We start from the raw sequence: 69,481 nt of genomic DNA on the forward strand, positions 1-69,481 counted from the left end.
GATGGACTGAGGAGAAGGTGAACGGAGGAGAAGACAGGCCGGAGGAGTTGGCATGGTCCGGCAGAACGTGAGGGGGTCGTGGCTTGACAACCAGAGGGGGAGAGAAGGAAAACGGGAGTGAGTGAGTTTACACATAAACACACTTATTCACCAACGAGAAATACGTAAAGAAAAAGGTTTATTAGCCATGAATTAATCAATTGGTGAATTTATAAAGTAAGAAAGAGGAAACTATTAAATAACCTTAAAACACACTGAGGGTAGAACATATTATTCAATCTTTTCATCATATGAACAAATTATTCTTTAAGAGTTTTTTTATTCATGTGTGAATTTGGGTAAGATTTAATTTGTTACAGTATAGACCTACAGTTTAAAGGGATGGTTTTAGTAACCACTCTATAAAAGCAGACAAATCTTTATTTGTATGGAAAATGTTAAAGGTAGAGCTAGTACCAAGCCAAAGATAGTATTCCAATCTAGAGTATTGATATCTCCATTGTAGCATGGTTATTACCTCAGGAGGGAAGATTAAGGTGGAAATAACAGTTGTTTTTTGTCCAAGATGTAGAGTTTTAAAAAGACAAAAGAGAGATTGCACATTTTAATTAAAAAAAAACTAATATAATTGGGAGTAATACATGGGGGGCCTTGGATCACTCATTGTGATGGTGCATATTTTACAACAAATATCGTTCAGGGAGAAGGGGTCGCTCGATCCACCCTGCAGATGTTTTAAATCTTACTTGCAGCTTCAGAGGGAGCGCACGGCACCAGAGTATGAGTTTTAAAAGACAAGCGCCACCAGCTCCTAAAGGTCATCCATTCAATCAGTGATGACCTGACTTTTAGAGATGTTATTTAAAGGAGAAACATATCTGCCATAGGTGTAAATTTCTGAATTGAACTGCAAACCATTAATGAAATGACTTCTGTTTTAAAGTTCTTGTTAAAGGAGGGAGTAATTATCACATGCTCTAGCACCCAAGGTTCCACACACTGTTCAATGGGTTAGCATAGCTATTTAAGTAGACAAGAATTGAAAATAAATTAGTATAATGAGTTATTGATATTCCACTGGTTCTCACACCATTTCAGGGACTTTATCACTGCATTAGAACAGACCACCCAAAGGTAATGAGAAGGAACTTTTAAGTGATGAAACTCTACAACTGTTGTAACTGACCAAAATCTTCTCCCAGAAATGACTGTCTAGAATGCCGTACCCCAGAGTAGAACGTACCGATTGATCACGACGGCCCCTTCTAGAGAACATATTACTTTCATACCTTAAATGGTATGAAAGGAGGGAGGGTAAATTTCTCATGAGGAGATAATTACAAATGCTAGCAGAACAAGACGACCAACCCCCGTATTCAGATGTTGATGACAATGATGAGTTAGTTTAAATGATATGGATGTTCGGAGATGAGATTGATCAATGAATGTCCAGCTGATGTGATTCTTTACATTATGAAATCATGTGAAGAAGTGAGCAAAATAAAATGCTAAAATGGAGTGAATCCATTTCAATTTACTTTACACTATTCCAAGATAGTTTATTTTTATTTTTCAATTTACTTTGCCAATCCAAGATATTTTATTTGATTCTTTATTACTTTATACTATTCTAATATGGTGGATCTCATGTTGTAAAAATCATTGCTATTCTAAAATGGTTTGTTTCTTTTCACTTTGTAAAAACAAGTGCCTTAACACTGAGCGTGGTATGAGAACGGTTTCTGTGAAAGGAGGGACGAAGAAATGTTCTGATACCAAGCCATTGCTGCTATTTTGAAGAATGATATTGAATGTAAACACTAGAAGTTATGCACAAGGGAAAACTTTTATGTTTGAACACAGACAAGAATTTATTTTGTATTTTTGTAAAGCCGGCTGTAAAACCATTCCATTTGATTGTATGTTTGTTAATATGAGATATGTAATATGCAAAGTTCAGATGAAGAACTCATTGATTTCAGTATTATACACACCTTTTAGGTGTGTAAGGAGGGACTGTTAGAAATTAAAATCAATGTTTTAATGGAGAAATGTAGTTTAAACATGCCGTCAGTTTGAATGCTCTTTTATACTGAAAAACCAGAAATTCTTATGCACAAGCAGTTAAGCTTTTATTCTGAAAATCCTTTATCTACGGTTAGCATTTAGCATGTGGCTAATATACGATTTCCTAAAGAGGTGAATTTAGTAGCGAAATGATATGGAGTGGTGCAAACCGAAGCCTACTGATTTAACTCTACAACTATAGATGTTGAGATACTACCATGCTGAATATTAAATGAAGGTACAGTTTATTTGAATACATTATTGTTTACAGACGAGAGTAGCATGTGACAACATCCGGAATGACCGGAAACCAAACGAGCCGAGAGGTATTGTTTAGAGTATTGATTACAGCGTTTAGAATGTGTTAAATGAAAAGTGATGAAAGAGAATATGAGGAGAAAAGGCGTGTTAAGCATATATTGAATGTGAAAAGAACCAATCCTCTGTTTAAATGCAATAACGGACATTGGAGACGAGGCGAGCCGGCTGGCGGGGAGGAGCCAGCAGAGGATATATATCAGCACCGGAGGAGAGATCGGCCTCTGCTCTTCCCTAACGAGGAGCGGATCACAGCTGTTTGTCTAACTGAACAATATCATGCTTGTGACCAACCCGCGCCTTTTTTAATTAAAGTACCCAATTGAACTTTCACAGAGACTCCATTTAGTCTCCTTTTAAAGCTTCTCTCCTGGACGGGAGAATAACGAACACAGTTAACAGCATGCAACGCAGCCCCGCTCTCTTTATCTCCAGGTGACTTTCTGCCGCTTTCCTCCGTGGTGCAGTGCTGATCGTTTCACCACAGAGGAATAAAGCACTTCACTAATTGCAGTACCCATAAGGAGCTGTACAAATGCCGCAGTTTTTGCGTGGCTGTGTATTTAGTTGAAAGCCCAGTGGCGATCTGCTCATCTGTTATCGAAATAATACGCTACAAAGGGGCGGACTGGCCATCTGTGTGTTGAATTTTCTTGTCGGCTCCCAGACCGTAGTCGAGGAGGGCAGAATCAACAAGCTTCAGGTTCAATAACCAACTTTAACTTAAATGACTGGAGAGAGGCGAGCTCTTCTTGGGAGGCCGTTGCATTTATTTAGCTGTTCTTCTGTTTCACAAAATACATCACAGACCTCTGTTTTTCCGCTTCTTCGTTTCACTTCCATGAGCCTAATATCCTAACATGTGTGCTCTGGAGAATCACAGAACGGACGATCGTCCTTATTATTATGCCGTTTAAACCAATTATTTAAAGGTGTTTGTTAAATTCGGCATCATGTAACTTGCGCTGACAGGTCCACACACTGCTTCCCCGCCCTCCTGCTGATAGTTCAAGAGCGTCCAACACCTCAACCCCCCCCCCCCCCCCTCCCGTTGATAATTCTCGATCGTTGACACCTATGGTTGGCACGCTGATAACAATTTTTTTTTTAAATGGCACTTCATATCAAAAAGGTTGCCGACCCCTGATCTAGTGTATTCATACCCCTCCTCACTGTTTATTCATCATTCAATTCATTCTATATTTTATTCTGTACACTGTAAAAAAAAAAAAAAAAAAAAAAGGTTTTTTCACAGAAATGTACTGTATTATTTTACAGACCTTTCTTGTTTTTCTATATTAAGTGTAAATACCATAAAAATACAGTAAATTACTTTTATTTAAAATAAATAAAGGTTTTATTATGTTTATTTGTTTTGACGAGAAATTATCGTTTTTTTTACAGGATAATTCCATTGTTTAATTGTCTTGAATGTTAAATTACATTGAATTCTATGTAAAAACATATAAAATACACATAATTTTACTGCATGTAAAATGAAGGCTGTCATAGTATTGTTAACTGACTACAAGGGGAGTTGTCATATACGTTACGGAATGTTTACGAAAGTTACAGTAAGTGGGAGGGGCACGAGAGGTAGTCTAGGTTGGAATTGATGAACCACCGGAGGAGGCAATAAAGCGTGCTGTTAAATAACCAACTGTTCCGTTGTCTGTTAATATCCAAGATATTACATGGTGTCAGAAGTGGTCGGGATGGCAAAGTTTCAACCACCAGAGAGTTTTTGTTTCGAGAAACCCGCCGAATGGTCAGACTGGAAGAAACGGTTTACACGCTACAGGACAGCTACTAAGTTGGACAAAGAAGAAGGTCCAGTTCAAGTAAGCACGCTGGTGTATGCGCTCGGGAAGGAAGCAGAGAATATTCTCAGCTCTTTTACCTACGGGGAAGAGGAAAGGGAGTCGCAGTATGATGTTGTACTGGCGAAATGTGACGCATATTTCATCCCGAGACGCAATGTTATACATGAACGGGCATGTTTCAACCAGAGAATGCAGCGCGCGGGAGAGTGCGCAGAGACATTCATCCGCGCACTATATGAGCTGTCGGAACATTGCAACTTCGGAACGGCTCGTGAGGAAAATATAAGAGACAGAATCGTGGTGGGAATTCTAGACAAGGATCTTTCTCAGAGGCTACAGCTGATCCCTAACCTCACTCTGGAGATGACGGTACAAGAGGCGCGTCAATCAGAGGAGGTAAAAGCTCAAGTTAACCAGCAACGGGAGCGGGCTTACGCCGTGCAGGAAGTAGCACAACGGCATAGCAGAGGTGCAACACAGAAGTGGCGGCACCCACAGAGAGAGAGGCGCCAGGAGACAGAGAGTGAGAATGACCACAGGAAGTGCTGGCGGTGCGGCAAAATGCCACACAGCCAGCAGGATGACTGCCCAGCAAGGAGGTCTACTTGCAATAATTGTGGGAAAAGTGGACACTGGGAAAGGGTGTGCAAGAGCAAGCAGGTGAGAGAAGTGACTGAGGGTGAGGGATCAGAAGATGGACAGTATTATTATCTGGGCTCAGTTAATAGCATGCCTCTTAATGATAATGAATGGACAGTCACATTAGAGATTGGCAGCTCACCTGTAGAATTTAAAATAGATACTGGAGCCGATTGTAGTATCATAAGCGAAACTGTGTGCAAAACACTGGAGCCAAAAAGGGTTCTACAGAGGCCAAAGAAGGTGCTGAGTGGTCCCGGGGGTGGATTGAACTGTTTAGGGCAGTTTATAACTCAGACCAGCTACAAGGGAAAAACATACACATGCAGGCTCTATGTCATTAGAGGGCAGAGTGTGAATAACCTACTCAGCAGGCCAGTGGGCAAGGTCAACCGCAGTGAACAGGAGTTTGGCCTACTGAAAACACAGCCTGTGAAGATAGCTCTAAAGGACAATACCCAGCCCTATGCAGTATGCACAGCATGCCGGGTCCCCATACCGCTCCTGGGTGCAGTGAAAGAGGAGTTGGAGAGGATGGAAGCCAACGACATCATTGAAGCCGTGACTGACCCAACAGAGTGGTGCGCACCCATGGTGCCAGTCCAGAAAAAGTCTGGAAAAGCACGCATCTGTGTGGACTTAAAGAAGCTTAATAAGGCTGTCAAAAGGGAGAGATTCATCTTGCTGACTTCAGAGGGGATGATAGCTCAGCTCAGCGGCTCCACAGTCTTCTCATCACTTGACGCAGTATCAGGGTTCTGGCAGATCCCACTGGACAAAGACAGCCAGAGGTTGACCACCTTCATCACGCCGTACGGAAGGTACTGTTTTAAACGTCTTCCCTTTGGGATAAGCAGCGCACCTGAGATATTTCAGAGGAAGATGGTGGAGACGCTGGAAGGGCTGGATGGCGTCGCCGTCTACATGGACGACATCATCATCCATGGCAGCAACACCAGCGAACATGATGAGCGGCTGCAGAAGGTTCTGGATCGGCTGGAGTCTGCAGGCCTGAAGCTGAACAATGAGAAGTGTGTGCTGAGAAAGGAGGAGCTGCACTTCCTGGGTCAGGTGATCAACAAAGATGGTGTACGACCCGACCCAGCCAAAGTGTCTACAGTCTGCAAACTTGAACCACCATAAAACGTGCAGGAACTAAAGAGAGCACTCGGCATGATCAACTACCTGGGGAAATATATTCCAGACCTCGCCACAGTGGGCCAGCCACTATATGCACTGTTAAAAGCAGACTCAGTGTGGATGTGGGATCCGGCGCAACAAGCAGCCTTTGAGCGAGTTAAAGAGCTCCTTACAACGTCACATACCCTGGTGTACTATGATGTTAACAGGAGCACAGGGGTCTCAGCAGACGCAAGCAGTTATGGGATAGGCGGTGTCCTGCTGCAGCTCCATGGCGAGGACTGGAGACCGGTAGCATACTGCTCAAGGCGACTGAGCGACGCTGAAACCAGGTACGCTCAGATAGAGAAGGAGTGCCTGGCGAGCGTGTGGGTGTGTGAGAGGTTTCAGATGTATCTCTACGGCCTACCAGCATTCAAACTGATTACGGATCACAAACCCCTCATCCCACTGATGAACTCCAGGGATCTCGACAATGTGCCACTCCGCTGCCAGCGACTCCTCATGCGGTTGATGAGGTTCAACCCAGAGGCTGAGTATGTGCCGGGGAAAACCCTGGTGGTGGCAGACACACTGTCCAGGGGCCCACCGGAAGACAAGGGGCTCAGTAGAGACACAGACATGGAGTGTTACGTAGCAGCTGTGATGAGCAGCATTCCAGCATCGCCGAAAAAGATAGACAGCATCCGCGCGGAGACGGCAGCGGACGAGCTGCTCCAAGAAGTGATCAGGTACATACAAGAGGGGTGGCCTGAACACCTAGCACACATAAACACCTGTGTTAGGGAGTACTTTCCCGTTAGGAACAAACTGTCTATGCATGATGGGGTAGTGACCAGAGGGAGTAGAATAGTGATACCAGGGAGATTGAGGTCAGAGATACTAGAACGCATACATGAGGGCCATCAAGGTCTTAACAAGTGCAGAGACAGGGCCAACACTTCGGTGTGGTGGCCTGGCATAGCCACACAGATCACACACAAAGTCGAGAACTGCATGTACTGTCGTGAGCAGAGGAGAGCACAGAACAGAGAGCCTCTCCTGTCAACACCTCTCCCAGACAGATGATATTGTTAAAGAAAAGATATCTAAGTTATTGATATGTGTTGAATTGTTAAAGAAAATATATCTAAGTTATTGATATGTGTTGATATTGTTAAAAGGGAGATGTCATAGTATTGTTAACTGACTACAAGGGGAGTTGTCATATACGTTACGGCATGTTTACGACAGTTACAGTAAGTGGGAGGGGCGCGAGAGGTAGTCTAGGTTGGGATTGATGAACCACCGGAGGAGGCAATAAAGCGTGCTGATAAATAACCAACTGTTCCGTTGTCTGTTAATATCCAAGATATTACAAAGGCAACTTTCTTTTTTTTGTTGCATTAAAACCTTAAATTTAATGTAACAAAATGTTAAAAAACAAAAATAACTGTATTCTGTACTGTTGTAGAATACAAAGAAATCTTATTATAAAACATCTCTAAAATGTTAAATACATGCATACATCTTCACAAAAAATGTAATATATTGCAGAAATACCCAAAAATAATGGTGTGTAAATGAAGTAGTTTTCATAGTATAATAAAATAGTTAACTGTAAAAAAAAAGTGTCAAATAAAAAAAACGTAAAATGTACGTAAAAATCTACGGCACTTGAAATAGAATCCAGCCATACAACGGCAGACAAGACAAGCAGGATTGGAATGAGTCCACAACACTCCTGATTGGTTGATATAAACGTCATCGAAAAAACCTGCCAATGAGCACTATCCGCGCCTTTCAATCCAATTTCAAACTTCCACGTCAGTTTGAGCGGCTCTCCTGCGGAGCTACAGCTGTCTGTATGTCTGCTCACAAGTTTATGGACAAATATCGGGATAGTTTTACATCTACACGTTAAATATGAGCATCGGGACGTCAACAGAGAACAGAAGACTTGAGATCTGGTGAGTCCTGCAACTTTAATGGAGTTGAATTGAATTGATTTATTTAAAACAATGGACAGTGTACATTAATCAACATATTAAAAACATGTAAAAGTACTCAAATTAGCCAAAAGGCTAGTTTTCATCGATAGTCCCTTTGCCAGATGGTGATAGACATCCTAAAAGCAATAATAAAAAATACCACAACATTGTTATACCATTGTACATATTTACAATAGATGACATCACTGAATACAGATAAAAGCAAGTCATGATGATAAATAAATAAATAAAACATTTACAATACATACATACACACACCTACACCCACACATCAGTGCTGACACTGTTGGTTTTCAATGAGCCACTTTTTAATACTGTGCTTGAATGTGTAGTAGGATTTTCTTATTGGCTGTGGTATTGAATTCCATTGATGAGATGCATGGAATGAAAAGACAGCCTGGCTGAATGTGCTTTTCCTAAATAGAGAACTGCAGTTACGCGTCATAAAACCCGGAAGTAAGTTAGCATTTTTAGCATTCCGGTTCCTTCGTCAAAAAACAATGCATTTTCTCCATAGGGTTTTTGGAAAATAGCTCGAAATAAGGTCTGTGGTTAACACAAATTTAAGAGATAAATCACGTTTTGTTCTACGACATTAAATACATCAGCAGTGACCCCACTGGTGATTTTTGAAGAGTTTACGTGTCTGAAAAACGATGGTTGTTACCGAGTGACTGAATAGGACTACAGAAATTGTCGAGGCCGTTGTACATCATTACGGCGAACACGTAAACACTTTGTTTTCCCCCGTGTTCTGCTTGAAAGCAATTACCTGCCTATCTCTAGTATCTGTAGTATCTGTATATCTATATATCTATATCTGACCATTAGAATCTGTATTTTTTTTTAACACCGTAGTTTTACAAATTATAGAATAATTAATTACCAGTGTTTTCCAATTTTACTCGGCAGTTCGTTTCGTTAGCTAACGTTAGCTAAAGCTAGCGCTACTAGCACTGGCGGCACATATCAGACCCGGGCCGGGGAGCGCGGCCATATGACCGGGCCCTTTAAACCCAATAAAGCTTGACAAAAATATCGGGAGTCCGGGGTGGTAATCTGACGCTCGTGCGTAAAAAGTCGCTCGGTCAGTAAGATTACAATTTAAAACAATGTTTGAAAGAAAAGTAACTAAAGAAAAGGTGTAATATTTAAGATTTCGTTTCTGCAAAGGGTATAGAAACGAAATATATATCAGAGATAATAATGATATAACATGCCATAAAGTCCAACAAACCACAAGGACAACGAAAACATAGCATAATAAAATGACTACATTTCTGACACACCATTCACCATGGACAGCCAGCCGCCACCATGAGAGCAGAGCAGTGTAAAATTGGCACAGCGGCCCATACATTCACGTACAAGTAGGCTACTGTACAAATTAAATTTGAAGTGTACTCACCACTACTTGAAGGGCACTCGGCGAGCCTGTTTGTAGATGTAGGTGCATTAATAAACAAGGCAAATCAGGCTGTGTCTCAACGCCGTGTATTCACATTAAGCAGGTAATCATACAACTGGGGTAGAGTCACGTGAGGCAGATATATATATAATACAGGCACAATACGTCCACAGGGTGGAGCTGCAACCTAGCCTAAACCATTCTGTAACATCTCCCTTCCTTTTGTTAAGTAACAACACAGGATCAATACTGCCATTAAACTGTTGACCTTTAAACAGAACATTAATCAAATGATTTCAACAACAAATAGTGCACCTAGCAAAGACACTTCAATAATAGCTGGATCAGAACACATCAGCAATAAACTCAGAACAATCAATCACATTTGTTTTACAATCTCTCCACTTCCTTCCTTTTTTTTTTTCTTTTTTTAAATCTTTATCGTCCATGTGTGTTTGAGTGCGCACAGTCCAAGTGTGTGTGTGTGAGTGCGTGTGTGTGTCCTAGAGATCAAGTCTGTCAGGAGGTCTAATCAGCCGTCCGCTCCGGGAGAAGGCCCGGCCCTGTAACTCACGGCATGGTGTACCCCCAGTCTGCGGGGAAGACCGCGACGACCTCGGGGGTGATGGCCTTGGAGACTCCTCGGGGACGCAGACGACCTCTCTGGCGCTCCCCCCACTCGCAGGCTGCTCCGGGGCCGATTCTGGGAGAACTGACGGCTGGAGAAGGGCCGCCTCTGCTGGTCGAAGATCAACCCTGTTGCGCCGATACGTGGTCCCCTCCACACCGACCAGATAGGACCGGAGTCCCAACTGCTGAAGGCACACACCTCTCCTCCATCGGCCTGTCCTGTCTCCTGGGAGCGGCTTCATCCGTATGGGCTGGCCGACGTTCAGCTCCGGCAGATCCTTGGCAGATCTGTCATATGTCAGCTTTGCTGCTTGATGTTTCACTTTCAGCTTGTCAGGAACACCCGTGACGACCTGAGGCACCAGTAGCTGGTCGGCCACAGGGAGAAGGGTTCTCAGTCTCCACGACATAAGCCGCTGTGCTGGGCTGCAATGCATACCCTCAGTGGGCGTATTTCTCCAATGCAATATGGCCCTCCAGGGGTCCTCTTTGGCACGGTCTGCCCTTCTGCACAGGCTCTTTACAATTTTCACTGCTGACTCCGCTTTGCCATTAGCCTTTGGGTGCCTCGGTGAGGACATGACATGCTCAAAACCCCACTCTCTCGCAAACGCCCGGAACTCTCCACCGGCAAACTGGCCTCCACCATCAGAAATGGCCCTGTCTGGGACACCGTAGCGTGCAAACTGTGCCTTGCATCTACGGATCGTGGTGTCCGCTGATAGGTCAGGGAGCAGGTCGATCTCCCAAAAGTCAGAATAATGGTCCACCACGAGCAAGAAGTTCTGTGCTGCGTAGCTGTACAGATCCATGCTTACTAGCTGCCAGGGACGTGTGGGGAGCGGGTGTGACATCATAGTCTCTTTCTGTTGTTCGTGTGCATACTCATTGCACACAGAGCACTTTTGCACATAATCCTTGACTTCCCCTTGCATACCGGGCCAGTAAAGTGTATCACGGGCCTGCCTGTAGCACGCCTCGCCCCCCACGTGGTTGTAGTGGATCCGTCTCAGCATTTCCGGACGCATAGCTTTTGGAATGATGACGCGCTGACTCCTGAAGAGCACGCCATCCTGTGCACTTATCTCATCTCTGACGGCCCAGTAGTCCCTGACGGCTACAGGGGTCTCCTCTTTGTGTCCTGGCCATCCCTCCAGCACGACAGACTTAAGTTTTTGAAGACACACATCCTCCTCAGTGTGTGTCCGAATCTGTGCCAGGCGTTGGCTGCTGACATTTAAATAGTCTGCCTGCTGAATGGCCGCCGTGTCACACTGCTCCTGCTGCATGCTGCAGACCATTTCACGTTGGTACAGTGTGTCTGTTCTCTGTGGCGGGGTGGTGGCTCTGCTGAGCGTGTCACTTATGTACATCTCAGGGCCTGGCTTGTATACCACCACAAGGCAGTAGTTCTGAAGTGTGAGGAGCATGCTCTGAAGGCGCTTTGGCGCACTGAGGAGGGGCTTGGTGAAGATGGACACCAGCGGGCGGTGGTCGGTCTCTGCAGTCACATCACCCCTCCCATATAGATAGTAGTGGAAGCGTTGGCAGGCGAATACGATGCTCAGGCACTCCTTTTCAATCTGTGCATAATTTTGCTCTGTTTGGGTCAATGCCCGGGAGGCGAATGCGACAGGCTGTCCCCCTTGAAGCAAGCAGCAGCCCAGACCCGCCTGACTGGAGTCGCTCTGTACGGTGACTGGCTTGCGGACGTCATAGTACCTTAGGACTGGCACCGCCGTGACCAGTGCCTTGATTTCCTTCATGGCGGCATCATGTTTGGGCAGCCAGTGCCACATCACATCCTTGTCCAGCAGTCTCCTCAGCGTCTCACATACCGCTGACAAGCGTGGCATGAATCTGGACAGATAGTTCACAAATCCGACACACCGCTGGACCCCTTTTGCGTCTGTGGGGTTTGGCATGTCCAGCACCGCCCTCACTTTGTCAGGGTCAGCCTTGAGGCCCTCCGCGGACAGTATGTGGCCGTGGAAGCGGACCTCTTTCACTCGGAACTGCAGCTTTTTCAGGCCCAGTCTCAGCTTTACTTCCCTGCATCTGTCCATCAGAGCGATGAGGTTTGTGTCATGGTCGCGATTGGCCTCATCCTCTGTGTCCCCACAGCCGACTACAAGGATGTCATCAGCTATGGGCTCAATCCCTGTCAAGCCAGCCAGCAGCTCATGCTGCTTCCTTTGATACAGCACCGGGGCAACTGACACACCGAAAGGAAGTTTCAGCCAGCGTTTCCTACCCCACGGTGTCCAGAATGTTGTCATCAGGCTGCTTTCTTCATCCAAGCGGCACTGCAGGAATGCATCACGTGCATCCACCAGGGTGAATATACGTGCCTTTGGCAGCTTATACAACACGTCATCTAAAGTGGGCATAAGGTAGTGGGACCGTTTCAGAGCACGGTTGAGATGCTTCGGGTCAATGCATAGTCTCAATTTGTCTGGCTTTTTTACTATGACTAGATTGCTAATCCAGTCCGTGGGTTGAGTGACTGTGGTCAAGTGTCCCTCCTCTTCATATCGATCAAGCTGAGCCTTAACAGCTGCCTTGAGGGCCACTGGAACGTTCCTGGGAGCACACTGCACCGGTGTCACAGTGCTGTCCAGCTCAAAGTGAATATCACCAGGCAGAGACTCAACAGGGCTGGTGAACACGTCGTGGTAGGTGCTGACAAGACACTCCTTGGTCAGGTCTCCCTTCCTGCAGTGCTCCACCTTATTCAGCTCCTCAGGAATGGTGAAGCGTATCAGACCAAGTCTCTCACATGTCTCACCCGAAAGCAAGGGCCTCTGGCCAGTATGCACGATCTCAAAGTCCAGTCTGTGCGTCTTACCCCTAATGACGCATTGTGTGCTGTACACACCTAATGAGCTCATCCACTCACTGTTGTATAGTTTTAATCTGGTGAGACTCTTCAGAAGAGGCGTTCTAGACGCCAGTCTCGTCTTGTCCTTGATGCTCATCACATTGCAAGTGGCTCCAGAGTCGAGCTGGCACCTCTGAACCCCACTTTGCAGTGGCAGGTTGACAAACCACTTTTTACCTTGAGTGTTCACAGCCCCCACGCTCTCCGCTGTGTACACGTCTCTCTCATCGCTGTCCTCCAGTTCCCCTGGCAACGGGTCATCCACAGCATTCAACTGGCGTGCCTGCTGGCCTCTTTTCATGCATACTTTTGCAAAATGGTTAGCAGTGCCACACGAGCGGCACGATTTACCAAAAGCAGGGCACAGGTCCCGCCCACGCTTGTGCCGTGTGCCACAGTACTTGCATTCGCCAGCGTCTCTCATGCTCTGTGGTTGTGCAGATGTGTTGGTGGACTCGGATGGCCTGCTGGCAGACCTCCGTCCATATCGCTGTCCTTGTGTGGCATTAACGCTGTCTCCAGGTCCAGAGCTGCCCAGTGACATGGTTTTTAACTTGCTGTCCATGACCTCGGCTGCACGGCAAATTTTAATGGCCTCGTCCAATTTAAGGTCCTTTTCCCTTAGTAAACGACGTCTAGCACCCTCGTCAGTTATCCCGAGAACAAGCCTGTCCCTTATGAGTTCATCTTTTAAAGCTCCGTATTCACAAGAGGCAGCCTTTTCCCTCAGCCTGGTAGCAAACGCATCCAAGAGCTCTCCATCCTCTTGTTTAAGGTTGCCAAAAACGTACCTCTCAAAGATTACGTTCTTTGCGGGCGTGAAGTATTGCTCCAGTGCCACCAGTATATCACCCGCATCCTTTTGTTGGTCCGCGGTGAGTCCCAGGTTGTGTTTGTAAACATGGCAGCAGTCGTTCCCCATTAGCCTCCTTAGCGCAGCTGCTTGTACCGGCTTTTCTTTCACGCTGAGCCCGGTCGCAAGCAGATAATCCTCAAATTCTGCTCAAATGCTCACCCAGCTGCCGTGGATGTCCCCCGCCATCTTCATAGGCTCCGGAGGTTGGATGCTGGATGCCATTGTTCCAACGTGACGCTAATGCTAACAGGCTAACTGAAACTGCTAAACCTCACCAAAACAAATAAATGCACGCCGTCTCAGCGACGGACAGTAGCATGCAATCCACAGCTGGGTCCTATTTGAGCTTCTGACACCATGTTTGTAGATGTAGGTGCATTAATAAACAAGGCAAATCAGGCTGTGTCTCAACGCCGTGTATTCACATTAAGCAGGTAATCATACAACTGGGGTAGAGTCACGTGAGGCAGATATATATATAACACAGGCACAATACGTCCACAGGGTGGAGCTGCAACCTAGCCTAAACCATTCTGTAACAGAGCCTTGCGCTCCGCGAACTCGTCCACAATCCGCTTTATGTCCAATTTCTTGGCTCGGTCACTTTCGATGGACAGCAAGGCCAGTCCACTCAGTCTCTCCTGTCCCATCGTGCTCCTCAAATAGTTTTTGATGAGTTTTAATTTGGAGAAAGAGCGCTCGGCGGTTGCCACGGTGACAGGAAGAGTCAGAAATAAGATGAAGGCTGTGCAAACCTCACTGAATGTAGATGTTACTGCTGGGTTGTAAACAATAAGCATTTTTACCAGATCCGCGACAGATTTTAGTTTTTGTATTTGGTCCCTGAAACAGGTTCTGAAAGAAAGCAGCTGGCCAGGGAAGCTGGCGGCGATGTCCCGACCGTAGTGCTCTGTAAGCCGCTGGGCAGCTTGGTGTAAATCCTCATCCTTTGCTTGTAGTAATGTGTTGGGGTGAATTGCCTCAAACATGTTCACAGTTGGATTTAAGATGGTGAATCTTTGGGACAGTTGCTGGATGATTATATCGAGACATGCATTGAAAACGGTCACCCGAAAGTTGCTCTCTGCGTCAGTGAGGCAGCTGTCTTCAGAAAGTTAATCAAAGTGTCTCTTAACTCTCCTGGCCCTGGTTGTTTCAAACTGTGTTTGACTTCCCCATTTAGTAGCCAGGGCAAGAGTGGCGGACTTCTCCTCATCAAATTGTCCCCTATACTCCACCAAAACACTGATGGCATTTTGCAGTAGAGTAGATGCTTTGAGAATATCTGCGTCTTCTGCTTGCAGTAAATGTGAAGCACAATTTATGCTTTCCAAAATCTTGGTCTGCATGTTGACCAAAAATAGAAAGCTAAATTTGCTTATGGCATTCTTGAGTGCACTTGCTTCATTGCGCTCATCCTTTTTGTCACTGGTAAGGGATATTTTGACGAGGGCTTTTATAATGTCTCCATATCTGTGCCTTAACGCAACAAGTGCATCATGGCGAGATGACCAGCGAGTGGGACATAAGCGTTTTAATGTGATAGTTCTGCTCTCTGGCGTCATTAACTCACTGAGCAATGCCCATCGTTTGATACTGTGACCAACAAAGTTGTAGAGCGTCTCTACAGTGTCATAGAACTGCTTCACTCCAGGGACATTTTTAACAGAGTCGTTGAGTGCTAGGTTGAGATTATGAGCAGCGCAATGAACATAGTGGGCAAGGGGCTCCTTCTCGGCTATTCTTGCTTGCACGCCTGAATACACACCACTCATATTAGCCGCCCCATCATAGCCCTGTCCGCGACATTTAGACAGATCTAATCCGTTTTTCTCTATAGAACCAAGGATTTTGTTTTCAAGCTCTGAAGCTGATGAACCTTCAGTCACTTCAAAACCCAAAAAGACTTCATTGATCTGTATATCTGTTGCAATATCCATGTCGTTCTTAACAACAGTTATATAGCGGTAAACCTGACTCAACTGGTCTATCTTTGATACATCTTGCGTTGTGTCCATGATGACGGAATAAAATGGGGCTTCGTTTATTTCATCAATGATGTCAGCTTTCACACGTTGAGATAATATGTAAATAATCTCATCTTGAATCTGGTGACTGAGGTATTTCACTGACCCTTCTGGTCGGTTGATTAGCTCTTTCAAAACAGGGTCGTAGCGAGCCAATAATTCTATTATTGACAAAAAGTTGCCAGCTTTTCCCTGACCTAGAACCTCTCGATGGCCCCTGAATGCCAAGTTGCTTGAAGCTAGAGTGAGAGTTACATTAACAATGCGCTCCACGAGCTGTCTCCAAAATTAGGCGGCTTTACGCACATTCCTCTCCATGTCAGCGTCTATTGTGCCGTTGGTTTTCCACTGCTCATATACTACGCATGCACCAAGGTGTAATTGAGTGGATTCATGCCTCTCAATTTTAGTAGAAAGATGTTTCTAGTCTTTTATTCCGTTTACCCATGCATTGTTGTAGAACGGTGCCTTTCGGTTGGCAAAAAGCCAGCAAGGCTCACAGTAGCAGCAGTCCATTTTTGGGGAATAGCACTTCCAGCTACGTGGAAATTTCATCCCAACTTTAGTGGTGGAGGTGTAATAGCTTTCTGAAAAGCAACGGTTATCCTTGTCTTTGGGAAATGGACCTTTGGGTTTGCATGGGCCCATTTTAAGGATATATCTTTTGATATTGCCGTCCTCAATGTTTTCAAAATAGTTTGCCCGATCAGTCGGAAAACGCTCCAGAGGATAATTGCAGGACACATCATGATCCGTGGTCTGAGTTTCACCCGTAGGAGTAGCGTGAGGAGGAGACCTGTTGCTGCTTTCATTCCCAGTGTCCGGTACTTCTTCACCTTGCGGCGCAGCAGGTAAGGAGCCGGAGGGGGAGGGGTGCGGCTGGTCAAGCGTCAGGCCTGGCTCTCCTCTAGACGAGCAGCTAGCAGCTGCTGAGTCGTCCCTATTATTATTATTATTATTATTATTATTATTATTATTATTATTATTATTATTATCATCATCACTACAGCCGAGAGACAGAAAAGGAAATAAGATAGGCGGCCGAGCTACACGAAGTAACAACAACCATGATATCAACATTTACCACAAACTCACATTTTCTTGCTGACAGACGTGTGTGTCCGTGATTGTAGCCTACCTGTAAATCTGGCTAACCCTCACTAACGTTGTCGGCGGGCTGGGGCTCGGGGATGAAACACGGCTGGCAGTGGCAACAACTTCAGGTTCATCTCCCGCAGGAGGAGGAGTAGGGCGAAAAAAATATCCATCTACAGATGTAGCGATTCATTTCAGACAGTTTGAAACGCGAGGGCCGTGATTGGTACGTGATCTGCCCTCGCTCAAGGGAAAACCTCCAGCTTGACTTGAGACCGCCCCCGTGATAGATAAATGTAATTTATAATGAAGCCAGCTGCAATGGATCATTGATCCACCAGGGGGTGCAGTGGGGTTCCACACTGGAGCTCATGTGAAATAAAGTCAGATACAGTATGCTGGATGTAGAGCGGAACTTTGTTAAGATCCATATGTCACGGATATCATACTACTGTGCTAAATAAGAGACATGTAATCATTTAAAAAACATCACCATGTTGTTATTTAACAAAATAATTTTGTTATTCGAAAAAAACGAACGGGAGGAAATGCAGCCCGGCTCTCGATTTTTAATCCTAATTTAATCATCATCTTCCCCACGATCATTTATGTTTATGTTCGCCGAATTGACATGAAATCACTGACACATATGAATATACTGTATTCAACTTCATTAAAACGTTATTAACGTGCCTAAACTCAGTAATTCACCAAAAATATGTATATTTTAATGGAGTTTCGTCGGTCGATCAGGATCCCAAAGTGTAGCGGAGGGATCCTCATCTGGATGAAGGGTGTTATTTTCCCCATAAAGAACAAGTCGCTGCAAATTATCCCGCTTATTACATGGCCACATTCTCAACAAAGTAACGACATGACTCCCAATATTAATTGAAATGCTTTTATGGATTTAGAAAATGTTTTTATTGATTTAAAAAATAGTTGTATGTATTGATTTCAATTCACATGCATCCGCTAAGAAAAATAGTCCGTTGTTACAGTTTTTTAAACAGTCTGAATGAAACGGCAGCTCTCAGCTGTGTATTTACACAACTAATGGCCCATCAACCACAGCTCTCTCCCCCCCTCCACCCCTGATCTTTCTTCTCCAGCAGCTAAATTAACAGTAGGTTACTCTGAGTGACCATAGACTGTATGTGACAAGCTTACAGTTAGTGACGTAACAACACCATAAAAGCTGGTGGGTTGAAAGCAATACGGGAGGTAAAAATAACTACAATAATTGTGACTTATTTATTGTGGCTTTTATGTTTTTAGGTATAAAATGTTATGTAATTCAGGCTTATAGTTCACCCTTCTCTAAAAGCCTTCAACAATGACAATATTCATTGTAATTTAATAAATCCTTCCAACACACATTGTAAAAAATAGCCTACTGTAAGTTAAGAAATCATTTCAATATGTACATCTTCTGATGTAAAAACAATAACATTATAAATAGTAACATAGCTGAACATGGTATTGCACATTTAGCTTTGAGTGTTACTGACTTGAGATGTTTTTATTACATGAATTAAGGTGACTGAGGCTTTTTAACATACAGGGATGCAAAATCATCAGGTATGAAAAAGGTGACAAGGATCCGAGCCCCCGGCTCCCCCACCCCACGGAATGACAGAGGATTTTAGCAGTCAGAACAACTAAAGTAGCAGTGTTAATAATAACAGAAACGCCAAAGAGTCACATCTAATAGAAATATATAAAAGCATTTATTTTAAATTGTGGAGCAGTCAGTTTATAATTTTGGCAGCACTGTTGAGCATTTTGAAAATGTATTTTCATGCCTCTGTGCAAGGCTTAGTCTTTCTATCTTTATAGCCACATGGTGTAAAGTAACTAAGTTCATAAACTCAACAAGTACTATACTTGGGCACAATTTTGAGATACTTGTACTTTATTTAAGTATTTCAATGTTTTGCTGCTTTGTTCTTCTACTCCACTACAGTTCAGAGGTACATGGTGTACTTTGACTCCACTACATGTATTTAATACCTTTAGTTACTTCACAGATCTGGATTAATTAAGTGAAATATAATCAAGTGTTAAATCAGACTTTAGTTCCACCTGGAGTAAATCCACAAGCTACCCTGCAGTATACAAAGTCATTCAAACTAGCTGCACCTTTAGCAGCTTTGAGAACACTTTCATGATCAATCATTATAAAACATATCATATCTATTATTCTGAAATGGACCAATCTGCACAATGACTACTTTTACTGTCGCTACTTTCACTATATTTTGATGATAATACTTTTCTACTTTTACTTGAGGAACATTTTGAATGCAGGACTTTTACTGTAACAGAGTATTCCTACACTCTGGGACTATTACTTTTAGTCAAGTACAAGATCTGAGTACTTCTACTTTTACTCAAGTACAAGACCTGAGTACTTCTACTTTTACTCTAGTACAAGATCTGTGTGCTTCTACTTTTACTCAAGTACAAGACCTGAGTGCTTCTACTTTTACTCAAGTACAAGATTTGAGTACTTCTACTTTTACTCTAGTACAAGGTCTGTGTGCTTCTACTTTTACTCAAGTACAAGATTTGAGTACTTCTACTTTTACTCTAGTACAAGATCTGTGTGCTTCTACTTTTACTCAAGTACAAGATCTGAGTACTACTACTTTTACTCAAGTACAAGACCTGAGTACTTCTACTTTTACTCAAGTACAAGATCTGAGTACTTCTACTTTTACTCAAGTACAATCAGTGTTGAAAGTGTGCCGGTCCTACCTGGTCCTTAGTACCGGTAAGAGATTTCCAGGCGGTCCGGAGGACCAGGAAGAATTGACAGCTCCACCCGTGGAATTTATACTACGAAGGGCAGATATTTTGGTTTGGATTACTGGTCTGGGGGAAGCTCGCGAGTGTGTGTGTGTGTGTGTGTATACGTGTGTGTGTTTGTGTATTTTTGCGTTTGTGCGTATTGTGTTTGTGTCCCGGGGAAAACACTAACGAGAAACACCGGCTGCTGTTATGCCTGCTGTGACCTCAAGTTACTCCGTTCTCCGCTTGTAATTATGCCGTTACAAGCTTCTAAGTTGTATTTATCATCTGAATTTGCCGAAACAAGTTTCATATTCTGAAAGCCAAGACTTTGTTTATTTAAAATCAAACAAAACACCCGAACCCCGAAAAACTATTTTTTTACGCAAATCCGCGTTTATTTTGAAATGAGCCGTTGCGACTTCCGACTGATTTCGATAGAGCGGGTCACATATTAGCTTTTCCCCACTTGATCAGAACAGCGGGTGGAGAAAAGAATGGAGTGACTGAATGACAGCTAGAAAATTAGGCTACGTGATAATTAAAGCAAAAATGCAAACGACGACTCTTCAGATGTTTAAGAGAAAGGAGAGAGATGAAGAAACTCAGAATGTGCTTAAAATTTGAAAAACAACGCCCTCAGATGACACAGGTGATGATGCTTATTTAGCCCAGAGAATGGACATGAACATGGCCATGATGAATATAATAAGTTAGCTAACTAGCAAACTGTATATCTCTATATGGGGTGCCCAACCAGTCGATCCCCAGTCGATCTCGAGATGTCTAAAAGTAGAACAACAATATTCTGTTTTATCGTTAATGTTCTACAACAGGGGTGGCCCAACTTTGTGGCTCAGGGGCCACAATGATGTATCAATGTGACAGCCGGGCCGGGGGGCATTGTTTGGTTCCGTCTTGATTCATGTCGGGCTGAGGGTTGTTTTAATCTCATTCTCCCGCGCGCGGGGCGACGTCCACGCGCAGCTGCGACGACCGGGGAGGAAGGGACTTTTCGCGGCGCGCGCGGCGTGTGGACAGTGGGGGATAACATAAATAAAAATTGGATCGTTGTATTTTAGACTTTAAGGCTTTTTAAGATAAGCGCAGGAACCCTGGCTCATTTATACCAATATTGGACGGGCCACATTAAACACATCAACGGTCCGCATGTGGCCCGCGGGCCGTAGTTTGGCCACCTCCAGGCCCGGTTCTACGGGGGTGCATAAGGGTCCCAGTTGAATGTTAAGCACCCTCACTTGAAAAAGAGAAGGGAGTGAAAAATATTACATATACAATAACAATAATAATAATAATAATAATAGTAGTAGTAGTAGTAATATGAAGAAGAAGAAGAAGAATATAGTTGAAAATAAAATAAACTTTAATTGTGTTCAAATATTGTGGTCAAATAACTATAGTTAATAACCCCCCCCCCCCGTCAACGATTGCCGCCGTCTTGGTTCAAAAAAGGTTGGGCACCCCTGCTCTATATAGTCAATGGCTATCTTACTCAGAACACAACATGTACACAGCATACTATTTTAACATTAAATATTTTGCTTTGATATCTTCTATTTTAATCTGCACATTGTGGCATACATTTTATTTTATTAGTATTTTAATTTATGTAACCAATATTCTGAAAATTCAAAGAAAGACAGAGACTTGTACATTTTTGACTGTCTGCTGAATTTAGTTATACATCTTTATTCTAATTTATAACAGTTGAGGCCCAGAGGGAGGAAGAGGAGACTCAGCGAGAAGAAGTGGCAGCAGGTCCCTCAGAAGCCACCACAGGTGATGCTAGCCCTACTGCATACCCTTCTATATGGAAAGAAGAACAATATGAACAGTCCAAACATGAATGGATGGATGTATGCTCACAATGGAAGGCTAGGCTGTACCCCATGCCATGATGTGAAGGATCTCGGTGTCATGGCCTCCCGTGGTGTTAATATTACTATTCAGTGGGCTGATGGAAAGATAATCCCAGCTGGTCAATCAAGGGATGTCCAGCTTTCATCACTGCGCAAAAAAATCAGCGAACACGAGAACTCTGCAGCACATAATGAAGCAGTCAAGATTATTCAGACAGCAAATAAAGATATTCTTCTGAACATGAACGCGAGTAGTCAGGAGCCTGTGTTTGAGTCTACTGCCAAGGTATTCATGACAGCCTATTATGTGGCCAAGAACAACAAGCCTTTCACAGACTTTGAGATTCTGATTGACCTGCAGCATGCAAATTCTGCTGACTTGGGGCGTGTTTTGCATAGCAAAACTGTCTGTGTTGACATAATTGAGCATGTGTCATCACAGATGAAAAAGGAACTTCTAAAAAAGATAATAGAGACCAAGAGCAAAATCACAGTATTGGCTGATGAGTCAACCAGTGTTGGGCACAAATCAACACTAATTGTGTTCCTGAAGGCTAGTGTTGATGGAGACATGGAGCCCATTGCCTTTCCGTTGGACCTGGTTGAGCTGGATAGTATGTCTGCTGCTCATATCAAGGAACAGATTATGGGTTGCTTGCTTAAAAATGGCTTCACTGTTGAGTTGCTGAGAGAAATCCTCATTGGATTTTGCAGTGATGGGGCCAGTGTCATGCTGGGAGTGAAGTCAGGTGTTGGGAAGTTGCTCCAGGATGACTTCCCAGGCATCATACTATGGCACTGCCTTAATCACAGACTGGAGCTTGCTGTTGAACAGGCACTGGATGTGACAGGGGGAACAAAGGACTTCCAGGCATTCATGGACAGCCTATATTCATTATATTGCAGTCACCAAAAAACATGCGGCAGCTGAGTGAATTTGCTCACAACCTGGACATTGCCCTCAGGAGGATTGGAAAAGTGTTCAGTGTTCGCTGGGTAGCTTCTTCATGGAGGGCAGTCTCTGCAGTTTGGCAGTCTTATCCAGCCTTGGCACAACATTTCCGTGAGGCATCAGAGGATGATACAAGGGACAGCAGAGGGAGGGCCAAATTCAAAGGTCTGGTTTCTAAGTTGTGCTCCATCAACTTCCTGAAAAGTCTTGCACTGATGGCAGATGTTCTGACTGAACTTAAGAACTTGTCAGAAATTCTTCAGAACAGGAAGACCACACTCCCAAAGGCCCATGACATCATGACGACTTATGTCAAACGCATAGAAAGTTTCAATCGCTACCCAGGACAACATGCAGTTGATGCCAATCAGGCAGAGGAAGTGATGGAATTCAAGGGAGAGGATTTAAGAGTTGGCAGGTCTCCCATCATTGACTCTGCTCAGTTCATCCAAGCAGTGGCCGACAGTATGAAAGAAAGACTCTTCACAACCACAGCAAACAGAGCACAGGCCAGTGTTGCAGCCAACCGAAAAGAGGCTTATAACAGCCTTATCAATCAAATGGCAGTCCTCAACCCTGACAACTGGGACCATGACAATCCTCGATTTGGAGATAATGAGGTGAGGGCTTTGTGTGATGTCCTACATGTGAACCAACAATAGGCCCATCTTGGATTCACAGAATACAAGGCCAGTGGAGGAAGAAACATTCCCAACAAAATGAAGAAGTTGCTCATGGCAGTGGCACTGTCTCCAAGCAATGCTGACTGTGAACGGGGGTTCAGCACAATGAATAACATCATAACTGAGTATAGGAGCAAACTTACAACAAAAAATGCAGCAAATCTCCTCTTCATCAGCTCTGTGGGACCACCATGCAGACAGTGGGATCCACTGCCTTATGTGAAGACCTGGCTGGGCAAAGGAAGAAGAGCAGCCCACTCAACAAGCTGCATGGCTCGCCGGTACACAGAAGAGGAGAGCTACTTCAGCCCTCTGTGGAAAATGTGGAAAAGTGTGTAGTTTACCTCCCTCAACATGCCTTGCTAATGGTCTGTTAAGTTTTGACACAAGTTGTATGCACAATTGAAAATAAATAATTGACTATACATATTGTCAAGTGTTTCTAATTTCTACCCCATAAAGACATTAACAATTTGAAGTTTGTGTTCAGTGATGCATGAAGCTGGGGGCGGGAGGAGAACAATATGAACCAATGAAGGTCGGGGTAGCATTATAGTACCTGCAAGAAATTCAAACCACTTTCACCCCTGAGTACAATATATATAGGGGAGACCAGGGATAGTTGCAACACTTTTGGGGCTTTTCCCCAATAAGTAAAAAACCATTTACAATTGGATAGCCATTTTGCTATATTATGCATTATCAATATGTCAGCTACTGAAACAATGTCTTTAAGATGTTTTTATGGAATAAGTACAGGTTGGAAAATGTATTTTTAAAAAAAAACTCAACTGTTACAACCGTCCTTGTGTACAGGGACAGTTGTAACCCATGCAGGCACAGTTGTAACATCTTAATAACGGTTACCCTTTTTCACACTATATGACAAAAAAATAGGGAAAGCTGTCAAATTCTAAGGCAACAAGATTTTAATGGGATTTCACACATCCTCCAACAAACAATGAAAAATGAACAGAACTTGAACAGAACTTAAAACAGAACACCAGAATTAATCAGATTCACAGTTGTGGCAGGTGTAAAAGGCACTTCCATCTGTGCAGTCCTTGTGTGCCCAGGCTTTACAGGAGCAACACTGCAGCCACATCTCCTTGGACCTGGAGTAGCTCTCCAGGCACACAATGCAGTATTGGGCCTCATCTTCATCAGATGAGGCCTGCATCTTCTGCTTCTTGTTGGGTATGGTTTTTTGGCCGAAATTGATTTTTGTCTTCGCTTTAGACTTCTTTGCGTTAGATCTTTTTTTCTCAGCCTCGAGTTGATCTTTCATCGGAGTGTCTGTGAGGACAGCGGTTTCTCTTCTTTTTCTCCCCTTTGTGGTCTGCTTCCTTGGTCCAGCTTTTGGATGTGGACGGATGGACAAGGGTGAGAAAGGCGTTGCAGAGGATGATGTCCCAGGCTCCACACATGGCCTGACAGGGGATGAGGCTGCGAGTAGAGGAGAGGAGGCTGTGAGTGGAGGAGAGGAGGCTGCGAGTGGAGGAGAGGAGGCTGCGAGTGTAAGAGAGGAGGCTGCGAGTGGAGGAGAGGATGCCACAGTTGGTGTTGGAGCTGCACTGGTAGAAGGTTCTGGTGGTGGGCGGTCTGTGACTTGGGATGGAGCAAAGTCGATATCATTGAAAATGTCTCTATTAAAAGGCCAAATTCCAGTGCACGCGAACCCTGCCTGGATATTTGATGGCGTTGCAGCCAGAGGAAGGGCACTTTTCACAATGCCCGGCAGATCGTAAATGGTCATTGTGGTTCCTGGATGAGTCTTCATCCAATTGTCACAGCGGCTGTTGATGTGCCTCTTCAGTGGCCCATATACAGTGCGATCTAAGGGCTGTAGTTTGTGAGAACAGTGGGGAGGAAAAGAGAGGAGGATGATCCCATGGCTCCTGCAAAAATTAATCCCCTCCACAGAAAGGTGGGAGGAGTGATTGTCCAGAATCAGCAGCACCTTTGACTCCTGTGAGCTCTTGGTATGGCTCTGGAAGTGCTTGAGGAAGACCAAAAAGTCTTCCTCTTGCATCCACCCAGACCCATTTGCTCTGCCAATACAGCCAGGAGGGCCATTGCTGGTGAAGAAGAGATGAAACTTCTTCCGGGGGAATATCATCATTGGGGGGATGGAATTCCCCAATGCATTTACAGCACATGCAAGTGTGACGAGAGTGCCCCGCTCTGCAGATGTCACACTGCCGACTTGTTTCGTCCCTTTTCTGGCAACAATCTTCCCAGGGTTTTGGACAGTTGTGACTCCGGTTTCGTCCATATTCCAAATTTCCTGTGTGACAAACTCATGCTTCGTCAGGACTGCAGACAGGTTGTCAAAAAACTTTTTCACATTTGTTCGGTTGAAGCTTGTAGCCCGTGAGAGACTGGTAGCCTGAGGTCTGCGTATGGAGAGGGTAGGGTGCCGCTTCAAAAACGATGTGAGCCAGTCAGCTCCGGCCATCTCTTTCTCTGCCCAGGTTTGAGGGAAGTTGCAGTTGTAGTTCTTTGCCAATTCATAGGCAAACTTCCGCACCTAAAATGAATATACATTGGAAAATATTTCACTTGTCTGTTCACTATAGGCCTCAATATATTTGATCACTTACTTTTCTTTTGTTCAGTAGCCTATAGATAGCCTATTCTACCTTAATTATGACCTACCTCCTTTGAGCTGAGACCATAATATAGATCAGCTGCCTCCATCAGGTAGTCTCTCAATAGCATCTCCTGCTCTGTTGAGAACACCTTCTTTGGAGTCCAGTAGCCTACTCTTGGGGGTGTGTGTGATCCCTGACTCTCCAACCTCAGCCTCTTCTTATGGAACCGGTACAGGGTGACATGGCATATATCCAGGGACTTTGCCACTTCCCTGAATGATTTGCCATCCTGAACTTCACCTGAGGCCACCTGCAGCAGAGCAAGTGGCACTCCCCTGTCGGTCTTCCTCTGTCTGATACTTGGCATACTGTAAACACACACACACACTTTATGCCTACTGTACAGTATTTAATTCTGTTTATTTTTACAGGGACAATGCACACCAATCAATGCTTGAATGAACAATTGATCATTCAAGCAAATGAGCCATCATTGTAAATGTGCCATGTTACAACCGTCCCGTTACAACCGTCCCAGAACCACCAGTCTTGCTTCACCCCCTGTGAACCTGCCTGATTGCTGGCTTGACCCATATTTAGCTAGCTATATTTGTAGCTTACAAAACAGTTATTCTAATAATACTAGTTTGGATTCCTAGACATTTTGAACTCAAGACAGTATCCAAAAAATACCTCATATCATTTTAGTTAATATTTGACCTCAGAAACACACTTTTGCTGATAACTTACGTGAGATATTCAAACGTGGCTCCTTTTTATTTCGGCGATCTTACCATCTAACTGCGCATGTGCAGAGTGAGTGTCATCACTCTAGCTTGTTTATGATTGGAGATATTGAGGGTGTTACAACCAACCCGTGTTTCAACTGTACCGGGTCTCCCCTACTTATACCACCTCTGTTTATAGCCTATGAAAAAAACTATTAGAAATAGAAGGCTAAAGCTAACGTTAGCAGATAGTGACAATGTATGCTAGCTAGCTAGCTCAACGATTCCTTAAATAATATTGCCACAGAAAAACTTTTCAGTTCACATCACGCTCTGCCGCTCCGACAGGGAGCTCTGCTCTGAACACCTGAACAGCCCGTTCTAACAGCTGTTCACCAGCGGTCCAGTCTGTGCCACAGTGACTCCGGACGCACAGTTAATATTAACGAACGCACCCGTAGGTAGTGTAGCTGCTGAAGCTAGACCATCATCTCGGAGCAGCAGAGCCTTATTATACATCCATGAGCAGAGCCGACAGGCAGGAAGACTCGAGCACACAGCTCGTACTTCATTATAATATATAAAAAAAGAACACCATGCGTGTCATGATGGCACATAACAGCTCACGGCCGCAGATTACTCCGGGTCCCAGCCCCCCCCATACCCCAAAAATATTTGTATTGCAGATCTACATGAATCACACAAACGACTTATTTTGGATTCAAAACGGCGAATTTCGCCGAAAGGTGATAAGTTTGCATCACTGAACATAGACAGAGTACAACTGAAACATAACATCTGAAACGATGTAACAACATAATACACTTGTGGGGATGCTTGGGATGTGAGGAGTGAGGGACACGGCTTAGAACGGGCGTGTCGCCTGGCAGGACAGGAGAGTGTGTCCAGTCTGCCTTGATCTATGAATTCATGTCCGTGACACTCACTGCTGCCCACAGCTGTTTTATAGAAGGAAATTCCTTCACTTCATGAAAGTGTTTTAACCACACACACCTCTACACACACATGACGGGTGTTATTTTCCCCATAAGAAACAAGTCGCTGCAAATTATCCCGCTTATTACACGGCCACATTCTCAACAAAGTAACGACATGACTCCCAATATTAATTGAAATGCTTTTATGGATTTAGAAAATGTTTTTATTGATTTAAAAAATAGTTGTATGTATTGATTTAAAAAATAGTTGTATGTATTGATTTAAATTGACATGCATCCGCTAAGAAAAATAGTCCGTTGTTACAGTTTTTTAAACAGTCTGAATGAAACGGCAGCTCTCAGCTGTGTATTTACACTAATGGCCCATCAACCACAGCTCTCTCCCCCCCTCCCCCCTTGATCTTTCTTCTCCAGCAGCTAAATTAACGGTAGGTTACTCTGAGTGACAAGCTTACAGTTAGACACAACACTGTCATTGCAAGTGACCCTCAGTTAGTTGACTTTTATGTTCAACTGCTAAATTCGTTACTGATAAAAAAGGGCTTCTACTGTACCTAATTACCAAAACACTAGAACCGCCAGAGGTTTTTGTATAGGCCTACCCAGCGCCGTATAGACTGAGAGTTACGTCATCTCCGTTCACTTCTTCTTCTTCTTCTTCTCTTTTTTAATGGCGGGTCGCAAACAGCTTTTGGTTGCATACCGCCACCTACTGTACACGAGTGTGTATCATCATGTCAGTCCTCTAATAAACCAGCATATCACAAAGAAAACCATAAAATAAAATAAAATAAAATAAATAAAACAAAACAAAAAAAAAAAACAAACAAATCATCCATGGTCTACTGTTAAATTCTTTTCCCTATCCCAGTTTCCCTCAAAAAGGTGAACAGTGCTTTTCTGATAGCTCTTACTCCTTCTCCTTCTGTTCCCAGAATACCCGCTACATTCCACTCCCTCTTTGCCTCTAAAACTGTATCCCTTAATTTCCCTCTTTCAACTCTATAGGTGACACAATGTAATAAAATATGTTCCACATTTTCCCTAACTCCACAGTTCCCACACTTATCACTGTCACTTTTCCCCATGACATACAGCGTACCATTTAATGCAGTGTGATTTAGTCTGAGCCTAGCTATCATTACTTCCTCCCTTCTGTTTCTTTCTTTATAAATATTAATTGTAATTGTCTTTTGCACTTGATGGTATTCTTTGCCTTTCTGGTCTTTCTCCCACCTTTTCTGCCAGATCTCCATCCCTTTCTTCTTAATAACTGCTTTTCCTTCTCCTTTTCCAAGTTGAACTGGTAATGTGATTTCCTTTTGTAGTGCACTTTTTGCTAATCTATCAGCACACTCGTTCCCTTTCACCCCCTCATGCGCAGGCACCCAGCAGAACTGCAGATCTATGCCGCTTCTGTGAAGTCTTAACAGGCTGTGATTGATTTCTATGAGTATGTCTTCTCTGGCAGTTGTTGTTGACTGTATGCTTTGTAAACTGGATAATGAATCTGTGCATATCACCACCCTGTCTGGTCTGACCTCTTCCACCCACTGTAATCCTATTACTACTGCCAGCATTTCTGCTGTATACACTGAAAGTTGGTCTGATGCTCTTTTTGATATTGACACTTTAAATTCTGGGATATATATACCAATTCCGACACACTCTTCTTTGTTTTTAGAACCATCTGTATATATTTTGAGGTAATTGTGATAATTATTCCTGAGGTACAAACTTGTTTTGAGTCCTACTTCATTTATTTGCCACTCTCTTTTCTTTTCTACTATACTCACATCTATATTTACTATTGGAAAGAGCCATGGGGGTACACTACTGAATGGATTTGATGGTGAAAACTCTAACTCATGCATGCCGTATGTCCTTATTTTTTCTTTATTTGTCCATCCAAACCCACGCCCCTGAAATTTAGAATATTCCCAGCACTCCTGTAGTATTTTGTTTGTGATATTTCCTTCCCCACTTCCTTTTAACCTGACCCAATAAGCAAGAGCAATTTTCTCTCTTCTTAGCTCCAATGGAGTCTCTCCTGCTTCAACTAATATTGCATTAGTAGGGGTTGACTTAATGGCACCTATACACAACCGTAACGCTTTATATTGTAACCTATCAATTTTTAGTAATGACGTTTTTGCTGCTGCTGCATATATTAAACACCCATAATCCAGTGTTGTCCTCATAATTGCCCGATAGATGTCGATTAATGCCTGTTTGTCTGCCCCCCAGTCACATCCAGCCACTGCTCTTAATAGGTTCAACACTTTTTTGGATTTTGTTTCCAAATGTTTAATATGAGTTTTCCATGTATATTTACTATCTAACCATAGCCCCAGATATTTAAATTCATTGACCTCACTCATCGGCTTTCCATATAATGTAAGCTTCTCAGTCTCCATCTTGCGTTTATTCGTAAATTTCATAAAGCAAGATTTGCTTGCTGACAGCTTGAAACCCCAGTTGTATGACCACGTCTCCACTTTCTTTATAGCTTTCCCTATTTTTTCAAACACATATGGAACATTTCTTCCCCGTATCCATATGGCCCCGTCATCTGCATATAGTGCAGATTTTATGCATCCATCCAAATTACTAAAAATGTCATTTATCATAACATTAAATAATATCGGGCTGATTGAACTCCCTTGAGGAATACCATTTTCTATACTGCACTCTTTTGAAACCTCTGCCCCTACTTTAACTCTGAATGTTCTGTCTGATAAAAAAGCCATGATCCAGTTATACATTCTCCCTCCAACACCCATTCTACTCAATTTGATGAGCAACCCATCCCTCCACATAGAATCATAAGCCTTTTCAATATCAAAATATACAATTGCCATAACCTCTTTCATTTTCACTGTCTTTTCCACCTCATTGCTTACTCTAATCAAAGCATCTATTGTGGATCTTCCTTTACGAAAACCACTCTGAAAATGACTTATTAACCCTCTCTGTTCTAAGACGTGTGATAGTCTATGCACTATCATCTTCTCCATCCATTTACATAAGTGTGATGTTAATGCTATGGGTCTGTAATTATTGGGATTAGCAGGATCCTTCCCTGGCTTATTAAATGGCAATATAACTGCCGTTTTCCAACTCATTGGTAAGACTCCGTTTCTCCAGATTTTATTAAATAGTCTCAGAACTAATTTGAATGTTTCCTCTGGTAGCTGCCGGAACATGGCATAGCATAGCTGGTCTTGTCCTGGTGCTGAGTATCCTGTACCTTGCAAAGCTATTTTAAGTTCTGCTATTGAGAAGTCTACATCAAGAGCTGAATTATCATCCCGTCTCTTTTCCCTCACATTTTCATTTTCTCTTAATACACACTCTTTTTGCTGTCTATGTTTGTCATCAAGGTGTTCCCCACTATGCACCGCAGCAAATGCCCTACCTAAACATTCTGCCTTCTCTTCATTTGACACTGCCACTTTCTCCCCATCAATCAAAGCGGGAATTTTAACCGACTTCCTTTTCCCATTCATCCGTTTAAACATCGACCATACATCCCCTAACTTTACTCCTCTTCCAATGGTGGAACAATACTCTCTCCATGACGTCTTTTTTGTGTATTTTACTGTTTTACGGGCTACTGCCCTTTTCCTTTGATAATCTGAAATATTGTCTTGTGACAAGTTTTTCTTTAAAGACCTAAATGCCTTGTTTCGTTCTTTAATAGCTCTGCTACATTCCTCATTCCACCACGGAACCACTTTCTTCCTACCCTCTGTTGTTCTTTTAGGTATAGTTTTATTTGCTGCTTCTTTAATGTGCATTGTGACTTGATTTGAGCACTCCTCTATACTTCCTTCTAATGTTAACAATTGCGCTGACTCCTTACAGTAAAGCCTAAATGTTTCCCAGTCAGCTTTACCAAAGCACCACCTGGTAAATACACTCCCTTCCTGTCTACATACCTTTGTATTGATGATTGTGAAAACTGGGTAATGATCACTTCCTATGGTAGAATCACTTTTAACATACCATTCACATGATTTAACTAACCTATCCGTCACCAGTGTGAGGTCCAAACATGATTGTGTCCCCCTATTCACATCTATTCTTGTTTTTTGTCCATCATTAAGGCAAAACAGTGATCTTTCCTCTAGCATTTCTTCTACGACATCCCCATTACTGTCTGTTTGACTGCTTCCCCAAAGGCTGTTGTGAGCATTAAAGTCACCACACCATACTTCCCTTCTATGAGCCGTCCCTGCTATTGTCTGTAAGGTTTCAATGTCCAGATTTTTACACGGGTTATAGAAATTGATAAGCTTTATGTTCCCTTCTTTCCTTGGGCTGCATATTTCTATTATGACACATTCCTTGTCGTCAGGGGATGGGACTACCCTATAGGCCAGCCCATCCTTTATGAAAGTAACACACCCTCCACCATTTTGATTGCTAACTCTATCATATCTGATAGAGCTGAACCCTGGAATCATAAAGTCTAGATGAGGTTTTAACCAAGACTCTTGCACACAAATTACATCTGGCAATGTTTGTAACTCATAGACATATTTTTTAAACTCCTGTCCATTAGCTATGAGGCTTCTAGCATTCCACTGGAGTATGTGAATTACCATTAACAACGTGCTAACCCTCATCCTGGTTGTCCGTTTCTCCCACATCTTTTGTTGCTAGTAATTCATGTATCTGGTCTGCTTTTATATCTCTAATGTTAAGGAATTTCTCCGCTGCCTGCACGATGGTTTTGATTCTGTCACTTTTCTTCTTCATCTGTGCTGCAACATTAATGGTATGGCAGATGAATGTCATAAAGTTGACTTTCTTTACCACGAGAATGCTATCATCTTCTTTAATTTCCACAGGTACTTGGCTTTGATTTGTAACCTGCCTTTCTGAAATGTTGCTACCACTCTGTACTAAGTTTCTTTGAACCCTTCCACTAGAAGCCTGATTGTTTGCTTCCGTTTCCCTAACCTTCTTTAGGGCTTCTGCATATGAGACTTTACTGAGTACTTTGACCCTCTGAGCTTCTCTGGCTTCTCTCTGCACTACACATCCACCAAACGCCGCACTGTGCTCTCCTCCACAATTACAGCATTTCATCTTTGCCTCTTTTTCACATTTCCCATACTCATGTTGGCCTCCACATCTCGCACACCTTAGTTTTCCTTTACACTGCATTGCTGTGTGTCCCATTCTTTGGCATGCATAGCATCTAAGTGGTTTTGGGATGAATTCCCTCACACTGTAGTTCATGTATCCTATTTGCACAGATTTCGGTATATTTTTCTCAAACTGAATAACTACTGAAAGTGTTTCCTTCAATGTGCCATCTCTTTTGCTCATAAGTCTGTTTGCCTCAATAACTTTTCCTCCTTTAATCTCCTTTTTAACATCATCCATAGACATATTAAGTGGAACTCCAGATATGACTCCTCTCAACATTGCCATTGCTCCTGGGATATGAGCCTTTATTTTTTCCCCACTGAGTGTCGTCATTTTAAGTATTTTTCCCTGCTGTTGCTTGCTGGTTGCTTGTATCAAAACTCGTTTGTTGTTCATAAACTTGGCAAATTTGATTTTACCCATTTCTTTCTCAATTGATTTTGTCAGTTGAATCGGGTGGTAATGCCCACCATCCCGGTTGAATTCTATTATAACTTTCCACTCCTGCTCTAGTTCTGTATTCGAAATTGCTTGTTTTCCATTTTGACTGCCTTTTGGTTTTTTGTTTAAGCCTGCTCCACTCGACCAATCCGACCAACTTTGTGTTCTTGGTCTGCTAACTTTTTCCCTCAAAGCCCTTTTCTTCCTCACAGCTTTGGTTTCCTCCCATTCCATATCAGGTCTTTGGGTCCCATCTGAGCTGGTTGACATGATGATACAGTCAATGTACAGTTTATGCTAACCAGTCCAATGCTACCGTTTCTGTATGTTTCGATGATTTCCGACTCTCTCTGAACTTTCTGCAGCGTGTCTCCAACTTCACTTTCTTCTTCCGGCTTCCTCCGTCCGTTTCCGCTCGCTCCTGAGACTCCCGTCCCGAATCGCACACCCAACTTGGACGGTCGTCCTGGTCCACTCTGGGAACTTCACTTCCGGTGCGGTTTCATCTCCGTTCACTCCAATGGACCACTTTTTTACAGCAATGGCGGATCGTGGAGCCTCTCAATCGTTCCCCGGAAGTTAGCGCCAAGGCTAGCTGAGCTGTAGAGTTGCAGCATAATAGACCGTTCGTGACGGACTTTTAAAGGTAAGAAGAAGTTTAAAGATTTATATTGCGGATATTATCAGTACATCTGATTCAAATTAACATGTGTATTAAAGGATGTCAGTGGATTATCCCTAAATTAGTAGATTTAGGGAACGTTTACAGATAACAGATAAAGCTAGGATTCCGGATCAAGTTAGCAACACACGTTGAACAGCCTTTTAATTGTAAATTCCGTTCTCTTAATGTCATTTCGTCCAACGTTGTTGAATTAGAGAAGAGGGGCTTCTAAACGGGATTGTATGCAGGGGTGGAGGGAGTTAAATATTAGATCAATATAACTTTGGTGCGTGTAAGAGTGAGTATTTTTAGCAGAGCCATATTGTGTCCTTGTGATTATGTTAATTATTACCTGTCTGTATAATGTTGCAGCTCAGCTGATTTTGGATTGATGGCAAAGGGAGAGTGACTTAAGTGAGAGTGAAAACACAAGGTAAGTTTAATACTACTGTTTTATATAAGTAAGCATACTAAACATGTATTCTATCACTGTATTATATAAGTAATCTTGTTAGTAACCTACTGTATGGCAGGTGGAGGGGCAGTGATGTTACAGGTGGAGGAGCAAAAGTGCAAGACTGCAAACTCACAAGACAGAGAAATGAAAGTTTGTTCTCCAGAGAAGATGTTGATTTCACTTCATTTATTTCATATTTTCTAAAGATGTGGAAATGGCAACAAAAAAAAACTTGAGAGCTGCAACCAAGACAACTGTAACAACATGAGTAGAGAGCCACCAAGGTTTTTCAAGTCCGTCTCTTACTCCATTTTGCCAACCCAAACGTCCAGGTACATGACGGGACACCTTGCTTGTTTTTGTTGTTTGCGTTCCTCTGGCTGGGTGCTGGCAGGTGGAAGGCAGTGATGTTGGCAGGTGGAGGGGCAGTGATGTTACGGGTGGAGGGGCATTGATGTTAGCTGTTACACACCAGGCTCAAACTTAACACATTGCATCCTTCTTTGCAGTTTCCTTATTCCTGGAAGGGGAATCTGCAATTCCTGCAGAGTTTTGTAACCCGTTGGTCCGCACGCAAAGCGAATTTTTAAAGCCTTCTTAATTGTCTCATTGCTCCATTTCATCCCCTTTGTGGTGAGTCTGCCTAATGCCTTAAGTTGGTCTTTTGAAAATGTTTTCTTATATTTGTTGTCCCTAATTTTCATTGTTTTCTTGAGAGCTGCATTTTCCTTCCTGATTTTTCTTAGTGCAGACTTTGCTTTTTTGGTGATTCCTTCTTGGCTCTTTAATTTTCTCTTAAATTTTTTTAATAGATCTGTTTGACTGGCTGCTGGTTCCCTTGTATGCTGACTGGCTGCTGGTTCCCTCGTATGCTGACTGGCTGCTGGTTCCCTCGTATGCTGACTGGCTGCTGGTTCCCTCGTATGCTGACTGGCTGCTGGCTGAGTGGGTGGTGTCCGCCCTCCCTGTCTCTCCTCACTAGCCATGTCCTCTCTTTCTTCAACCTCACTTTCCTTTCTCTCAGTCTCCTCATCCCTTCTTCCCTCAATCTTTGAGACTAATGTAAGTAGAAGACATGGCACTGTAGATTTTCGAACATTTAAAATATTATACCACTTAAAAATAAGAAATATGACTTTTGTTACTAAGAGTTCATACTTATTATACCTGTGTCACCTTTCACACTATATCTGTGATCATGAGCTATGGGCTTTGTAGATACAGGTCCCGGGGTGAATCGTGGTGCAGGGGCCCTTCTCTTTTTGACCACAGGGCGATGCACGAAGATGGTGGGTATAGCCTCTGCTCTCAGCCTAGTCTTGCCCTTTTTTGTCTTGACAAACTGGTCTGCATCAAAATGTGCCTGTGGAGTGACTTGAGGTTACTTCACACACAGAACAACTCAGTTTTGTCTGCCCACATACATATTCCATAGTGGTTGAATACACGGTATTAGGAAACACTTTATACTTACTGGACATGTTATACTCATTACATACTGTATATAAAATATGACCAAGAATGTGAGACAACTTTATAGAAATTCATATCACATCTGTTACTGATGCCATTTGTCATACTTTGTTAAACTCACAAATAATAAAGTTCCATAACTTCAGTTGGGAACAAAGACCACACCTTATCTCCCCAAGGCAATTTCCCATCCAATAGGTGTGCTATATAGGTGTGTATAACCCTTTCTCCTGTCTGTTACTCCCTCTTTCAGCACAAGAACCAGAGGCGGATTCAATGGAGCCTGAATACCTGCACTGAGACCCTCACCCTGCACCCTGAGTCTCAACTCTGTGTTTTTCAAGCCTTTCCCTGTTTTTTTGTATTAAACAAAACATTAAGCTTTCCCAATGGTGTGGTTTTCGTTTTGTGAAAAAGTGCAAATGCAGTGTTTGTATATAATATCCTCACATATATTTTTGCTGTTGGTCGTGAAATTGCTCCTGCTGACTTGAGCCAGCCATTTTTTCCTCCGCTCTGTGTCAGTGGGGAAGCCGTACATTCGTACTCCTTTCTCGGAGCGATTTGAGCATCCCCAGGCAGCACAGCAAACCATGGTGGCGACTAGGAGGCAGCACAGCAAACCAGGACAACACGGAGGAAAAGGCACAGACAAACTGCATGATATGCTATTCAATTTTTATTGAATTCCATGTATTTGCAATGGATGTTCCTAAAACAACACATTTAACATCATCATCATGCTGCTGCTGCTGCTGCTAGTCCTTTGATAGTCACCTGTCCGTCTCCTGTCTTTTCTGAAAGCCATAAAGATGACATTAGTCATTTCGATAACTTGTGTCCCCAATTACCATGGGATTACTGAAACTACCATGAATTTAAGAAAATGGTAGAAATTAATCTAATCTGAATTTTGAAGCATTCCTTTAGATCCCCTCCCTCTAAATATATCAATAAACATTAGAAAGTGATGCTCCTGACTACTATACAAGTTTAAGAAGATAATATTGGTTTTAAAGAATTCAAAGCTATAAACAGCAACAGGCTCTTGAACCAAGGCACTGTTAGCCTAACATGTAAACTAGTTGTTCACACTAATCCTAATATTATCACTTAATATTAGCAAATTCTATTTTATTTTTTAAAACATATTGATGTAAATATATACACATATTGATTTGTTGTATAAATATTGCAAATCAAAACCTTTATTCACTAATAATTACCAAAAAATCGTAGTTCTATCTCCTGTTATCAATGCATTCACATTGCCTGCCATGAACTTCCGGGGAACGATCCTCGTCTGTATGAACCACGTGACGATAACCGTTTTTGGACTTCCGCTGTCGTAACTCTTCTATCTATACGGCGCTGGGCCTACCTAAACCTGTCAAATCCCGCTATTAGAATTTAATTTTTAACAACATAGGGTGCTACATAACACACATTCAGGAAAAGTCATGGACTGGGAGACTTTAATATTTTATTGAAAAAAAGTTACATTGCACACACACAACACACATCACACAAATTGACCCGATTGGCGGTTCTAGTATTAAATAAACTCACTAATTAATGAAACCAGTTCAATACTTATTATTCTTATTCTTATCATTCTTTATGAGCCCAGAAATAGTCTTAAAATCAGATCTGTTTTTTAAATGAAATCTGACGGCAGGCAGTTAGCTCTGATCACCTACTACAAATGCGCCGCACCTAATCGCTGGCCATTCAGCCACAGACACTGTTCGAAATGGGGGGGAGCTAGGAGGAGCTTGGCTCCCCCGAAGAGGGAGGGAGCTCCCCTTAAGGCTAAATTTGAGATAAATAGGGGGAGCCCAAAACAATCGTGCATATTTGTGTCACACAGATTAGAAATGTTGAGTTTCTGTAAATAACAGTTCTTGAAATAAATAATAGTTATTGTTCATTACAGTTTCTGAATATTTGTTTTATATTTGTGAATATGTCTGGGTGTTGCCATCTGTATGTGGCGGCGCTGCATTCTTACTTACGTTGCTATGATTATGGCGGTGATGCCGGAGCGGTATTTGAAATGTTCATATTGATATTTTTTTAACTCTGGCTGTGTAATAAAAAAATATGGCAAAACGAAAACAGCCAAGCGTCACAGCTTTTGGATTCACAAGCAAAGAAGCGAAGGAGTCTAAAAATGACAACGTGAACGGAAAACAACTTTTAGTTGGCCGGCTGTAAGCGGCGTTAGCGTCGAGTTTGACAGCTCCACACCGAGGGAGAGGCCTGCCGATGCGGAGCCTGAAGAGGCTTCAACAACGGCCACATCCGCCGGCATAGTGACACCGTCTGTATTAGTAGAAGAGTGTTTTTATAGCAATTGATCGCATCCGCGCTGCTGCGCCAGTCAACAGAGCATGCGTGTGACATATTTAGTAGCAGGATGTGCTCTGAAAAATAGGGCTCCCCGAAAGCAAATGGGTAATTCGAAAACTGACAGAGCTCCCTCTATACAAATCAAACTGTAGAAGGTGTGAAAGCACCTATTGTTTTAAATAATGGTCGGAATGTGACCTGTGAGCCTTCTGAATTACCGTGGGACAGCACATTCTAAACTAAAATGTTCAATCAATAAAGTAACATCTTATCTTATCTTAATAATATCTTCATATTAATAATAATAATAAATCATACAGTATGTGTCCGAAAGGGAGCAGGAGGAAGCAAACACAAAAATATACTGCATATTAAAGCAAACGATTGTAAAGGTTAAAGTATGAGCATAACAAATAAAGAAGTGTAATGTAAACATTTACATTATAATTATGATTATTTAATATATAAAGACTATATATTATTGAATTACAAGATTAGATATACTTCAGTTGATCTAAAATATTGATGTGTTCAAATGCTCTTCAAAACACAACTGAAAGTCCATGAAACTTGTCTTTCTGTATTTGTGAATGAAGCGCCATCTCCTGGTCAAAACCTGAAATTGAAAATCTGGCAACGCCCTCTTGGAAAATAGTGGGAGGGCTTAACATTCCTCTATAGAGAGGCGAAGTCCCGCCCATCTACTTCCGACCCATGGGACCCCGGAAGCGGAAAATTATACATTGACGTCAATGGAGAGAGAAAAGTCATCTTTCGATCCCGTTTGAATTGTGCCACGAATGACACATATGATGTTTGTCAAATTAAAAGAACATTTTGCAAGTCAAAAAAATAAAAATGTGTCGTAAAACTGTGAAGTTACAATTTTTTTTGTGTGAAACCGCTCAGTGAACTACAGGTCTCTGGTCTCGCAAAATACGCGTCACCATCACAAAGATGGCTGTCACGTTAGTAAATTTCACCTGTTTCTTTCAGAATGAGGCGAAAATGTATAAAACGAGGTGAAAATCACTACAAGTCTGGGCATGTTGAGAGCTGTACATACACGAAAGGGAGCGGTTCTGTAAGAGCCAGCATGCGGGACCGGCTTTACAAGGTTTCAGTGAGTAATATGAGTGCAATGTTTAAGGTTAATGTCAGCTAGCTAACAAGGTACACTAACGTGTTTTGTTTTAGAAACTAGTTTTCTCCTTAAGAACTTTGTGGTGTCTGTGTATGCTGTGGATAACATTAGTGTTCACAAGAACAAGATACACTCCCGTGTTTTGTTTTAGTTGCTCTTCAGATTGAAGCGGCCAGTTCTATATCGACTATATGTGTGATCTCCTTTTTACATCTCGTTGTGTCATTTGAGTTTATTTGCTGTGTGTAGATTCAAGGATTTTGGTTATCTTGTCCAGGGATGCAAACTTGTCACCTTTCGGCGAAATTCTCCGTTTTGAATCCAAAATAGGTCGTTTTTGTGATTCCTGTAGATCTGCAATAAAAATATTTTTTGGGTATGGGAGGGGGTCTGGGACCCGGATTAATGTGCGGCCGCGAGCTTTTTTTATATATATTATAATGAAGCGCGAGCTGTGTGCTCGAGTCTTCCTGCCTGTCGGCTCTGCTCATGATGTATAATAAGCCTCTGCTGCTCGGCGATGATGGTCTAGCTTCAGCAGCTACATTACCTACGGTGCGTTCGTTAATATTAACTGTGCGTCCGGAGTCCCTGTGGCACAGACTGGACCGCTGGTGAACAGCTGTTAGAACGGGCCGTTCAGGTGTTCAGAGTAGAGCTCCCTGTCGGAGCGGCAGAGCGTGATGTGCACTGAAAAGTTTTTTTTTCCCGTCGCAATATTATCGTTGAGCTAGCTAACTAGCATACATTGTCACTATCTGCTAACGTTAGCTTTAGCCTTCGTTTTCTAATCGTTTTTTTCATAGGCTATAAACAGAGGTGGTATAAGTATATATCTTGTAATTGATTAAAATTAGAAGTACTCAGTTCTTGTACTTGAGTAAAAGTAGAAGTACCAGAGTGTAGGAATACTCTGTTACAGTAAAAGTCCTGCATTCCAAATGTTCCTCAAGTAAAAGTAGAAAAGTATTATTATCAAAATATAGTGAAAGTAGCGACAGTAAAAGTAGTCATTTTGCAGATTGGTCCATTTCAGAATAATATGATACGTTTTATAATGATTGATCATGAAAGTGTTCTCAAAGCTGGTAAAGGTGCAGCTAGTCTGAATGACTTTGTATACTGCAGGGTAGCTTTTGGATTTACTCCAGGTGGAACTAAAGTCTGATTTAACACTTGATTATATTTCACATCATTCATCCACATCTGTAAGTAACTAAAGGTATTACATACATGTAGTGGAGTAAAAGTACACCATTTACCTCTGAACTGTAGTGGAGTAGAAGTACAAAGTAGCAAAACATTGAAATACTTAAGTAAAGTACAAGTATCTCAAAATTGTGCCCAAGTATAGTACTTGTTGAGTTTATGAACTTAGTTACTTTACACCAGTGGCTATAAAGATAGAAAGACTAAGCCTTGCACAGAGGCCTGAAAATACATTTTCAAAATGCTCAACAGTGCTGCCAAAATTATAAACTGACTGCTACACAATTAAAATAAATGCTTTTTATATATTTCTATTAGATGTGACTCTATGGCGTTTCTGTTAATATTAACACTGCTGCTTTAGTTGTTCTGACTGCTAAAATCCTCTGTTATTCCTCATTTTAAAGCCGATATTCTGTGGGGTCAGGGGGCTCGGATCCTTGTCACCTTTTTCATACCTGATGAGTTTGCATCCCTGTTGTCAATTTGTTTGGTTATCTAGGCACAGCTGTGTGTGACTCCCTCTGGTACACTGGTATGTGTTTTCCTAATGTAGAGAGCATTGATTAATTAATAAACTACACACTGACTCTAGATCCTGACCAAATCCTTATTTTTTGATCAAATGTTTTTCAAAAAAATGTATTGTATATTATATAACAGCTGCAAATCACAGACCGGAGTCTCTGCTACTGTGGACCACGAAGGAGGGGATCATCATCCCCATCCCCAAAGACCCTGCATGGCATGGAAATCTCCTCCTCCTGGAACAATTCTACACCCAGCATATGCTCCCTGTGTTGGCCAGTAGAGAGGAGGACATTTAAATAAACATACTCTTAACACCCTCGGACTCTGCGTTGTGTTTCGTATGTGTGATGGGGTGTTATGCAGAGGGGAGGAAAACAGGACACAGCAGATTGGGATTGTGGTGGAGATGCTGAGCAGTTATTTAATTGTTGCGTGTAATTATTATTATACTGTGTGCTTCTTAGTTATTCCATCTTTTGCTGTAACATGGATCTGTATGTAACTCTATATTTAATTGTTATCTACCACACTTCCTTCTACATCATACACCATCATTATACATGGTGTATATAGGATATGTATTTATTTGTATACATATCTAAATTGTATAATTTTATTTTTCGTATTTGGGATTTCTCTTTTGTCCACTCAAATACACTTGGCCCTTTCTCTTTTCCATGTGGAAAATGGCAGCTGCATATTCTGCTTTTCTCATCTGCTCCCTGTCTGCTCATCTACGATGAGAAAATTATATAATTAATTACTAATAATCATTTAAACCTGTTATTACCAATATTTCACAAATTCTTCATGTAAACTTAAGAGCACAGCTGTATGTTGAGTATGTCAGCTTTGCTTGGTTCATCTTACTGGGGGGGGGGGGGCTGCTACATGGATGTCGGTGCAGTCCACAATAATTTTGCAGCTGAAGGCAGAATGAATTTATTATTGACTCAGAATGAAGCACAACTTCATGTCATACAATACATTGACTTTATTTGTAATTGTGTAAAAAAAATATGAGCATTGATTAGCAAGCAGGACCTGGCAGGAACAGAGAATGGTGATGGATGGAGCTGGGAAGAGAGAAGAATAAAGAAAACAGATCAACTTTATTATCGGATATTAAAAATTCAATTTCAAAACAAGTTGCCGCTCCTACAGTTTTCTAGTGTGTAAAGATGATTTCACATGACCAATGCAAAATATCACACTCAATACATGTGTGTCTCTGAGGGGTGCATTGTGCCTTTGATGTATATAAATAATATACCATAACCAAATACTATTACGTACAGTGGAAATCAGGTTACCAGAGCAGGTCAGACCAGTGTGCATGTTCCTCAGGGTCTCAGCAGTTACAGGTGAGGTAAAGAAAATAAAAGAGAAAAAGGTCAGTAACAACACTTTAAAGTAACAACACTGAATAATTATCTCTTTTAATAATTTTCTCTCAGTAATCACTCAACTACTGTCTTTCCAACAAACGGATTGACTCACTCTCACTATCATCACAATGAAACACGTCCAGAAGAATGTCATGCAAAGCTGCCTGCCTTCCTTCCTTCGACTCTCCCTGAACTGCCTGATCTTTTAATGGTCAATGTTAACCATTTGTGCAGATAGCATTAAGTAGAAAAGATCGCTGATACTAATGTGGCGTTAGCCTACCTCCCGCCCCCTTAGCACCTGGTGGAGGGGGCGATAGGCTACTCTTCAAATGTTTCACAAAATACTTACCATCATGACTACTCTTACTGTTTAACATTTTGGTTTACTTCATGTTAAGGCTAATACAAATGACAAGGCTAAGTAATGTAATATAATGCTAACTAACATGCTCGCTACTAGCTAGGTAGCTAACTTGACTATGTTCCATGCAAAACATGTATATTACCTGATATGTTTGGTCCAACGACTCCTGGTCCTTTCATCAGACGGGAAGCGATAGAACGAGCAAGTGGTATGATCTCTTTTGTGATTACAACCTCGTACAAAGCACACAGGCATCTTGTAAAAGTGAATTTATTGGAGCAATCTCTTATATTTATTGGAGGGAATAAATCAGTCTTCTTCTTCCTCTTTGCTTTGCGAGTCACAACCAGTCTTGGAGCATTATCGCCTATGACATCACTTACGCGACCCAGAATGCATTTGGGATTTGTAGTCTTTCTAGTTGCGTATTATTCATAGTCTTATATTTCAGCATTTTTACGACAAACTGTGACTTTTTTTGCATGGAAATGATTGTTTAAGATTGACAAACATCATATGTGTCATTCGTGGCACAATTCAAACGGGATCAAAAGATAACTTTTCTCTCTCCATTGACTTCAATGTATAATTTTCCGCTTCCGGGGTCCCATGGAGGCTCCCGGAAGGGGAGGGACTTCGCCTCTCTATACTGGTCTTTGGCAGGCCGTAGGCAGGAAGCTGTAAGCTGGAGTCCGAAATTCAGTGCTACATCTGTAGCTTGGACAATTTGGCTTTTCCTTGGTCCTTTTTATCTTTTTCTTTGCGTTTTGTAGCTCCACTTTTGTGTTTATAACTGCTCATGCTTAGGCAGTGCTCTGTTGAATGACAAGTGATTGATGATGACGTTGACGTTCATTTACGTATGATGTTGATGGACGGCTGTTGATGACGATTTTACCCAAAATACATTTGGAGACAATAGAAGGGATTCACTTGCAATTTTTCATGTTTTAATGTTAAATGTGAGTGTGAAAATAGCAGCACAAGTTCAACTCATATTATAGGCTACAATGCTTTATACCTAATATGACCACGAACGTCAGTGCACTCAGTGGCGCGAGGCAGCAGGGCCCGCCGGCGAATATCTCGGGGGCGGAGCCTGCTGCCTCGGCGACGGGCCCCCATTGGGTCCCGACCGTTCCGGGCCCGGGGAGCCCTGCCCCTACAGCCCCCCCTGAAGCTCCGCCCCTGGCTACTAGTTAGCTACGCAATGGTTTGTTGCTTTGCTCCGGTTTGCAGCCACAGGTCTTCGCATGAAACGTGCTCGTTCTATCGTTTCCCGGACAATGTTTTCCAAAGGAGAGTCTGGATTCGTGCTCTGAGGTAAGCTGACGTTACATTTTTGTCCATGTCACGGTGAAATGTAAATAATGGGTAGTGACTTGTATCGCCGTTTTAGAGATGGCGCTGCTGAAAAGACCGCAACATAAGTAAAGATAATTAATAAATCCTATTAAAAACCTGTGTCGCTTATATGATAAGTCTAATCAGTACAAGCAGCATAACGTTTCACCATGTAACTAAAGAATGTAGTCAAGGAAATAAGTTTGACATATTGAACTAATAACAAATCACCTCTGGCTGGCAGAGAACTCTCTGCTCCATAGCTTCTCTTGGACGTAAAATCACATTTACATTTTACATTTATATTCAATTTCATATTTAATATTCCATCCCTCAGATACTTTTGTATATATAATAGGGCCGGGACTTTAACGCGTTAATTAAGATGAATTAATTACACAAAAATTAACGCATTTTAATCGCACTTATTTTTGCACCGCAGAACGTTTCTCACTGGATGAGTTTCAGGGGTACCGATTATACTGGAGCACCAACTAACGTTCATTACTTCAGACAACAACAAAGCACATTGAACAATAGTCAAACATGAACGAAGAAGCTGATGAGACTGCTTTGGTTGGCCCCGTGGATGGGACATTTTGTTTTAAAAAACAGACGGATGGAAGCGTCAATAAGAGCACGGTTGTTTGCAAATTATGCAAAACGGAATTTGCATATCACCGCAGCACATCAAGCCTCAAGTATCACCTCAATGCAAAACATATAGCAGCTAGCGTGGAAGCTAGCGTGGACGTTAGCCCGACTCGGAGTACAAGGACCCACACCCAATTCGCGTTGATCAAACAGTGGCCTATGCAACAGAGAGATTTTATTTTTCATCAGGATATTGGAAGAATAGGAGGGATTGAGGTCAATCACTGGCACTTTTTATTTTTTATTTTAAATGGTACACTTTATGTTGAACAATTTATTACATTGTTGGTGCAACTGGCACTTTATGTTGAACTGTTTATTGTTTTGGCCAAGGTTATTGAGAGAGTTGGACTGAAATTGATTAGATTTTAAATCAACTGTTGGTAAATCAACAAAGTCTGTTATGGCCTCAGAAGCATCAGAGAGATGTTTTCTAATAGTCAGGGTTTCCAATGTTCTGAATGTACTTGAAAGTATTATGTTTTACTTAATCCATGTGAAAAAATTTGCTTCTCACTGTTCTCAGGTCAAATATTTATATGTGATTAAAAATGCGATTAATTTCGATTAATTAATTACAAAGCCTCTAATTAATTAGATTAATTTTTTTAATCGAGTCCCGGCCCTAATATATAATAACTTATATTTTCTTTTTATGCTGCTGCAACACAAACATTTCCCAAATTGGGATCAATAAAGTAATATATTATCTTAATTAAGAAATATAACTATTATAATTAGTGTAGCAGCTGACACATATTTTCAATATGGATTAATCTACCATTTATTTCTTTAGTTCAATTTTGATCTATAAAAATGTCAAAATAGTGAAAATGTTCACGAGACTTCAAAGTGCAAGGTTATATATTTAGTAGGGCCGGGACTCGATTAAAAATATTAATGGAATGAATTAGAGGCTTTGTAATTAATTAATCTAAATTAATCGCATTTTTAATCACATATAAATATTTGACCTGAGATAAGTGAGAAGCAATTTTTTTCACATGGATTTTAGTATACCATTGAATAATGACTGAATACATAAGCTTAAGCAACAAAACATTGTTTAGTTTTTTCAAGGTGGTACTTAACCAAGACCAACAGAAAAGTGCAATTTTTGCCATAAAGTGTAGCAATAGCATATTTAGAAATATAGTACATTTCAGAGATTCAGGTAGCCTATAGGTAGGTAGACCTTCTGTAAACTATAACACTTTGTTTTTTAAGTAAAACACAATACTTTCAAGTACATTCAGAACATTGGAAACCCTGACTATTAGAAAACATCTCTATGTTGCTTCAGAGGCCATAACAGACTTTGTTGATTTACCAACAGTTGATTTAAAAAATCTAACACATTTCAGTCCAACTCTCTCAATAACCTTGGCCAAAACAATAAACAGTTCAACATAAAGTGCCAGTTGCACCAACAACATAATAAATAGTTCAACATAAAGTGTACTGTACCATATAAAATAAAATAAAAAAGTGCCAGTGATTGACCTCAATCCCTCCTATTCTTCCAATATCCTGATGAAAAATAAAATCTCTCTGTTGCATAGGCCACTGCTTGATCAACGCGAATTGGGTGTGGGTCCTTGTACTCCGAGTCGGGCTAACGTCCACACTAGCTTCCACGCTAGCTGCTATATGTTTTGCATTGAGGTGATACTTGAGGCTTGATGTGCTGCGGTGATATGCGAATTCCTTTTTGCATAATTTGCAAACAACCGTGCTCTTATCGACGCTTCCATCCGTCCGTTTTTTAAAACAAAATGTCCCATCCACGGGGCCAACCAAAGCGGTCTCATCAGCTTCTTCATTCATGTTTGACTATTGTCCACTGTGGTTTGTTGTTGTTTGAAGTCATGAACGTTAGTTGGTGCTCCAGTATAATCGGTACCCCTGAAACTCATCCAGTGAGAAACGTTCCGCGTTGCAAAAATAAGTGCGATTAAAATGCGTTAATTTTTGTGTAATTAATTCATCTTAATTAACGCGTTAAAGTCCCGGCCCTAATATTTAGTTGTTTTGCTTTAGCCTATGTACTGTATGTCTTAATGCTCTTATATGTGACGGTGTGACTTCTGTAAACTGTTCGCTATTCTCCCGTCCAGGAGAGAAGCTTTAAAAGGAGACTGAATGGAGTCTCTGTGAAAGTTCAATTGGGTACTTTAATTAAAAAAGGCGCGGGTTGGTCACAAGCATGATATTGTTCAGTCAGACAAACAGCTGTGATCCGCTCCTCGTTAGGGAAGAGAAGAGGCTGATCTCTCCTCCGGTGCTGTTATATATCCTCTGCTGGCTCCTCCCCGCCAGCCGGCTCGCCTCGTCTCCAATGTCCGTTGTTGCATTTAAACAGAGGATTGGTTCTTTTCACATTCAATATATGCTTAACACGCCTTTTCTCCTCATATTCTCTTTCATCACTTTTCATTTAACACATTCTAAACGCTGTAATCAATACTCTAAAAAATACTTCTCGGCTCGTTTGGTTTCCGGTCATTCCGGATGTTGTCACATGCTACTCTCGTCTGTAAACAATAATGTATTCAAATAAACTGTACCTTCATTTAATATTCAGCATGGTAGTATCTCGACATCTATAGTTGTAGTGTTAAATCAGTAGGCTTCGGTTTGCAACACTCCATATCATTTCGCTACTAAATTCACCTCTTTAGGAAATCGTATATTAGCCACATGCTAAATGCTAACCGTAGATGAAGGATTTTCAGAATAAAAGCTTAACTGCTTGTGCACAAGAATTTCTGGTTTTTCAGTATAAAAGAGCATTAAAACTGACGGCATGTTTAAACTACATTTCCCCATTAAAACATTGATTTTAATTTCTAACAGTCCCTCCTTACACACCTAAAAGGTGTGTATAATACTGAAATCAATGAGTTCTTCATCTGAACTTTGCATATTATATATCTCATATTAACAAACATACAATCAAATGGAATGGTTTTACAGCCGGCTTTACAAAAATACAAAATAAATTCTTGTCTGTGTTCAAACATAAAAGTTTTCCCTTGTGCATAACTTCTAGTGTTTACATTCAATATAATTCTTCAAAATAGCAGCAATGGCTTGGTATCAGAACATTTCTTCGTCCCTCCTTTCACAGAAACCGTTCTCATACCACGCTCAGTGTTAAGGCACTCTTTTTTACAAAGTGAAAAGAAACAAACCATTTTAGAATAGCAATGATTTATACAACATGAGATCCACCATATTAGAATAGTATAAAGAATAAAATAAAATATCTTGGATTGGCAAAGTAAATTGAAAAATAAAAATAAACTATCTTGGAATAGTGTAAAGTAAATTGAAATGGATTCACTCCATTTTAGCATTTTATTTTGCTCACTTCTTCACATGATTTCATAATGTAAAGAATCACATCAGCTGGACATTCATTGATCAATCTCATCTCCGAACATCCATATCATTTAAACTAACTCATCATTGTCATCAACATCTGTATACAGGGTGGGTCGTCTTGTTCTGCTAGCATTTGTAATTGTCTCCTCATGAGAAATGTACCCTCCCTCCTTTCATACCATTTAAAGTATGAAAGTAATATGTTCTCTAGAAGGGGCCGTCGTGATCAATCGGTACGTTCTACTCTGGGGTACGGCATTCTAGACAGTCATTTCTCGGAGAAGATTTTGGTCAGTTACAACAGTTGTAGAGTTTCATCACTTAAAAGTTCCTACTCATTTCCTTTGGGTGGTCTGTTCTAATGCATTGATAAAGTCCCTGAAATGGTGTGAGAACCAGTGGAATATCAATAACTCATTATACTAATTTTATTTTCAATTATGGTCTACTTAAATAGCTATGCTAACCCCTTTAACAGTGTGTGGAACCTTGGGTGCCCGAGCATGTGATAATTACTCCCTCCTTTAACAAGGACTTTAAAACAGAAGTCATTTCATTAATGGTTTGCAGTTCAATTCAGGAATTTACACTTATGGCAGATATGTTTCTCCTTTTAAATAACATCTCTAAAAGTCAGGTCATCCCTGATTGAATGGTGTCTTTTAAAACTCATATTCTGGTGCCGTGCGCTCCCTCTGAAGCTGCAAGTAAGATTTAAAACATCTGCAGGGTGGGTCGAGCGACCCCTTCTCCCTGAACGATATTTGTTGTAAAATATGCACCATCACAATGAGTGATCCAAGGCCCCGCATGTATTACTCCCAATTATATTAGTTTTTTTTAAATTAAAATGTGCAATCTCTCTTTGCCCAGTGTCTTTTTAAAACTCTACATCTTGGACGAAAAACAAATGTTATTTCCACCTTAATCTTCCCTCCTGAGGTAATAACCATGCTACAATGGAGATATCAATACTCTACATTGGAATACCATCTTTGGCTTGGTACTAGCTCTACCTTTAACATTTTCCATACAAATAAAGATTTGTCTGCTTTTATAGAGTGGTTACTAAAACCATCCCTTTAAACTGTAGGTCTATACTGTAACAAATTAAATCTTACCCAAATTCACACATGAATAAAAAAACTCTTAAAGAATAATTTTTTCATATGATGAAAAGATTGAATAATATGTTCTACCCTCAGTGTGTTTTTAGGGTTATTTAATAGTTTCCTCTTTCTTTCTTTATAAATTCACCAATTGATTAATTCATGGCTAATAAATCTTTTTCTTTACGTATTTCTCGTTGGTGAACAAGTGTGTTTATGTGTAAACTCACTCACTCCCGTTTTCCTTCTCTCCCCCTCTGGTTGTCAAGCCACGACCCCCTCACGTTCTGCCGGACCATGCCAACTCCTCCGTCCTGTCCTCTTCTCCGTCCACCTTCTCCTCAGTCCATCCGCTCTTGGATCCTTCCGCTGTAACTCTCTTCAGTGTCCCATCTGCTTTGCGTTTCATCTCCTCCTTTACAGTCTCTACTTTGTTGCATGGAGGGCGTATTCTGCTCTCATGTCCCACACTCTGCTCTTGTGTCCAAATCTTGTGGCTCAGCTTGGAACTTCATGTCCTGTGGGGGACCGATGAGAGTGTGCCTTTTTATGTCGCCTGTAGTTCTGGATTCCTCAGGTGGAGATGGTTCTGTATAAAGTCTTGTCATTGTTGGTTCAGCTCTGCTTCTCTGTCTGTTCGATGGAGGAGGAGGAGTCTTCCGTGGTGAGGTCTTTTTGTCTGCTTGGAAGTTGGGGTCGTAGCGTTCTGACAGGCGGAGAGATAGAGAGAGCGAGATCTCGGGACGCATTATCTATAGTTAATTCTAACACACTGAGGTAAAAATAAATCCAATCTTTCCCACTCCATTTTCCTAACCATACTATCTTTCTTTGATGTTAAATGTCATCTAAGCCCAGTTAATGTTTTCTAATAATTATACCATATCCCTAAACATTGTTTTCACCCATTGTAACATGTTTACTCCAATTAACTCTTTCAGGAAACCACTTTCTTCCATACATTTAAATACCTAGATGTTTCAAGCACCACATATTTCACACACTATAAAAGAACGTCTCCATATTTTCTCCATCACTTTAAATCTCACTGTTATTTAGAACATAAGTAACTTTGGTGACTGGACATATCTGCAATGTCGCCAATATCTGCTGGGAAATTTTGTTCATAGAGTTTGTACGTACAAAGCTGTACTTTTGGGTTAGTAGCCTGTTTCAACTGTAATCATTTTCAATAATTCTACTCAGGTCACCGGTCGGTTGTTCATAAACTTAACAGGGGGTGTTTCTGGTACAGACTAAAACATGGATCCAGTGTATTTAGAGATTCCCCTAATCTGTAAATCCCCATCACTTACATATCCCGATCACTTAAACCCATCTCATCATTTGATACAAGAACTGCATATAAGGGGGGTGAATCATCTTGATTATAACCGCCTCACCTTTGGGAACGAGTATTTCTAACTCCTCCTCTTTTTGCTCAGCTGATCTTTTGGCTCTGGGGATAAGTGAAAGTCTGTGAAACACAGCTGGAGTCTTGTTAGTGATGTGGGCATTCTCTATGAGTGAACTAATGGTTCCATGTTTTACTTGATATTGTACTCCCCATCCAACCAACAAGGTGCCAAGTGTAATGAGCACAATCAACAATGCTATTCTGACTCTTATCCCTAGGGGACCCCACAATTGGTTTGGCTTTGTTCTCGTCATCATCTCTATTTTATCCCTGGTTGTGTCCGTTACAGAATTTAAATAATGAGTCCAAAAAAAACATACAAAAAATTTGACTCTTTTTCAGATGTAAAACAAAAAAATAGGTTTTCACATTAATGTACAATCTATAAAAATCTATAGACAATTTGTCTTTTGAGCTGTTTCTATCTTTATCTTATTTCTATTTATTGTTTTGTTCCAGCTCTGCCAAATCAGTCCTAACTCCCAATAATGTTCTGGAAGTTGCCAGTGAAGGGTGACAATGTGTGAGGTGGTGTCAATTTGCTCCTTTTTCTTTACCTTTAAACCGGAGCGCGTGGGAAGTTTGTTACAACTTTTCACGCTTCCGTCCACCGGGGATGAGCCCACTGTCTTTTGTGAACTTTCACCCTCACCCAATCACCTGGCCGAACAGGAGTCTCTTCTGGTGTCTCTTCTGGTATCTCTGTAGTTTTCCTAGCCTGCTGTGTAGACAAAACTTGCATAATATTACTCAGAGTTCTGACATATTCATCCACTTCTATTTGTCTAATATCTAAAACTGGACCACTCCCTCCTTGGAGAAGGCCCAAGCTTCGGCATACCTCTTGTTGTTATGAGACCTATTGTTGACTACATTTTATTATTTATTAACTACGTCACCGAATCAACATATCTGTATAATCATGACACTCCCTCCTTTGAGCATAAAATGCTCAATTAATATTGCAATGATTACCGTATTATGAACAGGACATGTAAAACCCATAACGTTGCATTAAATAAATATAAATTCTCCGTGTACCCACAAGGCGTACAAAAATATCATATGATGTATGGCTTTCTGATGGCATAAATGCATATTCACAAAACATTTTCCATTAGCACTTCTAATAGTTTACTTGTTTCAATAATGGCTTTTGTCATGGTATTATGCATCATCGTTGCTGCGAAAAACAATACCCCTGGTGTCGCTAATGCGTCTCAATAATTCTAGGATTAGAGGATTGGTTGACACTGTTGAACTAACATATGATAAAATAATCTTTCTCCAAACTGGAGGGAAAATATGAACTATTCTCACAGAGGGTGACCTGCATGAAGGGCTGGTGCCCCTCACTCAAATGAGATATTGCCTTACGCACTACACTATAAATCAGTAAAGTTACTCAAGAATAAATAAATAAAGACTGATTCTTGAAACTGTTGTAAAAACCCTACAACTTCTTCATCCAAGCTCTTAATCAGTGTTATGTTATTTAATCTGCGGCTCATGCCTTAAAACAGATACTTCAGACCGATTATAAAATTGTGTTTATGAGAAAAATGTAATCTGACTCCATAAATCACATAATTGTTTGATTAAAAACTGCACTTCTGGCTAAGAATAAATGAAGTTCCCCTTTAAACACAGCCCCGGTCTTCTGACGGGGTCTATCTATGTACTGGCTGGAAAATGTTGGGCCAGTCTCTGTCGCTCCGTCACAGTTCTCCCACTAACAGTCACTCTCTAGTTCTGCTGGGTTCTTGTTGACTTCTTCACTGGTTTGAGACAAGCAACCCTATCGGACACCTCCCTTTGTAGCCAGACTTCACCACAGCAGAATGGAGTTTCTATTTTCAGGTCTGGACAGCTTCACGTCAGGTGTATCGCCGCCCCTTGCATATTTTGGGTGGAAGCCCGTCTTCTTGACGTCACTAGTTGTGTGGACACAATAGTTTTATGTGAGGGGGAACAACATCACTCGTAATGTATTTTCCTTCTCATAATTACAAAAATAGTCTGCTAAATGTTCTACTCTGCTACTTCTAATTGGTGGATGCTCTGTGTAAATGCAATATTCTACTCACTATCTTTTAAATAACATTCAACCTCTCCCTCCTGTGGTGACATATGTGGCTCTATGTAGCTGGTTTTCTAAATACTCTCGTGCTGAAGATGCATCACCTGATGGTCTGGTCCTCTAAGTTTCCTCATTGTTGTGGATGAGACCAGGCTGTCAGTGGCATTTGGTTCATGTTTGGAAATCCTGTGCGTCTTTGACATCTCTGGGACCCCCTGCCTCCGTCGTCATCACGGAAACTGCATGGTGGGCCGTTGTTTGGTGCATGTGGTGGGTATTTCATTTGTTGTTGTGGACAATCTCTAGCCCAATGGCCCAGCTGATTGCATATGTAGCATCCCTCGAACCGGAGAACCTTTCCTCTGCCTCTGCCTCCTCGGAAACCTCCTGGTTGTTGGTTCTGCATCTGATTCTCTGGCACTATCTGAGATTCAACTGTTTGAGATGTCTGCACTGCATTCTCTGGTTCTTCCTGAGCTTGAATTGTTGGAGGAATCTGCCCTGCCTTCTCCGATGTAGCTGCCATTTGCCTTGCCGCTTTCTTGTTTTTATTAGCTTCGGTATCTTTCTCAGCCATTTGTATCTTCAAGAGTCTTAGTTGTAATGTTTTAATTTCTTCGTCTTTTTCCCTCTGGGTTGCTTGGTATTTCATATCGTGGTAAATGAGATGTTGTCTCCATTCTTCAATGGATATAGCATCTAATGCCACCGCATCTCCCAGGCTTGCCTGTACTGATTGGGGAAGGGCGTTAATGACCGCGTTCTTCCACAGCATTACGACAGACGGTGAAACGTCATGTCGTTCTCCAGTGCAGTCCTCCCACATTCCTTCACATCTCTTCAGGAAGGCATACATGTCTTCCCCCGGTTCTTTTCTCAGGCTGTTGAGGGCATGTAAACTCTGTGTTGTTGGGTAGATTTGACGAATGGCAGCCCAATACCTCGACCTGACTTTGTTGAAGAAAATGTAATCTGGAGAGTTGGTGCATTTGGCCTTGGAATCCACTGCTCTTGCCTCTAGTCTTCCTTCTATCCGTCCAAGCAGTGCCCTCATGTCTCCCAAGCACAGGTGGTCTTGGACTGTGTATATCTTCAGATCATTCACCCACTTCTGACCTCCTTGTGTAAGTGGAGGTAGTTTTGCCGCTAATGCTTCCATGTCTCTGTGAGTCCATGATTGGTATTTCAATCCTCCTTCTCCAGCCGCTATCAGCGGTAGCATGAGTGTTGAGCAGTTCCTGAGTCTTCCAGCTTCAGTTACGGTTGTGGTGTCTGGAGAACCTTCGCCTTCTCTTCTCTTGAGTTGTGCTTCCATACTTTTGCTGAGGTCTTCCATCTTTCTGTTGAGCTCCTCTTCCATTCTTATGCCTAGTTCTTCCAATCTTCTGTTGAGCTCACCAGATAGGAGTCTTACCTCATACTCCAAGTCTTTGACACGTGTAGCTGTGGGGAGACCGTCCAACTCCAATACTCCTCCTAAAACACCTAGAGTTGGAGCTTGTATTGGGGGTTGAAAGAAACTGTATTCTTCTGTCATGTAGGGAGGAGGCGCATTTGTCAGGCTTGGAAGGAGCTTTGAAGGTTGGATTACTGGAGCTTCTTCTGTCTTTTCTTTCTTATCTTCCTTTGCTGTGAGCTCTGCTCCTTGAGCCACATACATGCTGTTCGTTGATTCTTGGCTGACATATTTTAGATGGAGATTTTATTTTTTCAGCTCTGTTCATAGCGCTTTTAGCAGGTCCATACCAAGAGGGTTGTCCGGCTTTGATCCATGCTTTTTCCTGTTGTAGGTATTCAGCATTCTCATGTTCAACTACAGCTTTTCTATGGGCTTTCGTTGGTCCAGGCTGATCATCTGCTGGAAACAGTCCTCTCGTTTGCCACTGTTCCAACAGTTTCTCCATGTGGTTCCATGTCTTTTGTCTAAGATTTGGAACTGTTATAGCATCTGATCTGATTTTTATCCTTCCCTTGATATCTGCTGTTGAGCCTGGCTCTGCGTCTAGTCTCAACTTAGTTTGTTTAAGTGGCATGTTCTCTTCCTATTCGAATGAAATTATGAAGTTATCAAAGATTGAAGCACTAATCCTCCGACTAGCACCTTTGTTCCTGATAAATAATATCCTATGTCATCCGATCTTAACTTTAAATCAGGGTTTTTTTTTTGTTTGTTTTTTTGAGTTGTATGTAAATATTATTAAAGTCAATTAAAATATAACATTTGTGCAAATTTTTAAAATATTTAAAAATAAAAATTGTACAGTATGGTTTTGACTTTGAAATATGAAAATAGAAATCTGTGGTAAAAATCTAAATCCACTGTGTACAGTGCATACTGAAGTGTATGAAATTATGCAAATGTCTCAACTTGTGTTAGCTTCAATAAAGTGGTGTTTGAATATTCTACAGTCTAGGTTATGTTATTATGTAAAGTTTATCATCTTATAATTAGAAACCACTTTGCAATTCTATTCTGGTGATCAAGCTTATGTTTATTTTTAACACTTAAAATTATACTTCACATGGTATGGTGTTTCTTCTATTTGTGTAATAATTCTGTACTACCACCAGAGTGCGCTATTTTAATTTCCTAGCTTAATCCACTAGGGCAGAGGTGCCCAATACGTCGACCGGGGGCAATACTGGTAGATCGCGAGTCATTCATAAAAATAAAAAATCCAGCTCCGTTAAAATAGACAAAACAGGTTTTGATCCCTCCTCCCTTGGCCTCCTTGCCACTTAATTCAGGAGTTTACTTGATTGACAGAAAAAGCGACCTATCGTTTTCCAGTCTGTTAACCCAGAATGCAAAGCGATACAAAATCAGTCAAATGCCGGGAGAGACAAACAACAAAATGAGTGCGGGAACGAGCAAAAAGCTAAAGACATACCAGAGAATGTTTTTTTGTGATGTCACATTCAAAGGTTATTTGCCTTATTTGTAAAGCAAGCGTCGCTCTGCCAAAGAAAGGTAACGTGGAGAGGCATTATCGGAGTGTTCACAAGGCATATGACAGCGACTTCCCTCCGAGTAGCGAGTTGAGAAAGAGAAAGGTCATGTATTATTGCTACACAAACATTATCTCTTAGTCTTAGTGTCACCAACTCGTTTCTAACATGCAAAAAGACAAACAAATGCGTCTATGGTCGGTGTATTTTCTATCTTTCCAATCCAGAAGAGATCTCTCTCTCCCCCGTCTGTTTGCAAGGGGGCGGGGCAGTTTACACACACGCAGCTGCTACATGCAGCAACACACGGAGGAGATGGTGGAGAGAAGCGCTCCAAGGTGTGGTTACATGTTACCCATCTTGAGGTGGACAATGCTCGTCACCAAAAGTGTTTTTAACATGTAAGGGCGGTAACACGAGCAATTTGTCTAAACATTTAGCAAAAGTGCACCACATTCGGTCGGAGGAATGCACCGGGTTCGACTGTCTTTCTAGTAGCTCTGTAGCCCCATCCACGAGTAACGTTTCCACGTCAGGTGTTATGTATGCTAGCAGCAACACACGGAGTTAACTACATTATACAAACATGGGTTAATGATTAGAGGTAACTGAGTTATTTATTTTGTTAAAGTTTCAGCTATTCTGTTTACAGTTCTGTCATCAGATTATTTAATAAGATTTGTTAAAACATTGTTGTTTCTTTTGATGTGAAATATTATTTATTTAATTCAAATAAAAAGCAATGTTAATTTTGTTCACAATTTGTTAAGTTAATTTAATAATATATGTATTTTTGAATCAAGTATTCATCTTTATTGTCTTCATTGTTAGTTTCCACATGCCTAAAACAACCTCAAACTAAATCTAAAAGTTGATGGCTAAATAAGAGCGTTTGAGAAATTGTGCAAGGCACACAGTAGTAGTCCGAATAGTCGATTAATCGTTTCATTAATCTATAGATTAATCGATAATCAAATTAGTCGTTTGTTGCAGCCAGTGTTGGGCAAGTTACTTTTAAAAAGTAACTGGTTACTTTACTAGTTACTGCTCTGAAAAAGTAACTAGTTACGTTACAAGTTACTAAATTATAAAAGTAACTATAACTAGTTACTTTACTTTACTTTAAATAATAAAAACAAATTTAAAAAGGTTTTGTGTTTTTTTCTGTGTCACAGTGAGAGAAAAGACAACCTGCTATCATTGTAGCAACTATCATAATGAAATGTAGTGGTACAATAAAGACAAAATAGATGTTTGGAAATTTTGACAGGCATCTTTATTGTAGCCTCAACTTTCTAATACATTCTTATAGTAGTTTAAAGTTAACAATACAATTTTGGCAATGTGCAAGTAAAACAACTGCACTCTTTTGGCAGTGTAACAACAATTGAACAACAACACTCTTTTGGCAGTGTAACAAAAAAATAAATAAACTGTCAGACTGGCATTACAAAAAAAAATCAATTGAAGACATCTTCAACATTGGCAGATAAACTATGTTCAGTCTCATCACAAATAACAGTAAATAACAAATAAGGATAAATGAACAGTATATAAAATAATTTACCTCACATCTGGCCATTTAGCATAAACAAAATCAATATTGTTGGATAAACTTATGAAAAAAGTGCTTTCAGCCTTTCAAGTAAAGATACCGGTACAGATACCCTGAGATGCTTTTCAGTAAGACTGCAATGTCTATGCAATGCAATGCATAACACTAGGTATTCAACCAAAACATAAGTAGGCTAACACAATACACCAAGAGTCCTTCAGTCTCTTTAGACCAGCAGAAGGTAGTGTTAAATATTTGTTATCGCTCTATCTACCCCTCTCAAAATAAACATATCAGCATTCCCAGAAAACATCCATCCATTAAAGTCTTCCTTCCTAGCGCTCAAGCCAATGATTGTACCTCAAAAGGAGAAGCCTCTCAAACTTTTGATCTGATAGCCTGTTCCTCTTCGGAGACAGAATCAGGCTCCCCAGGCTAAAGAGTCTTTCTACTGGGGCACTGGATGGAGTGGCTGCATTATATCTAAGAGATATTTTCTTTATCAAAGGAAATTGATTGAGACTTTCTAAACCTGTTGCTCCTGATTTGAGGTAATCAGCTACTTCCGTTTCAGCTGAGGATTCCTCATCCTCTGAGAAGGAAAAGAACTCTGCCTCTTTGGCAGACCCTGCGCTGTGCTGTGGTTTTGGGTTGGGTGCACTTGTACCTGGTTGCTGCTCCTGCTCCAGGATCCGTTTGCGGCATTCTGCGAGCAGACTTGCCTTGGCCTGGTCTTTCCTCTCCTGGTCACGCAACCAACGTAGCTTGAACTTGGGTAGTGTCACAGCAGCCAGGATAGCATCTTCACTTGCAAGAACCGTTGTAAATCTTGTTTTGATTGACTGAAATGATGTATAAGAGTGCAAAAGACAAAAAAATCATTTGAGTTGTACATAATGAGCAGTTTTTTTTTTTTTAACAATTGCATTATACATTATATGCCTAGTTTCATAATGAGCATTTTTTTTAGGGACACAGAATGTGTAGGCCTAACCTACTGTATATGGTGTACAACATGTACATTGCACACTTTACAGCTAAAATGCTTTGCAGGTTTATTGTTTCACACATACAGTACATATCAATCACACTGTCACACAGCCTATGCACACATGAGTGACGTTTATAAAATGCAAAGCAAGAGGCTGATTGATTAAATTGATTAAATAAATCACAGTTCTTACCTGCACAATTGCATCTGGTAGGCCAACAAGGATTTGTAGTCCATTCTTCTTTTCCAGAGTCTTGGACATCAATGTTTCCAGTGCGGGTAAGAGTGTGCCATAATAACAATTCTCTTCTCCCTGAAGAATGTCCAGTGCCACTGTAAGTGGATGCATGACGGTACAGTACTCTCTGAGAAACTGAAGTTCCCTTTCACTGAGACATTTCATCTGGAGTTTGGAGCAGATGGTGTTCAACTCCACCACTGGTATCCCAGAAATTCGAGCCAGGGCATCATAAAATGAATTCCACCTAGTTGTGCAAGGTACTAGCAGCTTCTTCTCAATAATCTCGTCCACGAGCTCCGAGACCTGTGGTGACCGACTGGCCTTGTTCCACAACCCTGCACACTTTGTCGTAGCATTTCTGTAGACTGTCTTTGTTTCAGGTGTTGAGAGCAACCACTTATCCACATCAGTGCATGAGATGAGATTTAGTGTGTGTGATGCACATCTCTGATGTGGGGGTAAGGTGATCACATCTAGATCTTCATCATTAGCAGCTAAATCCAGCAATACATCCCCTATATTTGTAAAGGTCACCTCATCATCCTCTGCATCCACATCTTCATCCTCCTCTTGTTTTTGGAACATTCTGAAGGCCTTGACAAAGTTAGAGCCATTATCTGTGACTGTTGCTGTAATCTTTTGTGATATGCCATGAGATGAGTGAATGTTATCTAGCTCAGTTGCAATACTTTCATATGTATGCCGACCTTTGAATCTTCTGCAAGCCAGGGCTGCTTTTCCACGTTGCATACTCTGTGGGTTTATCCAGTGTGCAGTTACACCAAGAAAACTTTTGTTATGTGCAGTCCATATATCTGCAGTGGTAGAGAGGTATTCTAAATCTTTAAAAGTATTTTTGACCTCATCTTCCATTTTAGCATATTCAGTGTCCAGGTATTTGGAAAATGTCTTTCTGCACTGTATCCCTGCTTTCACTGTCACTGGAATTTTGCCAACTAGTTCTCTGAAGGCGACTGACTCAACAGTTGACAGGGGCAGCATTTCTTCAACAACATACCTGGCTATTAATTTGTTTAGTTGCCTCTGGGTGATGACATGCTGTGGCAATTTGAAATCGATTTTTGCCTGTTTTGCCTGTGGAGGTGCTCCATCTGTGTCACTGGAGGTAGAGGCGGTAGTGGGATCATCATCTTTGGCGACTAGTTTAATAGTCCCATGCACTTTTGTTAGGTGTTTCATGAGGTTGGCATTGCTGGTACATGAGGAAGCCAGCGTTTTGTGTCCTGCACACAGTTTACATTTGACACTTATATTTTTTTCATCTTTTTTTCCTATAAAGGTAAAATAATGCTTATATTTCCAACCTGCGAAACTTCTGCTGTTGGTCTCGTCGTTATTTTCCATGCTGTATTTTCGCTCTTGTGTTGTTTTTGAGTTTGTGTGCTGCTGTACGTTGTCGCGCGTGTGTGTGTGTGTGTGTGTGTGTGTGTGACTGTGTTTATTTCCCTATAGGCAAGAAGACCCGCCCATGTCTGTTTCTGATTGGCTTAGCCTGAAACTTTAACCTATGTCAAGCAATCATCGCTCATTTTCAACGCATTGGTTCATAGTGTGCACCATAGACATCTAAAAGAATAGATGTAGCTTCTACCGCTACTGCCACTGGCGCTGACGCGACCAAGCAGTAGAAGCTAAGTCTATTATTTTAGATGTCTATGGTGACAGTCCCGTCTTTCACTCATGATGACTATTTACCACTGACACTCTTGACAGGCAGCAGACAGGCCCCGCTGCAACGCTCTGCGCAGCAGGGAGAAACCGTCCATTTGGACCACAGATAGTAACGAGTAACGAGCCCCTTAGCACCACAGTAACAATAACGGCGTTACTGAATGGGAAAGGTAACGCGTTATTATTATTTACGGAAAAAAGTAGTTCCGTTACGTAACGCCGTTACAAGTAACGCGTTACTCCCAACACTGGTTGCAGCCCTATTGTAGTTGTCCCATGTAAAAATAAAACGTGTTATTCAGCAACCCTTGCAATTTGGGATTTTATTTTTGGTTGGTAGACCTCGGTTAGCTGGTCATTTCAAAAGTAGCTCACCAGCCAAAAAAGTGTGGGCACCCCTGCACTAGGGAATAGCTGTTGTAAAACTGAGTTGTTTTTAACAAGGAGAAACTTATTTTCCTTAAAGTATCTTTAAAATAGGAAGAACATTAGACTATGGTTAAACAACACAGCACGTAACCGCCAAAACACATTTGCAACCAGGAATATTTCAAAAACCGCAAAACACATTTGCAACCAGGAATATTTCATAAACCGCCAAAACACATTTGCCAGCAGAATTAGATCAATAATCCGCCAATACACTTTTGCCAGCAGCAATACTTCAAAACTTTGAAAATACAACAATCCTTCCCTTTAATATCCAAAAATTGATTCAGCCTTCTAGTTCCAACTGTGACCAGAAGTATTATTCGTTCTTCACAAGATGGAGGTCAGGAAAATGCCTCATTGGAGTGAAACCAGCTGCATAAGAACAAAGAAAGGAGTGATTTGAATTTGCATTTCACGAAATGGTGATTGCCCTGTCTTTGTTTTTCCACATGTGGGGTGTAAACAAGATTGCACCCGATTATTTCGCACTCTGACCTGTAGACAAAGAGATTTGTCCATGCGGCTCTCAGGTGGGAGTTTAAACAATGGCGAGGTGATCTTTAAACGAACCGTAACAAAGTAAACCACTGGTGTGGTATTATAAACCCTGAAATACAAGCCAAAACAACACTTAGTTTAAAATAACAACATTTCTATCTAGTTTACTATGAACAAAATGGGCTTTATCTTATTGATATCATCACTTAAAGTTAGGAACCCTTACGCACTAGCTATAAACCTGTTCACGTAATATTTGACTTTATAGTCGACTATGGGCTTTATCTTATTGATATCATCACTTAAAGTTAGGAACCCTTACGCACTAGCTATAAACCTGTTCACTTAATATCTGACTTTATAGTCGACTATGGTTAACTGTTGCTATTTGGACACGCCAAACCGGGACCAATATGGAGACCTATCAGCAACTAATAATAGACCGTCGTCTTATTACTGCACTGCTGTTGTAATTCCGATTACCGTAACCCACCTGCAATATCTTGTTTAAAAACAGAACAGTTTTAACCACTGATAAAGGCTTAGACCTTAACCAAGCCTTTTCTTTAAAAGGACTTTCTTTAAATCACTGACTTCGGTTACTTAACCCTGAGTTGATTCACTATGCCCTGCTGGTTTTCACTTACTCGGCCCTTAACCGATTCGCTATGTCTCCAGATCTTAACAAAAATCATCAAATGGGCTATATACCCTTACGTCATAGGCTAACTAACTAGGAACGTAACAAGAGACACCTACGTGAAAACAGCAAGGCACCTATCCGAAGTACAATTTCCACACACATTTATATTTAAAATGTAACACCCACACATGGTTAATAGCATGCAGGGTTAATGGAACAAAAGAAAGTGTGAACTCACCCTGCTTGTGACAAAACAACGCCTCGTGGTTTTAGAGCAGGGGTCGGCAACCTTTTTGATATGTAGTGCCATTGAAAAAAAAAAAATGTTATCAGCGTGCCAACGATCGATAATTATCAACGGGGGGGGGTTGAGGAGCTTAACGCTCGTCAACTATCAGCAGGAGGGCGGGGGAGCCTCGCTGCGGGGAAGCAGTGTGTGGACCTGTCAGCGCAACTTACATGATGCCGAATTTAACAAACACATTTAAATAATTGGTTTAAACGGCATAATGATAAGGACGATCGTCCGTTCTGTGATTCTCCAGAACACACAAGTTATGATATTAGGGTCATGCAGAGTGAGATGAGATCGCTGTCCCTTTAAGAGAGAGAGAGAGGGGTGCGGCTTGTGTGTTTGTGAATGGTAGAGCGACAGTGAGGGAACGTGTGTATGTTTCTGGAAGTGAAACGGGAAAGCAGAAAAACAGAGGTCTGTGATGTATTTTGTGAAACAGAAGAACAGCTAAATAAATGCAACGGCCTCCTAAGAAGAGCTCGCCTCTCTCCAGTCATTTAAGCTAAAGTGGGTTATTGAACCTGAAGCTTGCTGCTTCTGCCCTCCACGACTACGGTCTGGGAGCCGACAGGAAAGTTCAACACACAGATGGCCAGTCCGCCCCTTTGTAGCATATTATTTCGATAAAAGATGAGCAGATCGCCACTGGGCTTTCAACTAAATAAACACAGCCACGCAAAAACTGCGTCATTTGTACAGCTCCTTATGGGTACTGCAATTAGTGAAGTGCTTTCCTCCGTGGTGAAACGATCAGCACTGCACCACGGAGGAAAGCGGCAGAAAGTCACCTGGAGATAAAGAGAGCGGGGCTGTGTTGCGTGCATGGCTTCCTTCTGCAGGTAACGGGGAGACGCGCTCTGGCGGCGGTCTCGCGTTCAGGATCCGAAAATTAATTTAAATATTTTAAACACTTATTCCTAGTGTGCCAATGCTGGCACGCGTGCCAGGGGTTGCCAACCCCTGTTTTAGAGTGATTATTTTATCAATTTGGGTTGTTTTAACATTAAAATGCACAGCTATTTTCAGGATCCGCCGGCTGCCATCAAACACACAAATCTAACTTTGTCTAGTTTAACTAGTGAAGAATCTTTGTCATAACAGGCATCTTCTTACCGATTGATTTGAGCTCTTGGGTGTCGAATGGCTGCAAGCGTCTCCAGGAAACAGCCGGTTGGTTTTCTCTCCTCGGTCAGCGGGATCACGTCGGGGAACTCACCAGATTGTAAACTGTGTTCGTTATTCTCCCGTCCAGGAGAGAAGCTTTAAAAGGAGACTAAATGGAGTCTCTGTGAAAGTTCAATTGGGTACTTTAATTAAAAAAGGCGCGGGTTGGTCACAAGCATGATATTGTTCAGTTAGACAAACAGCTGTGATCCGCTCCTCGTTAGGGAAGAGCAGAGGCCGATCTCTCCTCCGGTGCTGATATATATCCTCTGCTGGCTCCTCCCCGCCAGCCGGCTCGCCTCGTCTCCAATGTCCGTTGTTGCATTTAAACAGAGGATTGGTTCTTTTCACATTCAATATATGCTTAACACGCCTTTTCTCCTCATATTCTCTTTCATCACTTTTCATTTAACACATTCTAAACGCTGTAATCAATACTCTAAAAAATACTTCTCTGCTCGTTTGGTTTCCGGTCATTCCGGATGTTGTCACATGCTACTCTCGTCTGTAAACAATAATGTATTCAAATAAACTGTACTTTCATTTAATATTCAGCATGGTAGTATCTCGACATCTATAGTTGTAGTGTTAAATCAGTAGGCTTCGGTTTGCACCACTCCATATAATTTCGCTTCTCAATTCACCTCTTTAGGAAATCGTATATTAGCCAAATGCTAAATGCTAACCGTAGATGAAGGATTTTCAGAATAAAAGCTTAACTGCTTGTGCACAAGAATTTCTGGTTTTTCAGTATAAAAGAGCATTAAAACTGACGGCATGTTTAAACTACATTTCCCCATTAAAACATTGATTTTAATTTCGAACACTTCCATGAAACTAATATTTGATATCTTCCCAACAGACGAGCTGAAAGGAAGCCCAATGCCTGTTCCCGCATCTGCAGCTGTCATTTTCTTTTAAAAAAGAGAAAAAGGCCTGTTTGATTTGAAGCACAGAATGTAGAAGAGCATTCCTACTGTCTGAGGGGGATAATTGATGGAATGGAGGAAGAAGCTGCGTGTCTAATGACTGAGGAGGAAGCAGGTCCATCAACACAGGCGGCTGCTAATGAAGATCCTCAACCACTATCTGAGAATGCCGAGGAGCAAGCAACCACGGTAGAAGAAAAACTTCAATCTCAGCAAAGACACATAATGCAGCTAGAGATCCAGCTAGAGGAGTCCAAGGCAAAGCAGAGTTACTGCCGTGACAAGTATTCTGCCTCTCAGCTGAGTGAAAAGGTTCTTCGGATGGAGACAGGATTGCCAGATAGAGACACATTTAGTGCTGTGTGTGAGTATGTTGCTCGTTTTGAGGGTTCCATTACATACCCAGAAGGTTGGTTCCCCAAAGCACTGAGTCTTGAAGACCAAGTTTTCATGACCCTCATGAAACTGCGTCATAATTACACACACCTTCATCTGGCTGCACTCTTTCACTGTGGTGAAAGCACTGTCAGAAATGTGATTGTAACATTTATAGAGGTTCTCCACAAATTACTTTTTAAGGACATAATGAGTACTGTTCCCAGCCGGGAGAAAAATAAAACTGGCTTGCCTTCTTCATTTCGGCACATCCAAAACTGCAGAATGATAGTGGATTGTACGGACATCAAAATTGCTATCCCCAAGCAAATGGATATCCAGAAAGAGACCTACTCTGCTTACCGTGGCATGCACTCCTTCAAACTACTGCTCGGGGTAGCACCAAATGCTGTGATCACATACTGCAGCAAACTATACCCAGGATCAACAAGTGACAAAGAGATAGTACGGGATTCTGGTGTTCTTCAGCATTTCAAACCTGGAGATCTGATATTGGCTGACAAGGGATTCTTAATCCAGAACATTCTTCCTGAAGGAGTCACTGTCAACATTCCCCCATTCCTCTGTCATGGCCAACTGAAACACAGCGAAGCACAAGCTACAAAGCTTATCGCACAAAATAGGATTCACGTTGAGAGAGCAAATGCTCGTTTGAAAGAATTTAGGATCCTAAAGTTCATTCCATCTCACCTGAGGCCCTTCGCAGATAAACTGGTGCAGGTATGTTGCGCATTAGTGAACTTCCAACGTCTTCTCATAAAAGAGGTGGCAGAAAAATAGTGTCTTTTCACATTTAAACACATATGTTTCATACACATCTTTTCAACTCTGTAAGCCCCCCTCCCCCCCTCTCAATCAACTTCCTCTTGACTGACTTTTCTGTTTGTTTTATTTTACTATATTTATTTATTTGCCTGTCCTTGTTTGTCTGCCCTCCCTCACACTGTAAAGCATCTTTGAGTTGTAGAAAAGCGCTATATAAATAAAATGTATTATTATTATTATACTTTGTTTTACATTTTGAGTTCATCATTACACTCAAACTGTCTTTTCATTGGGTGCATTTTATTTCTTTTATTTAGATTCTGCTTTTTAATCAATCCAGAAACATGTTTCATACTTTGTTTTACATTTTGAGTTCATCATTAAACTCAAACAATGTCTTTAAACTGGGTGCATTGTATTTCTTTTATTTAGGTTCTGTTTAATACACATGTTAATTGGACTCAGATGTGCTGATAATATCTGCAAATATAAATCTTTAAACTGTCTTTTTACCTTGAAAAGTCTGGCCTCTCGGGGTAGGCTCATGTTTGTTTTTCTGTCTTTCTCTATCAAAAACGTTACTCCAAAGAATGGTTTGTGATTTGGGATTCAGAGGCAGGCTTGAATCAAGAAACCACAATAGTTTTCTGCATGGACTGCCTTTTTTTATTAAGAAATATTATTTTGTAAATATGGTATTCTCTGTAGTCAGAAACCTAACACTCTAACAACCACAACATTGCAAAGGTGAGTAAATGTAAATTAAAAACTATTCACAATTTCTTAAAATTACTATATTTGAAAATGATAGATTTATGATATTTTTCATCGAACATATTAACGACTCAAACAAGGATCGCAGCAGCTACAAGAAAGATCTTCAAAGGGGAACCATAACATCCTGAAGCTGAGTTTTCTCTAAAGACATTTTTTAATTTTAACAGCAGTGCTCTCTGAACTCAGAACAAGTAAATTAATATGCTTTTTTTGTTTTTCTGTCTTTTTCAGAAAATAACCACAATAGTGACAAAGGTGATTATTCCGGCAGTGCCAGCTTTGGAAGCATGTGGGCCTTGAAAAAGTCCTCAAGAGCCAACAGGTTAGGCTGCCAATTGTCATCTCGGGCTATCGGAATGATGACACTGTCTTTCGTAGTCCAGACCACAAAGTAGCAAGTCTCTCTTGCAGTGAGGTGAAGCTGACCTTGCACTTGGTGCCAGTAAGGATGTTCCTCACGCAGCCTGAATGTTTCTCCTTCCGTACGGCTCGTCCACACTACAGCTTCAACAGCTTTAAAAACGGTTTCCAACGCGTCTGCCCATTCACTTTGAATGGGGTGACGTCACGTTGCCTCGCTTTTTGCCGAACTGAATTGTGGGTAGCAGAGCGGAGCTTTCCTGGCATTTCAGGCTGCAAAAGTTGAGCAATGTTCAACTTTTGAAGCTTCTGAATCTTTCGGTGGAAGCGTCAGCCAATCAAATCATATGCCAGTACAAGCTCTAGCCAATCAAACTGCTGCTTGTGTGTCAGGGGCGGGAAATTCATGTGATTGGTTTTTGGTCGAGCTTCGGACACGCCCGGCGGCAAGCTTTTTTTGAAGCTGTAGCGTGGACGGGCCGTTACTGACACAGAAGCCCTTGATTTGCAATGCTTCACTAATTGTCATTTCCCTGGCTCCGTAGGGACACTTCACCTCCAGCACAGCGGAAGACCCTACCAGACCATCTGGAGATGCCCCCAACACTCCTGATTGGGAGAGCCACAAACCAGACTCATGGACCTGCATCTGGGTTGCAGTGGTGAATGCCCTGACGCCCTCACATTCATTCATAGTCCCCCACTGTACAGACAAAACACCATCAAGGGCCTGTTGTTGCCCTAGCACCCTGGCAATAAGGGAAGCAGTCACACACGTTGACCTCAGGACAGCTCCAAAGTTGCTGGCAGTCAACCTTCCTTTCCTGAACAAATGCCAGTTTGGGTTGGTTCGCTGACCAGTGGTAGCCACCTGAATTGCCCTCTGTTGCTCCTCAGACAATGCCATGCTTGCCACAATTGCCTCAGGTCCCTGATGTCCAACAGATTTGAGAATTTCAGGAACAGTAAGTGTTTCCAAGCTGTAGTGTTCCTCTTCTGGCTCGGGGGAGAGAAGCCAAGAAATTCCTGAGAACCTGCCCCCGAGTCTTTCCCTCAGCCAGTCACGATCTTCGGAGGTGGGCTCTCTTGTCAGCGGGTTGAATTAGTTATTGGTTGGAGGAAATAGCTCCTCCACGGAATGTGTACGTTTAGCTGCCTTTGGCTTCTTGCACTGACAGGGGGTGTCAGTGCAGCTGAAATTGTGGATGGCAAAGATGGCTAATGCAGCCACATGACTGCATTTCCATTCTCCACGTGGGCATTCACATTTTGTGGAGAGAATTCCCTCTTCTCCTGTAGATACCTGTGGTGGTGGGATTGTTTTATTATTTAAAATATATTTACATTTGTAATGCCTTCCCAATTATCCCTTTAATTGTTTATAGTCTACTGTATCGTTATTTCATGGATATTTCTGTGTTTTCTGGTGTGTAATATTTGTAATAAAGATTTCATGTGACACATAAAATGGATTTGTTGATGGGAATTAATGAGAATAAATTAACTCTAGGTTAATGGTACTCTCGCTATCACTACTCACCGACACTCTATAAACCTTGTCCCTCATGCTAGCCCTGACAACACCGGTAAGCACACCTTCATCTAGGCTGTACGTGTCCTGACTTGTAGTGGTTCTCTCCTCTATCTACACTCTTCTTGTCATCTTTGTAAAATGATATCAGACTGGTAATTGACACAGCCATGACTTCTAGTGAAATTCAGTGTGGCTCAAATGAAAAGCTTTGTTAAAATATGCAAGCGCGCGAAGGTCAGTTGAAACGATCTTAAGTTGGCGTGACGTTGAAGTCGTGCGACCCTGCTGCTGTACTTTTTTGGAGTTCGTTTATAGCATAACGTTAGCATTTTGCTTCTGGCGACTAGATTTATGATTCAAAAATTATAAAAGTAGGGTTGACATGTGGATATTATCCGGCTGAACAAAACGTGATCCATCTCTTAAATATGTGTCAACCACAGACCTTATTTCGAGCTATTTTCCAAAATCCTATGGAGAAATTGCATTGCGTTTTTGACGAAGGAACCGGAAGGAGTTTACTTCCGGGTTTAAGGACGAGTCACTGCGGCTCTCTATGGGATGGTGCAGTCTCCCCTAGCCGCACCTCTAGTAACCCTGGTTGAGGTGGACTTTAGGCTGATGAAGCCAGCCAGAGGAGGAGGAGCCAACCCACGAGTGATCTTATAAACTAAGCAGACATTTTTGTAAACTATGAGATTTTCCCAGCTGAACAGATTATATTTTTTAACAATGTGACAATGATGATACCGGAAAGGCTTGTGGAGAAGAATGGCCCTTGGAGAAGAACATACACACTGTCTTTGAGACATTTGGTTGCAAACAATTATTGTTAAGCCAGGATGTAATATTCTCCGACACATCAGTGACCTTAGTAGCAGCCTCTTCTGCGGTTTTGCCATGAGTAAAAACAACTGTATCATCAGCATACATTAATACATCACATTCTCCACACACAGAAGGCAAATCATTTATGTACATACTAAACAGGATTGGGCCCAATACAGAGCCCTGCGGTACCCCAGTTGACAAACATAGTGCACTAGACTTATGGTTCTCAATTTGAACACATTGGGAGCAGGATGAAAGATACAAATTAAAGAGGTTGGTGAATTCTATAGAAACATTTAAATTGATTATTTTTTGCAATAAGATGTTGTGATTAACAGTGTCAAAAGCTTTCCGTAAGTCAAGGAACATGGCCCCCACAACCCCACCCCTGTCCATTGATGCCTTAACTTTCTCCATGAAGAAGCATGTCGCTGTTTCTGTTGAGTGATTAGCCCTGAATCCAAATTGCATTGGATGCAGTGGAAAGGAGCTGTTGTTGAGATGATTGATGATTTGTTTGGCAATCAATTTCTCAAATACCTTGGATACTATGGGTAAGATACTGATGGGCCTATAGTTGGATGTCATGAGAGGGTCCCCACCTTTGAATAACGGGACCACAAAAGCAGGCATCCATTGATTGGGAAAACTCCCTTGATTGATTGCGATATTAATGATATGCGTTAGTGGCTTAACAATTGAGGAGTTAATGTCTTTCAGCATGAATGTGTCCATACCGTATATATCCTTAGCCCTTGAGGATTTCAGATTGGCAATTACTTCCGCAA

General features: G+C 41.7%; 1 protein-coding gene and 1 long non-coding RNA gene across 6 annotated transcripts; one reads left to right on the top strand and one right to left on the bottom strand.

Moving 5' to 3' along the window:
- The first annotated feature begins 6,586 nt into the window (after positions 1-6,586).
- LOC307023194 lies at positions 6,587-36,044 on the top strand. Of its 5 annotated transcripts, none has more exons than XR_013803622.1 (5): positions 6,587-6,718; positions 33,605-33,711; positions 34,102-34,162; positions 34,393-34,819; positions 34,999-36,044. It is a non-coding gene; the product is annotated as an uncharacterized lncRNA (long non-coding RNA). The 5 variants fall into 5 exon arrangements; XR_013803624.1 differs by having other exon boundaries at positions 6,589-6,718; positions 34,102-34,518; positions 34,696-34,819; XR_013803625.1 differs by having other exon boundaries at positions 6,590-6,718; positions 34,696-34,819.
- LOC307022874 (uncharacterized protein) lies at positions 24,095-26,682 on the bottom strand. The gene is made up of 2 exons (XM_079655779.1): positions 25,842-26,682; positions 24,095-25,713 (listed from the first exon to the last, which is right to left on the bottom strand). The coding sequence occupies exons 1-2, from the start codon at positions 26,142-26,144 to the stop codon at positions 24,193-24,195; spliced, it is 1,824 nt and encodes a 607-aa protein (XP_079511905.1). The 5' UTR covers positions 26,145-26,682; the 3' UTR covers positions 24,095-24,192.
- Positions 36,045-69,481: the final 33,437 nt, after the last annotated feature.

The sequence above is a fragment of the Notothenia rossii genome, assembly GCF_949606895.1.
Source record: "Notothenia rossii genome assembly, chromosome: 10".
Classification (NCBI taxonomy): domain Eukaryota; kingdom Metazoa; phylum Chordata; class Actinopteri; order Perciformes; family Nototheniidae; genus Notothenia; species Notothenia rossii.

Excerpts from the sequence above, each read along its gene's own strand:
- LOC307022874 (XM_079655779.1), bottom strand. The coding sequence starts at position 26,144 with ATGCCAAGTATCAGACAGAGGAAGACCGACAGGGGAGTGCCACTTGCT. Across the intron at positions 25,714-25,841 it reads ATGGTCTCAGCTCAAAGGAG|GTGCGGAAGTTTGCCTATGA; the intron begins GTAGGTCATAAT and ends TATTCATTTTAG.